General features: G+C 39.2%; 3 protein-coding genes across 6 annotated transcripts; 2 read left to right on the top strand and 1 right to left on the bottom strand.

The window, feature by feature from the left end:
- Positions 1-614: 614 nt before the first annotated feature.
- Positions 615-1,713, top strand: cox7c (cytochrome c oxidase subunit 7C). Its single transcript, XM_077522279.1, has 3 exons — positions 615-792; positions 1,385-1,514; positions 1,617-1,713. Exons 1-2 carry the CDS (start codon positions 718-720, stop codon positions 1,499-1,501), a joined length of 192 nt encoding a protein of 63 aa, XP_077378405.1. The 5' UTR covers positions 615-717; the 3' UTR covers positions 1,502-1,514; positions 1,617-1,713.
- Positions 1,714-26,970: 25,257 nt separating this feature from the next.
- Positions 26,971-47,686, top strand: LOC144018843 (ras GTPase-activating protein 1-like). 2 transcript variants are annotated; one of them, XM_077521439.1, is made up of 26 exons: positions 26,971-28,186; positions 35,884-36,036; positions 37,560-37,695; positions 37,914-37,984; positions 38,254-38,371; positions 38,756-38,787; positions 38,892-38,944; positions 39,077-39,227; positions 39,310-39,388; positions 39,580-39,703; positions 39,785-39,941; positions 40,044-40,131; positions 40,268-40,348; positions 40,605-40,762; positions 40,842-40,918; positions 41,039-41,211; positions 41,289-41,448; positions 42,361-42,503; positions 42,805-42,920; positions 43,033-43,119; positions 43,390-43,457; positions 43,577-43,665; positions 43,738-43,815; positions 44,016-44,150; positions 44,366-44,445; positions 46,051-47,686. In XM_077521439.1, exons 1-26 carry the CDS (start codon positions 27,666-27,668, stop codon positions 46,097-46,099), a joined length of 3,177 nt encoding a protein of 1,058 aa, XP_077377565.1. In that variant the 5' UTR covers positions 26,971-27,665; the 3' UTR covers positions 46,100-47,686. The 2 variants fall into 2 exon arrangements, with proteins under 2 accessions (XP_077377565.1, XP_077377566.1); XM_077521440.1 differs by lacking the exon at positions 26,971-28,186 and adding an exon at positions 32,752-33,128.
- Positions 45,392-50,244, bottom strand: ccnh (cyclin H). 3 transcript variants are annotated; one of them, XM_077521442.1, is made up of 10 exons: positions 50,123-50,244; positions 49,761-49,879; positions 49,549-49,671; positions 49,004-49,077; positions 48,509-48,722; positions 48,142-48,305; positions 47,989-48,059; positions 47,802-47,910; positions 45,598-45,658; positions 45,392-45,518 (listed from the first exon to the last, which is right to left on the bottom strand). In XM_077521442.1, exons 2-10 carry the CDS (start codon positions 49,875-49,877, stop codon positions 45,492-45,494), a joined length of 960 nt encoding a protein of 319 aa, XP_077377568.1. In that variant the 5' UTR covers positions 49,878-49,879; positions 50,123-50,244; the 3' UTR covers positions 45,392-45,491. The 3 variants fall into 3 exon arrangements, with proteins under 3 accessions (XP_077377568.1, XP_077377569.1, XP_077377567.1); XM_077521443.1 differs by having other exon boundaries at positions 45,598-45,662; positions 50,013-50,238; XM_077521441.1 differs by having other exon boundaries at positions 50,013-50,238.
- Positions 50,245-72,089: the final 21,845 nt, after the last annotated feature.

Here is a 72,089-nt window from a genome sequence, read left to right as displayed (position 1 = left end):
CATACAGCAATAACATAATTAAAAACAAAATAAGTAGCAAACGTCGGCCATCAACATCGTGAGGTCATGCATTCATTGTGCTGCTGGTGTGCACGTTGACCACCAGGGGTCAGCATAATATGTATACTGTACACACGAAGAAAACAGTAACAACTGCTCAGTACGATGCAGTAAATAATATTAGTTGTATGTGTAGTTGAGTAAATACATAGTACACAATTATCTTGTTTTATGGTTATTTTTTCAGTAATCTTCTTGGTATTATTATTTATTTATTTATTTATTTATTTTATTTATTTATTTTTAAGACTTGTTTACCATGCCAAACTGATGCTAGCTTTGGCCATTTTTAATAAAATAATTATTTCTCGCCTTTTTATTATTATTATTATTATTTATTTATTTATTTTTATTTTTATTTTTATTTTTATTTTTATTTTTATTTTTATTTTTATATATATATATATATATATATACATATATATAGCGCTTTAGTCGTGACTCGTAGCCTCGTAGGAAATATGAAATAATCTGTTTTTTTTCGTCAGTACGTCCCAAAGAAGGGCCTTTTGAAGAGAAGAGCGACTATCTTCATTTAAACTACCTTTCCCATGAGCGCTGGTTTTTCCCAGCATCCTTTACTCCACGCAAGCGCTGTCCCAACAGAAACAAGAAGGTCGTAGTTAGCAGCATAGCAAACGAAATCAACATCTCACCATGTTTCGACAAGCTATACGGCGATTCACGACGTCTGCTGTTCGTTCATCGCATTATGAAGAAGGACCAGGAAAGGTAAAAGAAATAACTGATTCAAAGTATTAGGTTAAATGTGGCCGTTTTAAATCGTGGCCTATGTTACGTCCGGACCTTGATAGTTAAAGCAACCTGGAGGTCATGCCGTAAACTTGTCAAAATTATGATTACAATGACTCTTAAAACGGAATAAACTACAAAGCAGCTCGTGGAATAAACTGTTAATAAATTAGACTAACGAAATACCCGAAGCTGTTATGAAGCCGGTGAACGATCGTTCTTGACAAGCTACATACAGTTAGCATTAGCTTCGCGGCTAAACAAGCTGCTTGGTCCACCCTGACTGTCAACTGTCACTTAACTACGACTTTCTCAATGACATGGACAAGCCTTAACAGGCATGTTTGGAAATATTATTCCATACGTTTATCTCTTAATGTTGTGTAGTCTTTTACAGTGGAGCATAGCAAACAGCATCATAGGATGGATGTGCTGTAAATGGCTTTGTGTTCGTCCCTAAATTTCATAAAGGCTCCTGATTGTAATATTGAAATTTAGTTTATTTTGCAGTTGTGTCAAACCGTGACAGTGCATGACTGACCTCCAGTTTAATACCCTTGTGTCTGTATAGAATCTTCCATTTTCTGTGGAAAACAAGTGGCGTCTGCTGGCTATGATGCTGGCGTTCTTTGGCAGCGGCTTTACGGTCCCCTTCCTTGTGGTCAGACATCAACTCCTGAAGAAATAAAATGTCTTTTGAGGTTGTTGTTATTATTATTATTATTATTATTGGTGTGTAACAAATCATTTATCATCAAAGGTAATCTCATGTTTCGTTTTGCTTTTTTTCCTTCTTTTCGCAGGCCATCAGCAGGAACATATTTTGTCATCAGACTTATAACACGTGCAGACCAATGGGACTCTCTTAAGTCTTTGTAAATAAAATGCCCTCAAATATTATGATGTGATCATGTCATTTATTTATTTTACACAAAAGTGCACTGTTGTTTAACAAGAGCCAAAATAATCCATTATTATGCATTTGGTATTAAACTAAATTTTAAGTCTTACGTTGCTAACTTCTGTGTACCGTGCCTACTGCCCAGAGCCAGCTGAGATAGGCTCCAGCACCCCACCCCCCCGCGACCCTTGTGAGGAATGAGCGGTCAAGAAGATGAATGGATGGATATGTTACTACCGTTACAGTTTGTTTGTTTTTGTCACTAAAGAATTTTTTTTTTTTGATGGACCATTAAATAAGGGAAAAGTTATTAAAATACAAGTCACCATTATGCTGAATGTAAGTATTAGTGGGAACCCTGCACTTTTTATTTTTCAACTAGGCCTCAAGTATGATTCATCATTTACGGTCATACTGCAAAACAATAACTTGTTTGTATCATACTTTTTTTCTTTCTTTTTTTTAATTTGTCCATAATATGTACAGTTAAGAAAATATAAGCAAGACTGAGAGCACTGAATTTTCTTAACCTTTAGTTTCTAATTTGATTATTGGCTACAACCTGAAGTGTGCATCAATGAGCGCTTTTTATAACCCATCTTAAAATTGTAATTTCACGACTTCCATTGTGCAATGTCATTGGTTAGGAAAAGTGGAGTAAAATTTATGAAGCATATTTATTCCCATGTTTGAAAGAAAACACAGTTTCATCTTGTCTTTGACTCGATGACGCTTTCCGCAAAGGTGCAATAAATGTTAATTTGTCGTTCCGTTGTCAGTTTAACACAGCTTACTTTTTTTAAGTTGTGGATTCTTCCGTCTCGTTAACGCTTTCAAATGGGGATTGTGCGCTTAATTTCGCACCAGATCGTGATGAGTGCTTTGAATGGCACAGGCTGATGCACATGATTTTAAAAGTAAACCTGCTCAGACAAAAAAAAACTGAATTTTGAGGAAAGAAAAATAACTACATAAATTGATTTTTACAGGGCAGAACGATCATCTTCATGGTTTGCACGTCTTGCCTCTCACTTCTGAGGTTTAAGATTTGGATCTCTGCTCTGGCCTTCCAGTGTGGCGTGTGCTTGCTTGGATTTTCTTCCTCCCACATTCTAAAAACATGCAAGATATGTTAATTGAAGACTCAACCGCATTTCCAAAGCCAGTATAAAGACATGTGAGTTGCCTGCACTGCTCTCTGTGGTTTGGCCTTTTGTCTACAGCAAGTTAAATACGCCTCAAAACCTCATGCATATACTTATGACCTAGAATCTGCATTAATCAAGTCCACTGTATAACATCACAACTTTAAACTAGTTTTAAACATTAAATATGTAAGCCGTGTGGGGAATTTTCATCTTCTTCCCTCCTGATGGCTGGCTCCTTTCAGGTGAACTCTTAGTAACTTATTTCCATTCAATTAACCTTGTGCTCGTGGCGATAATTATCCAAGGACAAAGTACTCAAAAGGTAGGCGGTAATGTGAATTTTTCGCTCACCGTGCCGAGTTGGCACGGATGCACGAGGCACACAATCCAATGCGAGCGTGAAAAACAACCTGACGGACCTTTCTTGTGTCTCACAAATGCATCCCTAATCGTGACTTGTGAGCCTGCCAGGTACTTATGCATGTGTCGGGTATTTGTAATAAATCATATTGTGTGTGCCTTTGGCCTGCTGAATGGTGGCAAAAACAAGCTGCACCACTCTTGCTTGCTTCTAATAAGTAAGGTATCAGATATGTAATGGGGTCACGAGTAGAGAGTGTTTTATATGTTTCCCTTAGAATAGGTTGTCCTTTGTGCATAGCTCAAGGGGAGAGAGGATGCGCACATTCCAAATCTCCAAAGACTTTTCACTTAAGGCCACATTTAACTCTTGCATCAACCTTTAATTTGTCCCGTCTCCACACGTGAGGAAACAACATCGGCGTCTCATGAGAAATTGTCAACACTGCATAATGCATGACAAATTCTGCTCTCTGTGATCTCGCCATATCTTTCTCCGCTTATACAGACGATAGCGCTGAGCCCGTCGTCGCCGCCACCGCCAACAACAATCTCTTTTCAGAATGTTCTCTCATATCAGCGTGTAATGAGGCATCCTTCATGTCGCTCATTCTTTTCGCAGACACCTCTTAAGAGCTCTCGAGGCATCAGAGACAAATACGTGTCTCTGAAGTGATGTTTCATCCCAGCGCCCTCCTCTGAGTATTACACAAGAGGCTGTGAATATGCGACTTCATGATGCCATTTGTCAGACAAGAAACACAGCAGCTTGTAGATTTCTCTTTAGAATCTTCCAACGATGAACTTTTGTTCTATGAACTTTGGTAGCCTATCTGAGAAAGCACAAAACTACCAGCAGCATGCTTGCCGTCACATATTTTCTGTGGCATTTGACTCAATCTCCTCAATTGGCTGTAAGTAAAAATTTATGATCCGTTAATTGAATAATTGACCTTTTTTTAAATATAAAATTTTCATGACAGACCACTGATTTCCATACTGAACACAGGCACTTTGTTCAAAACACCAGAAGGAGTCAATGGGAACTGAAGTAGAATCATAAATTGTCGAAAATGTTCAATTATATTGTTTTTAATTTTGTAGCTCATTCAGCAGTTGTGACCATCTCATTAATTTTGTACATTTTTTGTCTTTTTTTTTTTTTTTTCAAATGTCAAGGTCTCAAGACACACACCAGAAGGTGCAGCACAGTGCCCAGTGAATTGAAACAAAAAAATGTGAGCAAAACATATTTAACTCTGTAATTATTTTATGTTTTAATTTACACAATTCTAATTAAAAATAACTAAAAATTAACTTAAAAAAAAAAAGCAAATAAAAAAACACATTAATGGCATTTCCATTCATTTCAATGGGGAAAGATGATTGGGGGTTATGAATGTATTATTAAACAAAATTTAAAAGTATTATTATTATCAAGATGTAATGTAAGATTTAGGACTTAACCGAAATTCAATTTCAATTATTACACTCCACAATTACAAAATCAGCATAATCGTAAAAAAAAAGATAAAAAAAAAAATACTAATTGAGTTGTTTAAATGTATACATTTGCACCTTTTTTAAATTTTAAAATAACTAATTTAATAAATTTTGTAAATTATAATGTTTCAAAGAATTGTATTTGTCTTGATATTTTTTATTTTTATTATTTACATTTAAACATTTTCTTGTTTTGTACCAAAAAATGAATGCTCGTCCTACTGCACAGTGCACATACTGCACTCCAACTTCAAGTTTTTGCCAACATAAATAAATAAGTATATATTATAAATACTGTTTGGTCCAAAAATAACTTAAATAATTATAGAGTTTCTATTTTTTTTATTTTCTTTATTGGTCTTAATATTTTTTAAATGTGTAAATATTTTCATTTTATTGTGCCAAAAAAAATAAGCGTTTGAATAATCGTAATTTCAATTATTGCCAAAATAATTGTGATTATAATTTTTTTATTCCATAATCGAGCAGCCCTCATATGATTGTGTAGTTAGTAAAACATTGACTGTCTATTTTTATAAAAAATATAGTGAGATTTTGACCTAGTTGACCATTGTCTTGGAATAGATTGTGTTTGGCTCCCTGTATTTAAAAGTGCCTATTCAAAGTTATTTCCATATTTGGACCTCTTCCCCCTGAAAAATGACATGGGATGTGGATTTGCGCCTCGAGAAAATACAAATTTTGGATTAAATGGAGTGGAAAATCACATTATTTGGGCGTCTCTGAGAGAAAAGTGCACTCTTTGGGCATTTATGGTATAAATGTTTGATCTATTATCTAGCATTAAGCTTCTGAGTGGGGCTTTTAAGAACCCTAGGTGATGCCCCTCTCCATCAGTGTGGACAAATTAGACACAGTGGTGTTATCCGGCTATAACGGGGGCCAAGCTGCAGCGCATTTCAGGCGACTTAGCAGAAGTCTGTGCTGGAGGAGGGCATGCTGCAGCAGGGGTTCCGATGGTGCTCGCAATAGCCCATATGACACATTTCAGCTGGGCTCGTCATATCTTCCCGGCGTGGAGAAGTTGGGGGAGGGAAGCGCACAGTACCGTACAAGGCTGACACCAGCATGCCAAGTCTATTTCAGAACTTTGTCATGGTACATTCAGTATGCCAGTGTAAAGGAATATACTATTGTGTGTGTCTGCATTTTTGTTTGCACAATTATACCAGCATTTGCATCTTCATTGAAGCAAGTAAACTCATTATTATAATTGTGTCGAATGCTTTGCATTCCCGTGTGTACAGGCTCTAAGTAAAACAAAGTGTAGTCATTAAAGATCAATTCCATGCCAGTTTATACTCATTCAAAGATTGCTTAACGTCATGCATGCTAATAAAATAAGTAGGTTACCCTCATTACTGCAGCAACTCAAAAGTTATGTCTTCACTTTGTAATCTCTGTTGCAAGCAATTATTTTTGAGATTTTATCCAAGTGGCAAAATTTTGTCTTATGTGCCCTCCCTGATAAGTCATCATATTTGCAGCATCTATGACTATTCATTGTTCAATAACCTTTTTTCCACATCACACACATGGAATATAATTATAGGGCTCATTTGCACTTCAGAGCAAAATATACAGAGCTCGGCTTGGTGGAGCCAGAAAGACTCAATATTTCACGATGGATGGATTATAGTCGAACATTCAAAGTCTGTGATGTTTGTGACTGAAGGTATAAACATTAGCATTAGCCTAAATGAGTGTGGACAGATTAAATTCACTCTATGGGTGACTTGGATGAGCTCTAATAAGCACTTTGTTGTCATCCTGCACAGCAACGGTTGTGGCAGTCGATTGATTATGGCTCGTTTCAGGATGGCTGCACGCTGCTTATCACGCTGATGACGCCGAGAGGCGGAAGGGAAGAGAGCTACTGAACAGGAACAGGAGCCTTACAAGACTCTCTGTCAGTCCTTGCGAGTTTCAAGGACACACTCAAGTTTCCTGCTAATCACATCCACTCAGCCGCTACTGTCTCTCTGTTTACCGCGCTCCAGCTCAAAGATGCTGACTCACGGAACTGCCCATGCAGAAAGATGAAGCTTACCCGCACCTTACACTTTGGCGGCGAAGCCTCAGCCAAGCAGAAACACTTCACTGTCAGAGACTGTTTGTAAAAAAAAAAAAAAAAAAAGAAGTGCCCTTATTCACATTGTGTTTGTTCGAAATCAGTGGTTCTCAATTGGGGGTACGTGTACCCCTGGGGATAGTACGTGAAGGCAGTCCAAGGTGGTACGGGAGATATTAAAATATATTTCAAAAGTGTATGTAAATATTTTTGAAAAACTCGAGTTTTATTCTATATTCAGTAGGGTATTCAATTTCAGTGTCCTAAAAACCCAGTATCTCCCCCATGCCAAAATGGTTCAAGCTAACTTAATTGTCACATGCCACCTACAATCGCCTGACAATAACTTGAAAACTTTATTTAATATTCACTTAATTATTTATTTTTGAGAGCTTTACTTTACTATGAGCCCAAAGGAGGACACTTAACAATATTTTTATGTGCACAAATATTTATTTAAAATTAAATAAATTATTTATTTCTTTTTTTTTTTTTGTTATATATATTTTTTATTGCCAAATAGTTCAAGACACCACATAAATATAAAGAGAGTCCCAAAGTTTAAAAAAAATAAAATAATCAGACAATAACGCACAACTTTCAGTTTTAAATCTTTATTCACCCCCCACCCCCCTTTCCTTTTCATTCAGAAATGCTTTGCGCTCGGCGCTGGTTAGTGGGTACTTGGCTGAAAAAATATTTCACATATGGTACGTCACTGAAAAAAGGTTGAGAACCACTGGTCTAAATCAGTGGCCCTTCAAAGTTTTTACACACATACACACACATCATGACCAAACATTAAAATACTGAAAATACTGTAGCATAGTAGGGGCAGCAAAATAACTTTACTTGAAATAATTTATCTATATAAAGTTATTCACCGCCGTAGACGTTTATATTCGTCAACTGGAAGCCAACTGTTTACTGCCACTTTACTTTCTCAGACGTTTGTTTTTAGCTTTAGGTAATTACTAGTCAAAAATCATTGTTTCTTTTCGCCAAAAACTAATAGCGCTTATAAATCAATACATACCTGTACATGATTTTGTGCAGACGCCGTCAATCTATAGGAGTATAGCCTACTGTAGGTGTGTTTAAAAAAAAAAAAAAAAACGCTCCAGCGGGAATATGATATTCAGCTTCCACGTGACTTGCCCCAGCTATGAAAACCCAGCAGTGAATGATATTATTTTCTCAAGTGAACCATCCCTTCAGACACTTCCAGATATGCTCGAGCAGCATGCATGCAGTGTGGGAATGAGGTCTAACAATGTGAGGTCACGCCAGATGGAGAGTGAGAATAAAAGGCAGAAAAGCTGAACAGTTGTTATTGTTTTCACTGCCACGGATTTCTTTTTAGCGCCATTTAGAGAGAAAATATTTGAAGATTTTCTGGGAACTATCTGTCTGTCCAATGTTATCCCTCCCACAGTCTGCTTGCACTCAGCGAGAGCTCGCTGCCACACACCTCCCTATTCACATCTGTGTTTGCACATATTTAAGCCCCCAAACAGATGTACAAACATTGCTCGAGTACATCCACAGGCACGCCACTCAAACCGTGTGTGTTTTTTGTGCGGAAACAAACAGACAGGAAGCCCACTATAATCTGTCACATTTATGCCAAGGCCGCATGCTTGTGAGAACATCCATTTATGCATCATTGCATAAATTAAACGGAGTCATTCAGGTGTTGTCGGCAATTAGCACGTCCCATTGAATTGGTGCACAGGTGCCATCATTGCAGAAGTGGCAAAAAAAAAATTCCCTGAAAACTGTGATCGCTCGTCACCAAAATTTATTTTCACATCTCTGCTCATGCCCACTTCATACTCTGAAAATATGGTGGTGCAATATTTTTCTTATTTTATGCACGTTGTAGCACTTTCTGCTTCATATCCTCCTACAGAGAAAACATTAACTTCACCTAATCTATGAAAATGATGAGCAATGATCACCGAAATGTATGCGCACATCTCTACTCATGCCCACTTCACATTCTGAAAATATTAGAACAAAAGTCACAATATTTTTTATATTATGGACTCCTAAGCCGTTAATTGCGTATTTTGCTTCCTCGAAAAAAAATATTGTCACATAAAAAGTACGAAAACGGCGATCAGTTGTCACCGAAATTTATGTATATGCATGTCCACTTACATATTCCACAAATATTAAAACGATCGCCCCAATATTATGGATTTTATAGATGTTTATATAGCCATTTACTAATGTATCTATCAAGCAGAAATGTTGCTCATTCTGCTTCGTTTCAGAATCCTCATTGATGCCCGAGGTCCTATACAACTCGAAAAGGCAACTCCTATGTTTATTTGCATTTTATTATGTTCTGGAAGTGGATTATCCGCCATAATTTCATCAAAATTCCTAGGTAACAGGTCAGCGCCAGGCAGCGGAGTTGTGCCTGCAAGTGCACAAGAAATATGGACACTTCATTGGTCACACCTTTTGCCTGGTTGGTTGTTTTTGAAAACCAAGAGCATGCTAGCCATCGCTAAGTATTTTACGCTATCAAACAATGTATTCACATAGCTTTGCTAACATTGTGAACTGACTAACAAAACAAAACATATAAACACCTTATTTGTATGTTTTTTAGATTAGCATATTACGTCGAATCATTTTTGGAGCAGTCAATGTTATACAGTTCTCTTGTGTAAGGTCAAGGATGAGAAGTATTTTTTCAATCTATTGTTGTGCTTATTGCTTCCTAGTTTACGCTCCATGTCGCTCATCAATGTATGTTGAAAATTTTACCCAGACTAGTTTTACATTGTAAGGAATAGAATAAAATATCAGCATTGTACAGATACCCAAACAGCTGCTTATTTACAGTCATTGCCCTCAATTTAAGCCAATCATTGTGAAGTGTGGGAGTCAGCACTTTTATGATTGTTGCAAGTGTGTTTGCCATCTTTTCAGGATCTTTAGTAGAGCTCAACTGTGGCGTCTCCTGAGCCAGAGAGGTGACAAACCTTCTTTTCCGTCTGTCGACCAGCTCAATAGCGCCCCCATTTGGACAAACGCGCTAATACAGCACACGGAATGAATTTAGTTGGGGACAAACATGTCTGTACATGATGAGAAACGTGAAAGATTCAAAAATATGAGCTTGATTGATTGACCTATCGTCATTTTACAGAATTTACACAAGCACAGTTTTCATGGAGCTTATCACAGTGTTTGTTGAATCGATGGTGGGACATCACACACAGTAATTGTTCCCTTTGAAGAACCTCAGCCCGACCACAAATGTTATGCAAATTAAGTCACTAAGGCAAGATTGACATTTTAATGTAGCCAATTCGTCAGTGTAGGTAAAGATTTTGTCACCCTCCTAAAATAATGGCATATTTTTACAAATATTATCTCTGCTAAAACTCAGCTACATCCTTAGTTAAACATTAAAACTTCATAATCAGTATTAACGGTTATCTGGATTTCTCACTCAGTTCTAGATAAGAGATGAGGCACCAGATAGAGAGGTTTGCATTATTAATATTTTATTTGAAAGTGGACAGCCTTGTTTTACTGCCAACTTTGTGGCCCACAAGCTGAAATTGATATCAGGGATGTATAGAATTTGTTCAGAGCATGTCACAGGGTTGTGATGCTTAAAATGTCCGTGATGTGTCTTATACTGCCTGTGTGTGTGCGTGTGCACGCTATCTGCTTGAAACACTCTTTACTCTCACAGAAGAGGTTGTGATATCCAATTAATAAGCAAGGTTAAAGTTGACTTTCCACTGGCTGATCCCAATCACAGTAGGTGCCCAAGTTAATTTGGTGAACAAAGTCATGGCAGGGGTGGGCGGCCACTCAGGGAAAAGTGAAGCAAAGAGAAAGGGATGGATGAGAGGAAGCACGATAAGGACTGAAGGAAAGATTGTGGGCCTCCTCCTGACAGCTCAGCTTGCATGGCAAATGAGCAAACGGAGTGAAGAGAAACAGCTGCTGAATTTGTAATGGGAACGCTTAGATCACTCCAAGTGAGAGTGATGTTGGAAAACAAAAGACCGAGTCCAATCCTCAATGACATGATCGTGGATTTTCTTATATATATATATATATATATATATATATATATATATATATATATATATATATATATATATCCATCCATCCATCCATTTTCTTGACCGCTTATTCCTCACAAGGGTCGCGGGGGCTGCTGGCGCCTATCTCAGCTGGCTCTGGGCAGTAGGCGGGGGACACCCTGGACTGGTTGCCAACCAATCGCAGGGCACACAGAGATGAACAACCATCCACACTCACACGCACACCTAGGGACAATTCGGAGCGCCCAATTAACCTGCCATGCATGTCTTTGGAATGTGGGAGGAGACCGGAGTACCCGGAGAAGACATACATATATATATATATATATATATATATATATATATATATATATATATATATATATATATATATATATATATATATATATATATATATATATATATATATATATATATATATATATATATATATATATATATATTATTTATTTATTTATTTATTTTTTTAACTCTATCGCATGATGTCGTTACAAAACAGCCGTTCTATTGTTCGCACGATGATGTTTCTGCATTTTAATTTATTCACAGTTCGGAGTATGAAGAAAGTGTTGACCTACATTGACTAGCCACAACATTAGGTACACCTGCACAATGTGTATGTGTTGTGTGATGCACCAACTGTGTTGGATCTCATAGGTCAAACAAATGCATGGAATCCGCTTGGGACTGGTGACTGATACATGTTGTTCGACTCTGACAGACAATTCATTTTCAGCTATTAGCAGTCATGGCCGCCATCTGCGCATATCCTGACATATGTTGATTGCAATTTAGCAGATTAAGTGAGGGAGGAAGCAAAAATATTCATTTCTAAGAATTCTCTAGCCCAGTGTTACCAGAATTTCACGATTGTTTCGTCATTTTTAGTGGTGGCATTATCTCAATGCAATCTCATCATACAGTAGATTCCCTTTAATGTGAGTAATTGTTTTTCATCCATCCTTCAAAAGATCCCCTATTGCCTATATCAAAAGTGTTTCAGTACTTTGGTGTCATTTTCACTGGAATACCTAGAAGCAAGCGAGCAGACTTAATTTGATGCTGCTTTGCTCTTTTAGACTTTGAAATTGGATTTCACCTATACTTCAAAGTTGGGCTAATGCAATTAAGTAAAGTTCTTTGACTTTAAATGTGATTTTGGGCTGAAGTGTCTTTGTTCTTAATGTCTATTCTCATAAGTTAATTTATTTCTCAGCGGGTGTTGTTCAGCAGTACATAATGGGGCATTTATGGGACCGAGCGTATATTGCTGTTCAGCTGCCCGGTTGTCAAATACCTTTGCTTCAAGGTGAAATTAATTCTCACTCCTATGGGGAGAAGCTATTATTTTGTTTTTTCCACGAATTGGTCCTGTGCTAGCGCTGAAACTCATGTATAGTCTTCATTATAACATTAAAGAGTGAAATGAGATTGATCTTTAGGCTACGCCTTCTATACTGGCCATCACTCTATCGGACAAAAGATCCTCAAAGTACTTCACAGTTGACAAATATGCACAACATCTCCTGATCTAAACTAGTGATAGACCGATATGGCTTTTTCAAGGTCGATACTGATACCGATTATTAGTAGTCAAGGAGAACGATAACCGATATTTCAAGCCGATATTTATTTGCTGTAGAGGAGAAAATATTAGTGTAAAAATTAAAAAGTACTTTTTCTTTTAATTTTAAACAATATTGACAGCTTTGTATAAAAAATATATTTTAAAAAAATGCAGGGAGTTTCAACATTTTTATTTTTTTTTAACTTTTTGTAGGGAATTCCCAGTGTCAGCATCATTATTTATAAAGTGGAAATTGAAATAGATCCATGAATGAAAAGTTCCTGTATTTCACTGTGCAAAAAATGAATGCAAACGTAGCAAATTTGGGGTTTTCAACAGGATTCATAAAAAGTTTCAAAAGATTTTTGCAGAAGGTGAAAAATTATCATAATGTGTTCAAAATACCCGCTTTATTGGCCGTCAGATTGGTCAAAAGGCCGATACCGATATTTGTGAAACTGCCAAATATCGGCACCGATAATCGGCCCGGCAGATAATCGGTCTATCCCTAATAAACCCTCCAAACAGACAAGCCATGCCAGTGTCCACGGCAAACTGGACCTGTTCTTGACAAACCAAAGCAGAAGGCCTCCTGCTACCACCACGAATGAAATTGCTGAACTCTTAGAACAGGCAGTTGTGCAAACGAGGAGAATTCTTATCGGAGGATTACACTAGAACTCTGCAACAACCTGAAGTTGGTACAGGGAAAACCTTGTTATTCTGCAAAACGTCTTCTGAATCAGGCTTTTAATCATGCTGAGGTCCATAGACTTTTCATGGCTTTGCACAAACGCCTGCTCTAAGAGTTTGGCGTTATATTAGTGGTGGTAGTAGCACAACTTGGTTTGTCAAAAAAATATCCAGTTTTGAGAAAATTCACACGGATAATTGTACTACGCAGCAGTGTGGCCGCCATAAGGCTTCTCGAACCATCTCTGAACTGCAGTGAGAAATAGAAAGGCTTCTTGCCAGGGAGCAATTTTGCAACACTGCTCCAATGTCAAATGGTGAGCCATGGGCAAGGGAATTATGTGCTTGGAAAAACTGCAACGCTCAAACTGTCCAATACTGACAGCCTCATGTCTGTCCGAATACTACCTGAAATGAAATAGAAAAACTATCCAGTACATATTTGTTGTGTACTATTTCCATTATTGGCATTAGCCTTTCTTTTCTGATTGGCTTTGAAAAATGACATGGTTGTAATAGTTACAGTTGGCGTGTGACGTCTATTTCAACTTGTTCAAAGAAATGTACCAAATATGGTTAATAAAGGGCTATAAAGGGCGACAACCGGACTGAAGCAAAACGGATGCAAACAAAGCTATGGGGAATGTGTTGTGTTGGAAGTACAGTGCTTACTAGAGCCGAGGACGCCAACCCGCAGATTCCCTGGCTTTGGATTCCTTTCAGCTGCCATCTTTGAAGAAAGCAGGGAAGGTTGAGCATTTGGGAATTTTGGAACCCTGCAAATGTTGAATCCAATCTGTGGCAGCAGCTGCAAACAACAAAAAGAAATATGGTGGCTAGGGAGCAAAGCAAATAAAAGAATAGTGCAAGTGGTGGAGAAAACTTTCTCTCAATACAGTGGAAGAAAAAAAAAAAAAAAAAAGCCTCAGACAAACGTTGGCTTCTTTCCAGGGGTAATGCGACAACTACAAACACTTGGGAACAGTGCCATCAGCTTAAGAGCAGATTCAAACAAAACACATATAATTACATACAGTTTTGCTTTATGACTTGACATTATTTGGATGAGGGGAAATTGAATGACAGAAAACGAGGAAGTGGGGAAACCGACTGCTCTATCGTTCCTGCTCAGACGCCACTGGGATTCGGTGAGAGAGAGACTAATCGCCTCTCTTGACCTTTGAGAGAATAGCGACATACAATCATAATCCACTGCGAGGGGAAGCTGAGCAGGTCTTAATATTGAGGGTTTTCACTGAAGTGAACAGAATGCTGAGGAAGATAAGCCCAGGAAGGATGTAGGCCTCATCACCCCTATGGAGTTCTCCTCTTGTACACGTTGTATCTCTTAGTCTTCTCGAGCTCTGGCGATTATGTTGGAATTCATTTATTTTCACTCTTAAAAAGGAACCAGGATGCTTCGGCTCACCAAGAATGCTTGAATCAGTTTAAAGATTTGTTCCGGCTCCTTTGCTTTGGGCTGCACTTTTTCTCTCCCAGCCAGCAGTGCATTGAGGTTTTCCAATGCAGCGATTCCCACTTTACTTGCCCTCATTAAATTTACATTTTAATTCCCCTCGCCTACAACTCCACCCCACCACCCTCGCCGATTCAAAAGCTCTCATTGCACTTTTTTTTTGCCACACAGTACATGTGAGATATAGCCCGCAGTGATGTGCAAATGTTGCTGGAGAGTTTTCTAAGATGATGGACTGGTTTCTACGAGTGCCTGTCGCTGTAGTGTGAATTGAAACATGATCTACATTGTTCTGGGCTTTTTGTACTAGTTCTTACCTGAAGCGATTATAGAAAGCTAGGAGGAATCAAGGCTCACCTGTTTTCTGAGTTTGGGCATATGACGTTCACAAGCTAAGCTGTGATTGGTCGCTCCCTGAGCCCTGTGATGTCATTTTCAGTCGACTGCAAGTGACAAAATGGCAGCCCCGAGAGATGGATAAAAATGGGTGGAAAAAAAATGGGATTACTATGCTATGACATTTTAATATTGGGTATGGCGGTGGTTTATGACTTAGACTTAGACTTAGACTTAGACTTAGACTTAGACTTAGACTTGACTTTATTGATCCCTTTGGGATGGCTCCCTCTGGGAAATTTACATGTCCAGCAGCAATGAGAACAGATAATAAAATAGTAAATCAATCAATAAATAAGGTTATTACACCAGAGATTGAATTAATAATGATAATAATAATAAAAAATAATAGAAATTCAATCAATCAATAAATAAGGTTATTACACCAGAGATTGAATTAATATTAATAATAATAAAAAATAAAATAAAAAATAAAAATTCAATTAATATTACGTTTTTACGTTATTACGCCGGACATTGAATTAAATAATTTAAAGTACAGTCAAGTGCCATACTTGTGATGTAAGTATTTTTGCTGGTGGTACTTGATGTAAAAAGTTTGAGAACCACTGTTAGATTATATTAGAAGTGACAATGTCCTTGGTTGGATGAGGGATATAAATCATTTGGAATATGCTTGAAGAGTACATGCAACATCTAAAACTTGTCATGCCCACTCATAGATATGTTTCTTCTTGTTTTAAATAAAGAAAAATATATCTTATCTCTTGTGCTGAGGAACTAGGTTATTAATAAAGGGCATGCTCATGTCTTAGTGTGTTAATACCATCACTTCAAGGGATACTTGACTCATTGAGCCATTGTCAGCAGTAAAAAGTGAATATTTTGTCCAGAATGAATTTCATATCTTCTTTATTTTTCATGTGCAATTAATACCTTTAAATACTTAATTTTTTCACTTGCTGTCACCTCCGTTGGGGAAGTAGGTCACGACCAATCATGGCTTAGCTTACTGACCAAACCCAGAAAACAGGTAAGTTAAAAGTTATCATATTCATCCATCCATCCATTTTCTCGACCTCTTATTCCTCACAAGGGTCGCAGGGGGTGCTGGCGCCTATCTCAGCTGGCTCTGGGCAGTAGGCAGGGGACACCCTGGACTGTTTGCCAGCCAATCGCAGGGCACACAGAAGCAAACAACCATCCACACTCACACGCACACGCACACCTAGGGACAATTCGGAGCGCCCAATTAACCCGCCATGCATGTCTTTGGAATGTGGGAGGAGACCGGAGTACCCGGAGAAGACCCACGCGGGCACGGGGAGAACATGCAAACTCCACCCAGGAAGGCCGGAGCCTGGACTCGAACCGGAATCCTCAGAACTGGGAGGCGGACGTGCTAACCACTCGGCCACCGTGCCACCTCGTTATCATATTCATTCTGGACAAAATATTAACATTTTACTGCTGAAAATAGCTGAGTCAAATAACCCTTTAAGACAGCAAAATCAACTGCTACACACACAAATGAACAATGTGTATGTGCCGTATCACATAATCAATTATCAGACAAGTACAAATCTACGGCACCTTATTATGACAAATAACAACGGAACATCAGACAGCTGGTAATGCAACCAATTTGTCTCCGTGAGAGTCGCTAATGATGCAAAACAGCACCGCATGAACTCACCGGACGGAAACTTTAGATTGTTATAGCACTTTTCATTAAAAATTGAAGCCCAATCAGTATCGCAATGGTCCTTAAACAACACTCTAATCTATCATCTAATCATCTATTTTCACTAAATCATTAGAGCTACTGAGTGGAGAAAATGCTGAGATGCAGATCATATATAACAAGTACAGTTTTGCTGAACAATGCTATACAGTATATAAATTGCTTTCTGCATTTGCTCCGCACGTTCCGGGACTTCTCGTGCGGTCACAAGGTCATGATCACTGGACATAACAGTGTAACACACACACATATCCTCAAACCTGATAAAACTTGTGAAATAGTGTTATTGGCTATAATGTGATAGCATGTACAGTATAAAGCAGGAGGTGGGAGCTTGATGTACAAACGCGCACACGTTGCAAACCGCCCCGCGATTTATGACTCACCAAATCACACACATTGTAAAAAGAATTTATGCCATTTAATTAAGGTTTTGCGCAATTATCTTTATTTATAGCTGCATACAACAGGCAATGAGGGAGACTGTGGCAGTGTGAGCAAATAGCGAGGTTGATATTTCCATCGTATTCTTCTTGTAGAACACCATTGATGAGCATGTACAACTACCAGTTTGACTTGGTTGAGTCACAATTTTATATTTATGAGAAGGCATCCCCATTCTTAATTGTATTGTTTGTGGAAGCTCATTTCTGTTTTGGATATGCAGTACAATATATGATGCATTCATCTTTGTGGTATACAGTATATTTTTGTTATCAAGCATTCTGTTCCCCTAATTAAAGATAAAATGTGTCTGACATTCCCTGTAATGGGATGTGTTCATGTGTTTCACTCCTGTAGTCATCTTGGCATTGCAGCATGAGATAATTGCATCATCTGCGCTGCAGCAGTGCCGTCTACTGGACAGTTTAAAATGTGATCATATGAGTTTTACAGAAATGACTTTTAATGTTTGTAACTGAACATCGTTCAATGCTATTCATTTAATTGTATTTTTTTCACAAATTAATGACACTTATTATTTTATTTGTCTTATTTGTAAATAATGTATTCATCTCTTCATTATAGAATTAAGAATAACAATTATTTGTTTTTTAATGAAATAAAATTGTATTGCTTTTATTTTTTTTATTAAGTTATTACTATTAAGGTAAATGTAAAAGTGTGCACTACTTCCAGTACAGTACTGTACTGCACACTTGCATAGTGCATAGTATTTTTGCCAAGTGTGTCCAGTAGAGGACGCTATAGTTCTATTTTTCTCTGAATCTCACACTATTGTGTTCTTTTACTGTTCTTGAGGGTACTGTTAGAGAAGATTGAAATCATTTCAAGAAAGGACTTAAAAAGGAATGTATTTATTTATAAATATTTCAAACTATATCCACCATGATTTGTACCACTTTCATATTTCCCCAACTCAGACTTTCACTATAATTAAAGTATTGCTCAGCAATACACTTGTCATACTCAGTGCCTAATCTTAGAGTACATTATTAACAAAAATCACAATTTAAATTGCTCTTTCGGGACATCTCAAGAAGTCAAATGTATCCTTAGAGGAGCTGCGTTTTGCTGTTGTTATTGTTGTTGATGGTAGTGGTGCACATACACACTTATTGTGAAGAGATGGGACATGAAATGGTGCTCAGAGATCCCTGAGGCATGGTGACTTAATGCAGAGGAGATTTAGTTTTCATTATGTTCCTTATGAAGAGCTTTGTTTGTTTGTTTTGGGTGCGGCTGGCCTGTGGCCGAGGGACTCGGAGCGATGTTTTAAAGATTAAAAAGCAATTTAAGGTGAGTGGAGGAAAGAACAAAACGGATGTGTTTAGATTTGTCACACGGTGATTTTTAGTGAACAGGAGGTCATAACAAACGTGGTCTTTATAGGATGAGCAAGTCATATTTTCAATACAGATCCACAATTTAGCATAGAGAAAACTGAAAACAGAGCACAGGCATAAAGTCCTCACAATCACTCAGTACAATTGAAATCCTCTTCTCGAGATAGTCTGAGAATAATTCTGTGGGTAAAAATATAAGCGGCATTCCTCATCTGAAGGCATGTCCTAGATTTCTCCACCTGCAGTGTCCTTCTTTCTCACTCACATCCTACATTGCGCTTCCTAATGTAAGACAAAACAAAAGCCTCCAACGGAGATGCTTTACAGCTCATTCGGGCTGCTCAGTATGAACCTGCTTTGCACTCTATTGTCACTGCATATTTCCATTCCAGGAAATAGATGAAATAAAACAGTAGCCAGACACCATCAAGCAGTGGACCGATTGTTAATCTAGCTAATGTATGATGTCATTTTTGCATCTGACTTTTGATCATTCAACGTCAATTTGACATTCGCATAATATAAAATAAAATCACATTTCACATAAAGTGCATTTGAAATGATGAGTTAGCAAGCATTATGGTTGTTAGTTGGTCTCTGACCTACTTTTGGGGGTTCATATCACAGCATTTGCTGTAAATAAACAGAACACCAAAGAAGATTTTTTTTTTTTTTTTTTTAAATAAAATCAGACATAGGAGCCAATTATATGATCCTGTTCTTGACTTGTTTTGCTCATTGATACAATAAATAAATAACAATATATATATATATATATATATATATATATATATATATATATATATAATAAATAAATATTACTTTTTACTTTAAATATGTAGTACCAAAACAAAGAAAGAAATGAAAACCCTGCAATATAAATGTCACTTTCTGTAATGCCTGCCGGAGAAGGTGAAGGAAAGTTAAAATTTAAAACTGTTGGCTCAAAATGTTGCTGCCCGTCTCATAACTGGAGCATGTAAGAGGGAGCATATGACCCTGATTCTGACAACGCCTTTGCATTTTTTACAAATCATTTTAAGATGATTTTGTCCGGGGGTTTTTTGTTTGTTTTTTTGTTTTTGTTTGTTTAAATCTGTCTCTAAATTGTCTCGACCCTGCCTAACCTTTCTGAGCCACCCTATCCACACGCAGATCAGCTGCTTCTGGAGGTACCTAGGTCTGTCTATGGGGAAGCTCCAAGGGGATTGAGCTTTTTCTATTGCTAGGTCCACACTGTGGAATAATACACCTGACTGTTTTTAAAAAGCATCTTAAACCCCATTTGTTATTCTTTAGCCTTCAACTCAGCATGAGACTTCACCTGTTTTAGTGGTCCATTGTTGGTTTTAAAAATCTTTATAAATAGAATTGAATTTAGATGAGAAACCGGTTAAAATAATAAATTTATTACTTGTTGTTCAAGGTCAACTTCATTTTAAAACCTCACACCCACACATTGCTACATCCATGGTCAAATGTGCTGCGCCTTGTCAATATCAACAGGGGTCGTATCTCGCAGTGTTAAACAACATAAACAGCAGTGGGGGATTGCACAGGTGATTGTAAAACACAGGCGACCTAAGTGATGGATTTGCTAAAAGGCTCCACGATCAATAGACATTAAGCTCTGTTGAACAGGTTGTTACTCCCTGAGGAGTGTTAATCATCAAACACGAAAGACAACACATGAACACAAAATCTTGCTATTGTTCTTAAGGGATATTTATTCCCTCGAGTTGGATCCAAATCTAACAATAATTGAATTCCATGTCTTTTTGTATATTATGTTTGAAAAAAAATCAGCATCTCATCACCTCATTTTATATTTATTTACCGGTAGTTTTATGATGCTGGTATCTGTTAGTGGGGTTTATTTATTCTTATTAAATTTTGAAATCGAATTCAATCATTCCCATGCCTAACTACAAATCTAATTTGGTTTATCTCAATACTTGAGTTTCGTATATAGTTCAGGAAAAAAAAAAATCCAAAGAGTCAGACTATACAAGCTTTCTTTCCACTGCGCTAATTTCCCATTTTTGTCTCACAATCACAACAATATCAATACTTGTAACCTTCTATGAACCTGTTGGGGGATTTAGGGAGAGATTTCATTAATTCCACCCGAGCTGTGAATGTTGCAAATAAAAAGTCCAAAAGTAATGAGTGATCAATATTCCTGCAGCCACAGACATTACATTTCTTGATGTACTATTTATACTACCTTAGCAGTGCTTTGTGGGTCCCACATGAGATCATGTTTTGAGCATGACATATGTGTGAAGGTAAGTAAGGCAACTCAGAGGTACATGTCCTCTCCATGGTGCAGCTGTGACTGTCAGCACGTCTTTGGGGACGCTCCATTATTTACACTGTGTCTTCCTGTGACCCCGATGAGACATGACAGGAGCTACAGGAAGCTCATAAATTAAACAGAGGGGTCTAAAAGGACAAGAGGGGGAAGGTAGCGGGTGATGGCAAAGCCTGGCAGAGACAGAAGGACTGCAGATTGCAACGCGCATATCGCACGGCCTGAGTGGCTGAACGGAGGTGAGGCAGGAAGGAAGGGATGTAGGGACAGGAGGAAGATGAGAGGGCTGTGAAGAAAAAAAAACATTTGGAAAATAAGTAATCAGAGGATGTAAGAGAAAATGGCTGGGGGGGTGGTTAAGACATGCAGTAAAGCAACATACAGTAACACACTGAAGCTGGAATGCTATTAGGTGGCTACAATGAAGCAGACAGGGAAGAGTAATGGGCCAACCAGCAACAGCAGCCTTAATTTAGCCGGAGAGACATTAATCCCTTCCTGATGCACATAAAACACAGCGGCAAAGATGATGTCACACATTGAGCGGACAGTCAGCGGGGAGTGCCATGTCTCAGCTGTTGCTCAAATAGGCCGGCCACGAGCGGCTTCTGGTGTCATCCAGCATGCTCAGACGGGATGGATGGGATAACCTCATTTAGACACTTAGTCACTCATGCAGCAAACCAGCATGCACAAGCTGAAGCCCATAAAAAAAAAGGGGGGGGGGGGGGGTAAAGCACATCCTTCATATGAGTGAAGTAATACAATTTGACTAATGGGTATTGAGGTCACATGCAATTGGATGGATGCTGACTTTTTTCCCTGCTTTGTGCACACCAGTGCGTTTTAACACAGAGGTTTTGCAAATGCGTGTCTATTTATCAAGCTGAATGTTTCTTTTTGATGCACATTAATATCATACAATGTCTGTTTGCTTGAGAGATATATTTGTGTTACTACAATAAACTAGGTAAACGGTCATTGGAGATCTATATCTAGTTGTAGCAACAAAAACAAATGAACAAGATGGGGGAAATGAAGAAATGACTGGATGCAAAATTTAAAAAATATTTACAAAAAGTCTATACACCCCAGTTCAAGTGCCATGTTTTTTGTGATGAAATAAAAGAGACAAAGATAAATAATTAACCAACTTTTTCCACCATTAATGTGACTACAGCACAACCTCTACAAGTCTGAGAATCCATCTTCAGATGCTGAATCAGTGGAGGCTGGTGTTTGTGGCTCTCACTCTGCTTCATCTATCCTTCCTTCCTTTCTTTAGTCTTTCCTCTTGTCTCTTGTGGTATCCCTATTCTGTTGGAATTTAGATGTTTCTGGAGTCGGTGAAAGGTTTGTTTTGGGTAGTAGGTGTTGTCTGGATTGCACTTTGCTTCATCTTTCTTTCCTGTGATCCTTCCTCTGGTCTCCAGACAACTTCATGACTGGCAGGACTTTGAAGTATCCGGTTAAGGTGAAGGGTTTGGGATTTTTAGCAGGTTTCAGGTAAATTAAAAAGCACAAACTCGCATGCGTGCACGAACACACACACGCACGCACACCCCCACACACCCCCACACACACACGCAAAAAAAAAAAAAAAAAAGAGCAATGATGACATGTTGACTTGGGAAGGCTGCCGATAATAATACTGAGCTCTCAAAAAACAAGAGAGAAAGAGATAATGTTGTTGTACAATTGGACAGAAAATTTAATACAGTACATAATACTGTATACAAGGGTTAGGGTATACAGTGCACATTTAAATGTGTATACATTCCAAAATACTTTTGCATAAACTTGCATAAATAATGCTAGACAATTTTAACAGTTGTGTGAAAACAGGGCAGGACTGGCACACAAAAAAAAATCGGCCCTGGCATTTTGACTTATGCCCACCGGCCTGGCCCATCCCGACTCCTGCTAACATGCAGTTCTTGTTTCAGCTTACTATCTATATTCGAACTGGATTAATGGACAGGTCCCTCTAAATTGTGGGGCAGTCTTTGGGGGTAAAATGCAAGAACATAATCATTAAAAACCACTGCATCTGCCCAAAAAGAGGCCGGTCCACCAGGCATCTGCCCTCTATGCCAGATGGCCAGTCTCGCCCTGTGTGAAAAACTAAACATAGTGAATGTACTGCTAGTACTGATAATAATGATAATAATAGGAAACTTAAATTAATAACAATTCCAATAATATAATGTTATATAGCATAAGATAGCAACAAAGCAAGGAATGCAAGGGAGTTTAGGGATTTTTTTTCCTGTCCTACTCACACATACTGTACACACACAACACTTTTATGATTTATGATATTTGAGTGCATCTTTTTTTTACAAGAATTGCTTCTGATGTCCAGCCTATTCATTAGCTCTTTACTTCACTTCACTGATGGCAAATGAGGAACCGCCCAGACCGTTGGTGCCAGGGTGATATCATCCAATCATGCATCGAAAGCATGGGCACCGAGCCACACAGTACATTTTCATATAGAGGAAATACCTCATCCCAGACTTTCCACTCATCTATTACAGACATTTTTCCCCCTTCAAATATTGATCAATAGGCTGGGTGAATTTAGGTTGTCTTATAAAATGGGAATTTGTGAGCGTTAGAGATCTGAAAGTAAATTAGGCTTATCAAGTTGAATAGTAAAATATTACTCCAACCCTCTGAAGCTTAATAGAGCTTGTCTTATTGATGTTGTCCATTATTTGTAATTGTAGTCGCTCTTTGCAGTATCACTTGTCCAATCTACGTGTATTTGACTGTGCTTAATCCCCCCTGGATCCCATGTGGACAAGAGTCTTTCCGAGCAGTATGACATCACATAATTGTGTAAATGCAGACCCAAGCTTTATGTTCGCAAATTTAATTACATGTTAGCAGTGACGTGACAGCATATACAAGATGTTGTTCTGTTACCAGATCTTATGAAACAATTAAACTAGTATCATTTCCTTGGTGAGAATACTTACAGTGGAAGGAAGGAGAGATGACGTTTGACATGTCATATATTTTCATTGTCATTCATTATTTCAACATCAAACGCCAATGCAACTGGTATGCAGACACCACAATGACATTTAGACGCCTTTGTGAATGTTGCAAAACAAAACATGAATAATGGTGATAATGGGAAATAAACAAAAAATGACTGTAGAACCTTTCCACTAACTCTGATTCCTGGCAGCCTCTAGTGCCAAATCATTCTCCTTTGACAAAATTGGACAGAGTTGCCGCCATCCCTCTCTAAGTGTGACTGAACAGGACATGTGCTTGGCCAATACCCCACCCCCAATTTTGCCCGTATGTGGACTCAAGTAGCAGCTGCAAACTTCCTCACTCGCCCCTTGAAAAAAAGAACGCTAAGAAAATAAAGCCATCTTTTGGTGTTGTATAAAAGGTTAACCACTATGATCAACAGTCTACCAGAGAGAGAGAGAGAGAGTTTAATTGTAAATATTTAATATTGTTGTAAGCCACAACTTGAATGACCTGGAAACGTTCTTCCGAAATAAAATGAGGAACTTGTATATATAAGTTGTTATCAGCCCCCTAATCATATTTGCTGAGATAATTAATGGCCTATATAAATGTAAATCATAGAATCCTGTTTAAAATGAAATAATGGAGATATATTAACAGGAAATACTCATTTCATGGTTCAAAACATTATCTCATTCACACTAATTGCATTTTTTTTTAGAGGATTACGTAAAATGACGTGTCCCATTTGAACAATCCCATATGACATATTAAAGTTTAACCACCTGCTTGTCATTGTATAGTGCTCGGCGTGGACATAAATCATCATCATTTCATAAATCCCATGTTGCAAAAGCACACCCCTAATCCCAAGGACCTTTGCTCACGCTATTCATGCATTTGTCACTCACTGGCTTTTTTAAAACTTTTATGTCGATGCTGTGAATTATTCACTCCAAGTCCTATGTGACTGTGAGTATCCTTGGATTGCTTCTCATGCTTAGACCCACTGTACAGTATTATAATAACTTTGAGGGCTTATGTGGGACTTGTTTCATTGCTGGAATCTAGGAACTAGGAACCTAAATCTGAGAAAAATAAATAAATAAAATAAATAAAGATATGTCTCAGTTCTTTCGAAACAGACCAAATCAGAGCTGGACAGCTGTTCTCCTTAACATATTTTTCATTCATTGGCAGTAAGTCACCACAAGACCTCTTTATTTGAGTGCGCTTGCCTGGGATACAAATACAACGAAGATACACACAAATACAAACCAAATCACTGGAGGCTCATAGTAAACAAAGTAAAACATTCAGCAATGTGTGCTGAGAAGATTATTTTTTTCTTGTAACAATGCTTCTTGTCAGTATGTTATATCACGGGAAAATGATATTGACAACTGGGAGCCTCATTGTAGTAGTGATTTGTTATATTGAAAATAAAGGGAATGTCAATGCAGAACTACTGGGATGTTCACATTCTGCGACCTAATTCCATCCTCCAAGATGACCTCATTCACCCTCAGTGAGTTGTGTTTATCAGAGACTACCTCCAGGATTTGGGAATAGAAAAAAAATGCCACCCAACAAGCCTGACCTCAACCCAACAGAACACTCATGGAATAAACTTGGGATTGCTGTTTGTGCTATGGGTGAGCAACACAACCACATTGGTTGACTTCGCATGACTCCTGATTGAGGATTCAGTGGAATGCACAGCAGCATGTGATTGACCAGATTGGTGTCACCCATAAGTGCATAAACTAAGAAAGAAATCATTTCAAAACTTTATAAACGCATCTATTTTCTTCAAGGATGGAGTCTGGAAATTCGAGTCAAAAAACAACATTTCATATTTTCATTCTCATGTGAAGCTGAGTCTAGATTCTTTGTTCAGTCAGGGAAAACCAATTATCCGCATCCTGTCCAAAATCTTATTACCTTCAGTTTGAGGATCCACAGAACACTGTCACATTCAGGCAGAGGATGGTGACTAACAGGCCAAGCAGCAGTAAGGCCTTAGCTCCGTATAAATGGTAGCGCTTGTTTTGTGTGTCCGAAAATCATTCTGCCCTGTGTGTGTTACGTAATTCACAGAAAAAAAGCACCTTTTAAACTTCTTAAAAATACTTTTTATCTGTCTAATATTGTGCTTCATGTGACAAATAAAACAAAGTATCTGGGCCATATATTAACAGAAGATCTGTCTGATGACGATGACCTGAATAGGCAATGTAGGACATTATACGCACAAGCAAACACTGGCACGCAGGTTTGGTTTCTGTACGGACGAGGTGAAGATCTTTTTATTGTTTTTTTAATTGTTTTTTTTTTATTGTTTTGATTGTGTGTGTTTTTGTTATTTGCTTGTATTAGACTCAGAGTCTGGAACAAAGTTGAATTGAATTGAAAAATTAAAAGAAAGTACAATTCAAATTAGCAACTAGAAGGAACCATTAATGTATTCCAGTTGTAAAATTATATCAGCCTGCTCTCACTGCTTGGAGAATGGTGACGGCCGACAGTTGCCCTCGGGCCATTGCTGGAGTTGCTGTGTGGAGATGGACAGCGGTCCACGTGACCATGCACAGTATAAGCTTCGGATCAGCCTGGAAGGATCTCTGCAAGTGAAAAAAACAACAAAAAACACTGCTAAGACCAACATTTAAATGACATTTTGGACCTCAAATGTAGGACAGATTTGCGGGCTTCATGTGACAATCAAAGACCGATTGAAGAACAATGTGGATAATTTTGTTAGTTATTCAAATTATATTCACTTCTGGTATAGGGAAGAGTATTAGGGCAGCATTGAAAATAAACAAAATTACAATAAAAGTGTTGAGAAAAAAAATACATTACATCAATATAGTTATATATATATTTGTCCCTCCCATATTGTCATATTCATATGCTTTAAAAAATAAATGAACAGATTGCCTGCTTTAGATTGCCATTTATCTTAAAACAATTCTATCAAATTATGTACCCTCTTCCCAAAAAATGTGAGAGAAATGCAGTTTCAGCCCTGCCAGTGATTGCAGATAGCATGGATTGAAGGGGAACAATGTCGCTCTGTGCTCGCTTGGTTTTGTCTGCTCAGCGTCTGGAGGGGAGTGGGCGAGAGAGGAGAGAGGGGAGCGAGCGAGGGAGCAAGCGGGTAAGCCACCAGCCCAGAGAAACCTGGAAATCAACGTAAACTTAGCTCTGAGCACGCAAGAAATGTCTACTTTGACATAGCGGTATGCTCGGGGTTGCCGAACAACGCACCGCGCCGTGGCTTTAAGCGACAAGAGCGGGTCGTTTGTGGACAACACTCGCCACGACCGGACAGTGGACGCAAGAAAACAACAACAGTGGTAAAAAAAAAGAAAAGAAAAAAAGAGAGACGAGGATTACACATAGCAGTGACAATAAAACAACAGCGATAGTGCCGAAGGTGAGGTCCGAGCACAGAAGCGGCGTTGAGACTTGAGCTTCTGTTTGGAATGTTCAACATGTGCTTTTCAGGTGTGAACTTTAATCTCAGCAAACAATGAAGACGTAGCGAAGAAAGAAATCATCAAGTGTTTCGGACCTGCTAGCCATTCAGCTTGAGAGCGAATGCGAGGTAAAGCTAACGCGTGCTAGTGCAGCCCATAAGCGCTGTTAGCTTGTGGGCTAACGCTAGCTGGCAGGCTACAACGCGTTTTGGTCAACTTTTGCTATTTGTTTCCCGGGAGCCCAAACACTGACGGAGTGTCCTAACAAAAGAGGGGAAGGGCGGGCTCCCTTCTCGACTTGTTCCCCTCTACAATTTTCCCGGAACGATGGCAGCGGAGGTCAGTAGTGAGGAGACGGGCTCGGTCACGACGGGGACAGGCGGAGGAGGCCCGGAAACGGCCCCGTTCCCTTGCTATCCCAGGTCAACCAGAGTGAGGGCGGCGGATTTGGAACCTGCACCGGCCCTCCGCCAACACTCAAACACGTCTCCGGACTCGCTCCCGGACATGAGTATGATCTATCCGGTGTCAAGTGGGGATACAAGCGGGTCAGCCCTGTCCACGGCAGGGAGTGGCGGAGGTGGACATTCACTTTTCCAAGGAACGAGCTCAGGGAACGTGGGCGGCATGTGCGGCTCTCCCACTTCAGAGGCACCGGCCTGTCGGATTTCGCCCACATCTACAGTCCCGGACGGGGTGACCGACTTCCCCCCACTACCGCCCCCTCCGCCGCCTCTTCCTCCCCCTCCAGGTTGTGGCGGCACGATGGATGAAAGCGACCTGCAAGATGGGCCGGAATATGAGGAGGAAGAGGTGGTGTTCCCCCTCTCTGCACCACCCACAAACCAGTGAGTACAACAGTGACAATCAATCTTTTTGCAATGATGTGTGCAAATTAACAGTTTTGGTTGGCAAAAAAAAAAATACATGGGAATACATCAGGATTTCACAGAATTAAACGTTGGTTCTTCAAACGGAATGTACATTTACAATTGTCCATTACATCACCATACTTTTTTTGTGGCCTGAAAATGCCCAGTACAGTACAAAAGTGTTAATAAATAAATAAATAAATAAATAAATAAAAAAGTTGATAATGTTGAAAAAGTTTGTTCAAACGTACCTTGTTGGTGCTTCGGGTGGAGATTAATGGCATGCATCTGGTATGTTCATGAGCCAAGATGTTAGCACTTCTTCTTTCACCTCTGATATGATAAGAGGCCATAAATAATCGCTTTACAAACAAGCCAACTGTGCACTGTACCAACAATTGCATGGTTGAGACTAGAGACTTGTGCAGGGTTTGCTCCACTACAAATCACAAATAGGTTGGTATGAAATGACATGCTCCTTGTGAGTTGCATACCAATGGAGATGCTAAGATAACGTTCATGCTTTCCATCACATTTGTAGGGACTCTCTCCTGCACAAGTACTTACATATGGGTACTCTCCAATATCAAATACTGATAGACCACCACTAAGTCACAATTGTGATGACGTTTTATTTAAACCAAGTATTGTTTAAAAACTATGTTTGAAATTGTGTTAAAAATGGCATAAATTTCACTCTTTGACTCATATATAACACTTTTTAGTTTGGGTGCACCAATACCACTTTTTTCAGACGGAGTACGAGTATGGGATGTTTTTGAAAGCACTGTTCACAAGTATCTGCGCCAGCACTGGAATGATCGGCATCTTGTTTCACCTCTACTTTTTAGACACCTGCCTTTCTGTTTTTCTAACTGTCTATATATAGCCCGTAATTCTAAGCATTTTAGTTAAAATCAAAGCGATAGCGGGACATCTGAAATGATACATTATCACATCATCACGTACTTCTCTTTGCACTAAATGTTTGGGTTTTTTTTACGGGCAAGTTGTTTTTCTGTGAAAAGTGTTATTAGTTCGAGAATTGCCATAGTTACCCAAGTAATGACAAAGTGATCAAAGGAACCATTGATAATGATCCATTTGCTGTTTCACTGTACAGGCCAGCGTGTACGTGTACTTAGATTTACATGGCTTAACTTTTGAGATTGTATGGATAGGAAACACAAAATCCACCAGGTAACCTACGGGGCAGAGGAGGGCTGGGGCCGGGCCTGGCGAGTGACCGTGTCGCTGGCTCAGCCAGAAGCGAGCAGCCTGGAGCGGATGACGGAGCTCCAGAAACTTGGTGCTTGCGGATGGCCAGTTGCCGCTACTCACGGGGGTAGTTTTATGAGTACATACTTAGAGTATCGTCACGGCAACGCATACTAGTATTATCAGTGTATTCCTACAATTAAAAACTTAAGGCTGTACTGTTTAACAGTATATTATACGTTTAAGCTCCACCGTGAACTTCTGCTTTCCAGATACCATCTCTGTAAATACGTAACACAACACCCAGTGGTAGCTGTCATATTTGTGCAAGTGTAGACATGTTATTTATTTATCTATTTATTTATAAGGCAATAAAGTGTTATTTGGGTTCCTGTTTGTTGAAATGGAAAATGCACCCTATCATTATTACCGGTATTCAAATTTTCGGAAGTCTTTTACATGCAAAAAATATGCAGTCATACATTAAGAGTAGACTGAAGACGTCAGAGTGTTTTGCTGTGCCCCAGAATTGTCTTCAATAGTTTTATGCTGCAGCTGGATACTTTATGTAATCTTTGCTCGTGCCACTTAGCATTGCTCAGTCTCTAAATGATGTCATGGAAAGATGACAACATACACCAAGTCATTTTGCGGATAATTTGTTTTTATGACTGAACTACTCTCTGCACTTTGTTGTCGTCATAAGCTTACACGATCAATGTTTTTGACATTTGTGAGTCATTTCAGAATAATTCACACCTGCATTGCAATGAACCAAACCACTTCCCCATCTCTACTGAAGGTTCTAAAATGACGCTATACCAATCTCATACAGCCTTCGCGTTTGTTTTACTCTCATTTGCGAAGTGCAGCACTTGATCACTTTTGGCCCTCGTGATATGAGATATGGAAAGGCCGGAGTGTGAAGTGTGGATTCAGCTTTTATTTTAGGTACCCACCCTATTATATCTCCTTGTCGATTGGACAAGCAAGCAGCAGTCCAGCTCAAATTGTTTTGATTGTGCTGCTGAGGCTTGAATAGTGCACTCATACGAGTGTTAACCTCAAACTACATTTTAGACATTTCACAGATATTAATATTTTTACCAGTTTCTTCAATCAGTTCAATTAATTTTAGCGCAGTCAAACACTATTTTTTTAATCAGATTCACATCATAGAATTTTGATTAAGCGCGTAATTAAAAAGGCTTTTTAATCAATATTTTTTTTCCGTCAAATTGAAAGAGCACCTTTTATGTGTTAATTCTTTTGACATTTAATGTTATGAGGCCGTCTTCAACATTTTTTTGATCCACTGCACATGCTCATCCTCCGTGTTTTCTAATCAGTTGTAACTTTGACAGCACTAATTGATTTATATAAGTACGGAAGTTTCACTTCTGCACATATCAGCTATTATTGAAATTAGTGTAAGAGAAGTTGAATTGATATTGTATAAAATGCAACACAAAAAAAGGAAATGACACTCAGATAGGTTAAACCAGCTTTGATGGAAGCTTTAAAAACTGTTTATGTGGGTACATTTATTATGAATGTTGTACTCACAACAAGATTTCACCCTGATAGTAGCACCATTTCTCACCATGGACTGTATGTCTTCTGTAATTGGGACCAAGACTGGTGTACAATTCCTTGGAGTTAGCAGCTTGTGAAGTGTAAAATATTGTGGAAAATATTTGCCCTTATAGAAGTGGCCTTCGCTGCATGATGCACACTGACCGTGAAAGCTCAACTCGGCACATTGAACAGAGTGAAAGTGTGAAAAAATGCATGAGCGAGAGAGGCATTCATAAACACCTTCTGCGCCCGACGGGCCATTGATAAACTTGGTGTTTCCAATAAATTAGTGTCACACTGATGGAGAACAAAGTCAAGCTACAATTGGCCCCACAAGGGTTCATTGCTACTGCCTGGAGAAAGTGCAAGCTTAATGCCTGAGCTTAAACAAACAACTCTGGGAAATGAGTCGTAGATTTCAAGTTTCCACGAAGATTAGAGGCTGCCTCAGTCAGAAAGGGTTTCCCAGAGTTGTTGGTCAAGGAGAAAAGTGGGTGGTTTAGAGATTATTGCCAGGCATGTGAATGAGTTACCTGATGTCATAGCCGGTGATGGAAACATACTTTTTTCACTGCATAGATGCCCATTGTGTAGTGTGATATGGACAATGGGGTTCCTGAAACAAATTGGATCTCAAGGTCTATATTGCAAGTTTGCAATACCTACCCATATATGAAAGTTATGAAACTTTGTGCTGCATATTGATGAGGGAAAAGCCTACATTTCCCATATGTTTGCATTGCATTATGCAATGTCCTGTCATGACCTTCTACAGTAGATAAGTGTGTGTCTTAATTAAATGTATACCATAATTTCCGCACTATAGAGCGCACCTGATTATAAGCTGCACCCAGTACAGGAAAAAGCATTTTGTACATACTAACTTAAGCCACACGTGCCTACATTAAAACACGAGATGTTGACAAAGAAAGACGGTACACAGAAAGAGTTTTCAAAGGTTTAATAATATACCTTAGCTTTTCTTTCCAAACAGTGCCTGTGATGCGGCAGTAATACAACACTAATAGAGCTGGTTAAAAACAAAAAAAACAACAAAAAAAAACAAAACATGCCGGTTAAAGTCACTGAGAGAGAGACTAATTGTATTTTCCATGGTGAGGTTCTGTTCATGCTCATTTTATTCATGCACGAAGCTCAAAGTTGCATTAAACTCTCGTCTTCCTCGACACATATATTCCACCTGCCTCACTCTTACCTTTTCTGCTCGAGCGCCCCTGGCGGCCGTTAAATTAGCCGCATCATTGTATAAGCCGCAGGGTTGAAAGCGTGTGAAAAAAGTCGCGGTTTATATTCCGGAAATTACGGTACATATTACCTACTATAACTTTTTTTTGTTTTGTTTTTTTTTGTTTTGTTTTTGACTATTACTCCTGGAACAGAAAACCAAAAGATGACATAAGCAGACCTCATTAACAAGCCATTCATTCAGACTATAATCAAAATGATGTGGTCAGTAGTCTTGCTTCCCATGTCATTTTAACTGTGTTGTCTTTAGATGTTTGGGGCAAGGCTGGGGCCAAGCTTACATTAATTAATGTCTTAAGACCTATGCGCGTCACAGGATGATGACGACGCCTATCTGCCCATGTGCAGCAACATGTGTATTCATACAGATGCCCAAGTGCAAAATTGCCACTCCCTACCATTTCTGTCCCACTGAGTCAGAAACCAATCGGCTGCATGCTCTTGGTTTTTATGAGGGAGAACAAGGGAAGAGGAGTAGGCAGAAAGTCAGAGGGAGGATAAGTAAGAGCAACAACTGCAGGGCTACACTTTACCTCACTCTCCTTCATAAGAACGATCAAACTCCATTATGCTGCTAATGGATAACAGACGTCGTTAGTAAAAATAAATGCACGAGTGGCGTTCGTCTGAGTCTTTGCGCCCTCGTCCTATTTCTGTGGATGTTGACGGGGATGAATGCATCAAGTCGACAGCGGCATCGCATCATCATGGCTTGTTTGGATTTCAAGCTGCCTGGGCTCAGCTTCCCACGTCAAAGCTCACAGTTGGCCAGGCGGTAGCCGCATCAGTGGAGCGGGTACAGCTTGTGAGACCACGGGACACAGTGGAGGGAGATGCAGCAGAGGGCGAACTCGTCGTAAGTGGGGCGTCCATTAAATCAACAAGCCATACCTCAATTCCTAACCAGCTGCTTGACAGCGCCTGCTGGTTTGCTCTACTCCAGATTCAAATTCGGCTTCAACTATTGTGTTTAAAGTGGTACATGAATCGATGTGCGCTGCATTCGGTGCATTGTTGAATTCATCAGTTCATGGTACAATTTGTGTTAAAATTCTTTCTGAACATGTTCTGCTCTATCCCCCGATGAATTTTGGCAGCTCCGGTGAGGTATCACTAATGTCAAATAATGCAATCTTTCTTTTTGAAGTTGATGAGGTCTGTGTCTGTACTGCTTGTGTGGAATTTGGCTATTAAGCAAACGGGCATTGAGTTTTTTGATGACCAAACATTATTACAACTGCATACGTTTATCACAGCATTGGCTTCTTTTCTTGTTTAATTAATTATGTAAGTAAACTATTCCGTTTTCAGTTAATCCATTTATTGCCAATTGCCTAATCACTTTTAAGGCCGAGCGTACAACTTGTCGGTAATCCTCAAAATACCCATTAATGAGTGGTGTACAGATTTAATACTCACACACAGTGCAAATTGCCTATTGTATTTTGATACATTTGTTAAATTGCTTATAGGACAATGAAGTGGCAAGTTAAAGAAAGTGGGTCAAGTTTGTTTTCTATTTCTAAAATAGAATAATAATACTTCAAGAAGTATTAAAAGTGTGAGACTGTTGAAAATTTTTCTAGGTCAAGTCAACTTGCAAACAGTATTTTTCCACAGAATTATTATTATTAATTCATAGTCTAGCTCCTTTAGACTACCCAATGAGGAATCACATCTCGGTCACCATTGAGGTAGTCAAACTTGAGGTAGTCAAACTTGCTGTATCTGGGCCGAGGCTGCATTCTTATTTTTTCGACATGGTCAACTTCATCAGTCTTGAGTGATACATTACTTGACAGCTGACAGTCAGTCCAATATGCTCACAGGAAACGCTAAAATTATCTGCCTTTTCATCTTGCCTCATGATAACATGACACTGTAGGCCACTCTACATATTTTTGTGTGATCGTACAGTGGTGAATTTATGTTAGGGGGAAATGGTGTCTTCTCCAGGCTTAGACCTATTTCTGATGTTGTTAAAAAGGTCCTCATTAGTCTTTTGGTCGTGGAGTGAGGTGAACATGCAGAATGAGTCTTTCCGTTGAGTGGGGTGTCAGTCATGTAGAGAAAGAGGATGTCACTGTGCTGCTCGCTGCTCATGTTCAGACATGACAGGGCATTCCTCATGTTGATAGCGCCTATTTCTATAATCATTCACTACCATGGCTGATGCTTCAGTCTGTGTCTATGTGCCTGCTTGATCTACCCTGTCATATGAGATTGAGTTTTGAAGTTTAGATGATATACACGTTACATATTTTGCCCATATCTTACCAACAGTAACAGATGAATCTATGGATGGGCGTTTACCAGTAACTCAATGATCCCAGTCCCACAAATAATGCACACATACGCACACTCACTTCGCTAGCCTGCGTGCTCACATGGCTAGCCTGTGTAAATTCATTCTATTCACTGTATTAGGGTTGTGATTGATCTGGAGGCATGTGAAAATTTCTCTTGATTGTTTTGAACTCCTGTTTCTATGCCAATATCACATTGAGCCGAATCATGATGTGCTGAGTTTTGCCATCGCAGAAGTCTGTGTGGATGTGGCCCTTAGGTCATGTGAAACCTCTTCATGTCACTAAACAAAGCAGTCTATATGTGTACTTTATATTTATGCAATATGCACAGTTAAGTAAACAATTTTTAATATTATAACTTGTAATATTTAAGATACTAACCAGTGAATTTACATGCTAAAAAAACATTCAGCTGAAAATGAGCAACATTTTGAACTGTTTTTGTTTTTGTATGTAGTCATTTTTGTTAAATGGCAGAACTTTTTTTTTTTTTTTTACATCGCAATACAATTCTAGTTCTACAATTAAATGAGCCTCACATGTACAGTATATAATTTGTGGCAGTGTTATATGTATAATTAATAGTGGGGTAGTGTGTGCACAATTTTGGATGGCAAGTGCTTAAACCTCGTAATGTGGTCATAATTGGAGCCAAACTACTTTGGCTTATAAAACGATGTGCTGATCTATGCTTTCTGACACTTTCATTTTGGCTTTCCCTCTTCACTCATATATCTTTCTTCAGCATTATTTCCCACCGTTGTCTTGGATCCTTGATGCGGTTTGGCCCAACTCTCTAGCTGCACTAAATCGCCCTCCTCAATACTCTTATCACACAAATCTGTCCAAAGCCCCCTTCACAGACACTTTACTTTCCTGTTCCTTGGTTTCCCCTCTGTAAGCTCTCCTTGGTAGCAGGCTTGGCTTCACGCTTTTTCCAAAAAGAGACATGTAAGTTCATAACTACACAGGAGCCCTTTTAGCTCTCCTGTTAACAAGAAGTACTGCTGCTACCCAACCCTTCTGAGTGGCCTAAATTTGGATAAGGCATGTTCATTTTTTACCCCAGTTGGCCACGGACTACAAGATTCAACTTCACCTGATGAAAATTTCAAAAAGCGGTCTAAAAGCAAGAGAGCAAGTGGTCTTGAAATCCTTGACTTTCTTCAAGCATTTTCATATACTTATTTAATGTGTTGGTTGTTTTTTTTCTCTTCATTTTGTCTAGATTGTACATAAACACTGCTGCACACCACATTCACATTGATTGTTTGAGTCATGTTTTGTTGCGTGTTTGTCCAGGTGGTACCATGGCAAGCTAGACCGAACCATTGCTGAGGAGCGGCTGCGCCAGGCCCGGACCCATGGCAGCTACCTCATCAGGGAGAGTGACCGCCGGCCCGGTTCCTTTGTCCTGTCTTTCCTCAGCATGACCAATGTGGTCAACCACTTCAGGCAAGTTTCCATACATGCAGAATGGATACTTTGTGGCACTTTGCTTTGTCTTGGTTATTTTTCCTATAGGGGTATTCCGGTGCAGTTAAAATCAAAAAAATAAAAAATCATCCTATTTATGTGAATGTTTGTTTGAAATTACCAACACAGATCCAGGATTAGTCTAGGTCTACAGTAGTATGTCACAATGATAAACCAAACTACCAAATAACTAAAAATCCGCCGCATAAGAATACATTTCTGTGAAGCAAATTTCTACTTGGAATCACATTTTAGCTGTTTAATCATGCAAGTTTTTGAGCTTCCCATCTGTTGTTTGGCTATATACATGCAGTAGCATGCACAAGTCTGACAATGTAAATAAGTGTGAACAACAAAGGTCATACTATATTTATCTGTTGACAATATTTTCCACCAGTCATTTTGGAAACCACAAGTGAAAAATTAATCCAATTCAGAAACCCTGACATGTAACTAGCATTTTGTTGTATTTAGAATAGATTCATATAGGTTTCTTGAGGAAAACCACATAAACTTGAAGTTTATGGTGAAATATTGCATAGTTGTGTGTCAAGATGACAAACTATATATTTGGAATATTTTACATTATTGTACCTAATTGTATAGGTATTCATCCATTAGCTTTTCATTTATTAAGCATAAAAGTGACATGACCACCTTTTTTAATAACTGAACATTCATTAAACCTCATTCCTTTGATGTATGGGAAGTTTGTGAACAAAAAATAAAAGAGGAAGGTGAGTGAACTTCTGTTAGCTTTTCCCCGAGAGCTTTTTATTTACAGTAAAACTTTTCGATGGATAGGGACAGAGCCCTGTTGTAAATAATGAAAATTTGCCAATATTTGACAGCTACTCAAAATATAGTTGCTGGCAAAGCACTTTTTACCCATTAGACAAGGATATGACACAAAAAAAAAAGAGAACATAGGTAGGTGAGTTGTTCATTCAATAATGGAGGATAGGTTCTCACCAAATGAATCTGCAAATGCCAAACCTCAAATATGTGGGGGTTTACTGTATGGTTTCCCACCCGAGAGAGGTTATCGTTTGTGCTTTGGAGAACGTATGCTGTTCTAATTAAATATCAGTGACTGTGTATTTTACTCATAGAATTCATGTGAGGCCGTGTTGTAATTATTACCGGTGAGTAAGCAAAAATTACCCCTCGAAAGAAATTCTGAACATGAGGTTAATTGCACGACACTTCAAATTGTTGATATGCTCGGTTGGCCCATGAATCAGACCAGTAAAAAAAAACAACAAAAAAAAAAACTCAAATAATTAGCTGCGATGTATTAGAATGCATTTTTGCAGCTTTTTTTTATATGCATATTGCAAACATCCACTAGTACATACATCTATCTATATTGTAGATCGTAATATTTGTTTCCACCACATGTCCTATGTAAATAAGCAAACTGGTCAACATTACTTCTATACTCTGTGATGATGAAATACTGTATAATTGACTGTTGTCATTGTTTTGTGTTCCCGCTTCAGGATAATTGCCATGTGTGGGGACTATTACATTGGCGGGAGGCGGTTCTCTTCCTTATCAGACCTAATTGGTTACTACAGCTACGTGTCTTGCCTGCTCAAAGGAGAAAAGCTGCAGTGGCCTGTGGCCCCTCCAGAGGTTAGACTATGAGCCTATCACTGGAATATTGTTGACATTATACAAGAATATCGGAGAAGATCATTTGAGATAAACTGCATTCAGACACTTGACATTCAGTAGAACTATTTAAGTAATTTGCATAATGATTATAGAGAAAATGTGACATGAAGAGATAAATGTCACATTCAGAAGGTGAGAATTATAATTATGTCTATTTTTTTTGTCTCTTTGCTTAGCCTGTAGAGGACAGGAGGAGAGTAAGGGCCATACTGCCATACACCAAAGTGCCAGATACTGATGAGATCAGGTAAGCACAATTTATAATTGAATTACGGTACACATGTAGCAAATACATATGAAATACAGTTCAGATGGATGAATGACTGAGCTGTACAAAGCCTCGAATGTTGTCAAAGCCCGACCTCTGCTGGTTAGTTCATAGTACAAATACTAGGAAATGGGTTGTGGTTAGTGGGGATGAGTCAGTTAAAAAAACAAAAACAAAAAACCCGCACAATTTTATGTCACATAGTCCCTCTCACAACATGAAACTATATTGACCAAATGTGTCTCTAGCTTCCTGAAGGGAGACATGTTCATCGTTCACAATGAACTGGACGACGGCTGGATGTGGGTGACGAACGTTCGTACGGAGGAGCAGGGCCTCATCGTGGAGGATCTGGTGGAGGAGGTGGTAAGTACGTCCTATATTGACTTTTAGTACACTATATTTCATTTAATTGAAGCAGTAACAATATCAACATTCCATTTGAGTGGTTCTCAAAATTTTACACCAAGTACCACCTTAAAAAATAGGTCTCAAAAAATGCAGTGGCTAGTGGTATTTTTACCACAGTTTGAGAATTACTGATCAGTTGCGTTCAAATAATAGTTTTATTATGCATCATTAAGTAGGATAGTAACCACCATCAAATGGCTAAAACTCTGTAATAGGAAAGTAACTAAGTGGTGTTGGCCGATCACAACATAAAAACATATAATGTGACAGTTGGAAATTAAGTACAGTTTTGAAAAAAAAAAAATGCATCTTGACAACTTTCCATTAATGTATTTCTAGTGTCGGGAAGAGGATCCACATGAAGGAAAAATGTAGGTGTTTTTTTTTTCTTTTAATTATTATTATTTTTATGGTGTTCATTTATGGCTGGATGTGAACAAATTGTCTAATGCTGCTCACGTTGCATCCTCTACAGTTGGTATCATGGAAAGATTACTAAACAAGAGGCCTACAACCTGCTGATGACGGGTAACACTCTTCTTTCACTCTCACATGCCATTTTTTTAAGTGTCCATGTCCGTGCAGTATAATCAACTTTGAGATCAATATATAATGACGGATTTGACCAGTAAGCATCCCTTCTCTCCCACTTATGAATAGTTGGCCAAGTGTGCAGTTTCCTCGTGCGGCCATCAGATAACACACCTGGGGACTACTCCCTCTTTTTTCGCACCAATGAAAACATCCAAAGGTTTAAGATCTCTCCCACCCCCAACAACCAGTATATGATGGGAGGGAGGTACTATAACAGGTCTGTACTATTGACACATGCGTTCACAATCACCATATAATTGTGTATGAATGTGTGTCTCATTCGTGCTCTTGTTCGGTAGTGTTGACGACATCATCGACCATTACAAGAAAGAGCAGATTGTCGAGGGTTACAACTTGAAAGATCCTGTTTCAGTACAGGTAGATAGATGGATATAGAATGTTTAAAAATAATAATGTAACTCAGTTTCTCTATATACCTTGCTTAATTATTCAAAATAATAATATTTGCATGACTTTGTACACAGATTAATATCTTAACAACATTTAGCTAAGATGTAATCAACAGATTGATTGTTATAACAGCGCACCTTGTGTTTGTGCTTAATTAGCACCAAGAACAAGTCATCACCGACACGGTGGATGGGAGAGAAATTTACAACACAATCAGACGAAAACCAAAAGATGCGTTCTACAAAAACATTGTCAAGAAAGGCTACCTCCTCTTCAACAAAGGTTTGTCGCACAAATATTATTTTACTGACACAGACATGATCTCTCACTACTATTGTGGTTAATTTTCTCTCATGCTTCCAGGCAAAGGCAAACGATGGAAGAACTTGTACTTTATCTTGGAGGGTAATGATGCACAGCTAATCTACTTTGAGAGTGAGAAAAGAGCCACCAAACCCAAAGGGCTGATCGACCTAAGTGTGTGTTCGGTGTATGGTGTTCACGACAGCCTTTTTGGCAGGTAAGGTGTTATCATATTATTCTGTGGCATGATTTACTGAGGCTGTTTGGAGAAGGTATCAGGTAATACAATGTTCTTTTCTTTTTTATTGCTCATTTTCAGGCCAAACTGTTTCCAGATTGTTGTCCAGCACTTTAGTGAGGAACAATACATTTTCTACTTTGCTGGGGAGGTTCCGGAGCAGGCGCAGGTAATAAAAGACTGTGACATAAACCTCAAGTCGTCCGTGTCTTCAAAGACTTGCAGTGCTAAAATGTTCTATTATTTTCTTGGGACAAAGTTTTCTGAGTTATTTTCATGTTCTTTATTTTACTTCTTCTTTCCAGGATTGGATGAAATGCCTTCAAACGTTCTGTAGTAATTTAAGGAAGACAACTCAGCCCACCTCCAACAAAAGGTTAAGACAGGTACGCACAAATGCATACGTGTCACGTTTCTTCAGCAATAAAGAAGATGGTTGTGGGTCTTTGCTCATCTTCAGTGCATAATGAATGGGGAGGTGTGATCCAAAAGTTATGAACATATTTCCAAATGCATTGAGGCCGAGCCAAGTGCACTCATGTGGTCATTTGACTTTATTTTCTTAGGTGGGAAAGAAAATAGGCATGTCATTGCAACTGATTTACATCTGTTTCAAACTCGAACTGCTCTCTTCTGTCTTAGGTGAGCAGCCTGGTGCTGTATGTGGAGGAGGCCCATAAGCTGCCGGTGAAGTATTTCAACAACCCTTATTGTAACATCTACCTGAACAACGTCCAGGTGGCCAAAACGCACCCAAGAGAGGGGCCAAACCCGGTCTTCACAGAGGAGTTCATTTTTGAGTGAGCCTCCTTTTTTGCTTCACATTGGAGATTCTTCTTCTTGCTTACTAAATTCAAAATCCTGTTTGTCTTTTTATAGTGACCTCTCGAGTGAAATCAACAGATTTGAGATCAGCCTGAGCAACAAAACAAAAAAGAGCAAAGAAAGTGACATCTGTATGTGCATCTGTGTGTTTTAAGACCACATGTAGTCTTGCCTATTTTGTTTTCTAATCTTTCTGACATTTCCTGTTTTGGTTCTTCTTTCCCTCGATATAACCCCCCACCCACAACTAGTATTCATGCGTTGCCAGCTTAGCCGTCTGCAGAAGGGCCAGATGATTGACGAGTGGTTCCCTCTCAGCTCCCACGTGCCTCTGAAGGGCATCGAGCCAGGCTCCTTACGTGTACGTGCGCGATACTCAATGGAGAAGATCATGCCCGAAGAGGAGTACAGCGAGTTTAAAGAGGTCAGCTCCACTGCCGTTCACACTGGCTGATCCATACACTGTCCACAATGATCACATGTTTGCATGTCCTCATGTAGATGATACTGCAGAAAGAGTTCCATGTCATCTATGCTCTGGCCCACGTGTGTGGTCAGGATCGCACCTTACTGGCAAGCCTCCTCCTGAGGATCTTCAGACACGAAAAGGCTGAAGCTCCTCTTCTCAGGACTCTCAATGACCGAGAGATTAGCGTGGAGGGTAAGAGAATTAAATTGAAGTGAAAATGCTGTGTAGTGTACAGTTGTTACTTGTTACCAAAATGCCAGTCTGTCACTCACCTTTGTGACTGTAGTGCAGTTCTAATTACAGTCGTATCTTGATTTTACAAGACCAAGCCCATAAACTCAATTTACTCAGTTGTGCCTTGAGTGACCCGATTTATGGCCAATTGAACAAAAAAAAAAAAAAAAAAAAAAAAAAAAGTCCCCCAGTTGAAGGTTCAAGAGGAAGTCAACTTTAAAACATTTCTTGACAATAACGTTATATGTAACCTCTCAAGTCCAAGCATGACATTCTGATTAATATTACATTTGTGGAATATGAGTTGACGTAAAATCCAGCCGTTTTTACCCATCTAAGGGGGCGGCCATTTTGCCACTTGCTGTTGACTAAAGATGACCTCACAGTTGCTCAGGCCACGACCAATCACAGCTCACCTGTTTTCTGAAGCTGGTAAGTCATTGGTCATCGGTCAAGGAAGCTGAGCGGTGATTGGTTGTTACCTGAGACCTGAGCAACATTGATTTGATGTCAGTCGGCAGCAAGTGGCAAAACTACCAGAAATCCTGCCTAAGGTGCCAAGTTGCTTAGGAACGCCACTGATGGTAGCTTATGCTACTTTCCGGCATGATGTATTCTCATGCCACTGTGAAAGTCATCTCATTGAGCACTGTTCGTAACCTCAAAACGTGTATGTCAAGACTCAGGACCAGCATACACTAAAGTACCAGGAGGTTATTTTAAGGTTCAACATTTTTGCTTTCTGAGCTTACATTCACATCATCAACTCCCTACTGTAAATCTAAATATTGCATGAAAGCAAATGACCACAGAAATGACTGTTTGGAGAACATAATTTATTCTGAGCTAGCTTTTTCTGCTTGTGGACAGACGAAGCCACAACGTTGTTCCGGGCGACCACTCTAGCCAGCACACTGATGGAGCAGTACATGAAGGCCACGGCTACGCCCTTCGTCCATCATGCTCTGAAGGACACCATTCTGAAGATTATGGAGAGTAAACAGTCCTGTGAGGTACATCACACTTCCTTAAGTTACGTATTTATTTACTTATACTCTCCTTTTTATATTGCTTTGTTTTCCTGACTAAACTACAACTATAGTAATAAACACATTAAATACCCCTCTGGTTAGTGGCTTTTTTTTTTTTCGTCCTTGGTGCTTGCCGTTATTAGCTTGTGCCAGGTATACCTAATGAAGACTTTTAACATTATAACTAAACGCCTCCATCCACATATATCAATTTTACAAGCTAGATTGGTTGCATTTTCTGTCGCATGAGATGACCATTTCATGGTTTCCGTCTATTTTCAAGTTGAACCCCTCCAAACTGGAAAAAAATGAGGATGTCAACCTGAACCTGGCTCACCTCCTCAATATCCTGTCAGAACTGGTAGAAAAGATCTTCATGGCTGCTGAGATCCTACCACCGTAAGCGCGCAAATGACTTTATAAAGTGCAACCATTTTCATGGTTGAGCTGCAACAGCACAAAGGCAATGTCCCTTGGGAGTCCAATAAAGCTGTTATTGTTATTGTTCCAGGACGCTAAGATTCATTTATGGCTGTTTGCAAAAATCTGTGCAGCAGAAATGGCCAACTAATACCACCATGAGGACCAGAGTTGTAAGGTAAACACAAAAACATACTAAATGCTTTCTTGTTTTATATTATTGCTGATGAAAATTTGAAAATAAGCTTCTTGCCGTTTTCTTGCCTCACTGAACTGAAAACATGGCTGAACGCAGAAGAAAAAATATTGTACATTTTCACCAATCTGATAGGGGCACTTGATTGGTGGCAACTAAACAATTGACAGATATTTTACATTTCAGATCTAGCATAACCTTTTGTCCTGCTTTTAATGTATCTCTCAATCCTATATTTTTTTTGTCTTCCAGTGGGTTCGTCTTTCTAAGACTCATCGGTCCTGCAATCCTCAATCCGAGAATGTTCAACATCATTGCTGGTGAGTTGCCATCCAAAAAACTCACACAAAGTGACTCAATGAATTTGAATGTCATTTTATTGTAACCCCAGCAAAGTCCTTTAAAAATGCTGATGAATATAAAATATTTGCTCTTGCAGACCCTCCATCTTCAACAGCCGGCAGGACACTCACACTGGTGGCAAAGTCAGTTCAGAATCTGGCCAACCTGGTGGAATTCGGTGCTAAGGTATAAGACGTCTTCCTGGAATGTGATTGTTATGCGATCATCTTGACGTTGGGTCATTGTGTCTGCACACAGGAGCCTTATATGGAGGGCGTGAATCCTTTTATCAAAAACAATAAGCATAGGATGATCATGTTTCTGGATGAGTTGGGGGTGAGTACCATTTGTGCGATCAGTGCTAAGGCACAGAAGGAGTTTCTGATAAATATCCATAGGAAGTTTAGATGGGAGGTATTTTGAAAATACAGTCAACACCTCTCATCGGGAGGGGAGGGGGGTTATAGCCCTGCCGCCGATAGCATATACATAAACGAATAGACTGTTCACAAGTTACATTTGGACTTTGTTTACAGAATGTTCGTGATCTTCCTGAAACCACAGAGCACTTTAGGACAGATCTGTCCCGTGACCTGGCTGCATTGCACGAGCTCTGCGCCGCACACTCAGACGAGCTTCGGACGCTCAGTAATGAGAGGGGAGCTCAGCAGGTGAGAGATGGGTGAAGATGATGTTTGTCTGTTTTTCTACAACACCCTCTAAAATGATCACTTTTCAGGAGACCCACAAAATGGGTTTGTTCTACCTTTCACATTGTCAAAGAAACTGATTTTCTATGTATATACTGAAATGATTGTATATGCTATTGGAAATGTAATCAGGAAGACACCGACTTACTGGTGTCATTTTCTTTCTTTCCTGTCAGCATGTGTTAAAAAAGCTGCTGGCCATCACGGAGCTCCTCCAACAGAAGCAGGCTCAGTATGCCATGTCCAACAGCAACAGGTAGTACCACATCCCCCCCACCCCACATCCTACTTCACTTCCATCTCCCTTCCCCTACGACAAGTCTCCTTCACTGGGGGTGCCGCACTGGGGAGACCTCGCATGTTGTACCCTCATCTCCATGGCAACCCCATCCACCACCACCCACACGTCATAGTGTCGTCGTCTGATAGTCCCGCCCATACCCTTCCATGTTGTCCCATTCACCATGAGAGCTATGCAACAACAGCTGAGTACAACCAATGCAGTACTAAACTGGCACCAGTCACTGACAGCTGCCTGCACAGGAAAAACGTTTTTGAACTGTGTGAATGATTCCAACTTTGGGTACATTTAGTTTCCTTGCACATAAGGGACAATATTTGGATCGTGAAAGGTTTTTCTCCGTACCCGCAAAGCTTCTCTAGCACAAATTGCCAAAGTGTACCCCCTCCCGCTTCATATGAGGAAACTGACATGAAGAAGCTAGTTTTTTTTTTTTTTTTTTTTAAACTGGATTACGAGCGAGGATGCTTTTATACTGTATGTAAGTAGTGACTGACTTCTATTCAAGTTTGTGACAATATAGGCAAAGTGCTGAAACGAGCATGGTTCTTTTACGTTTGTTTTATTCAGTGTTTTAGATTGAAACTAAGTCTTTTGAGTAAAGTTATTTTATATAAGAATAAATTCTCTTGCTGGAATCATGAGTATATAAGAGAGATGAGCTGAATTTTTCGCCCTCAGATTGTATCAACTGTTTTGATTGTTTGGTTAAGCTCCCCACCCTCCTCAAATTTTGCAATCCCGGCAAAATGCATAATCCGAGAATCCAAATATGATGCAAAATGTTTACAGCAGATTTTTTGGAAAATAGTACAGACTGTATCAGACATGCATGCACTTATTAAACAGTTTTTGTAAAGTAGTTGATGGACTTCTTCTTTGGCATATTAAAGACACGGTGTATAAAAATAGATTTTATTTGTCACGCACAATGAAAACAAATCATTTATACTGAATGCATTTTGTCACGATTTCAGATTGGTCACTTTGAGGAAGAATGGTCATACGAGGTCTTCATCAGTCCACTCCTGTGATTCAAAACAACGCATTTAAAGTCAAAAAGCTGATTTTGAACCATGTGAATCTGAAGTGTAAACATGATCTCACCTCTTGTATTCGCAGCTCTTTTGCTACGTGGCCTTCCTCCTCGTATCCCCGCTTGCGTTTGCTGTCTCACACACACACACACACACACACACACACACACACACACACACAAAAAACAAAAAAAATTAAGCATGTTGGACTTGTTGAGCTCTCTGATCAATGTTGTGACCAACCACCTTCCATTTTCATTGATGCAACTTTAGATAGTTTTCATTAGGAGTAGTTGTTCCTCCCACCCCATATCACTCCATCTCAAGTAAGTACGTTTACTAGGTGCAGTGTTTTCCAACCTTTATTGAGCCACGGCACAGATTTTACATTAGACTATTTGTAGTGAATAATTTTTTAACTAATTAAGTGCAACAGGATAATTTTCCATGATACTGGTTGGGAATCACTGCACTAGTTATTGACAGTGTGTCCCTTTCCCAACATGTCTACTTTATCTTCCAGGACAGAGTGCACCATCATGTCACTGGCAGCTGCCATCCAAGTCATGTGAATTCCGTGGAATCGCACATGAGAGTCAAAGTGCCGGCCGGAAAGAGCGAGGCCTTGTTTGAGGCCTCAAGTTATTTCTCAGCATGTGGCCTACTATCTCCATAGTTCAAATGCAATATGGCTCCCCCCTATTGAGAGCAGGGGTAGGCGGAAACACATTTGCTGCATATGTGAACATTGTCCTTCCAAAGCCTTTCCCAAATATGCTTTAGACACACTCTTGGAACGATCGATGATGGACCTGAGCTACAGTCAGCTGCAGAACTGAATGAACTCCCTTACATGGATGTGGACATATGGGGAGGCGAGCGGGGTTGACCAAAGCACTGAAGTAGCATCATCTGCAGTCATCAGGGAATTTGAACACGAGACTACACAAGCCTTAAGTCCCCTTTCTACACACCATCCACCCCACGACACTTGCTACATTTTTTTTTTTATATGCTGCTTTGTAGATAGAGAATCAAAATGTGTTTTGTTTATATGACGTAGCTGAACAGCAGAAAGTTAGTCTTGATTAGGAGATGCGTGTGTGTAACCTGTCTTGTGCATGTGTTAATCCTGCTACATAAACGCTGCTCTTACCAACTCTAGGCCGGGATTTAATCAAAAGCTTTCACTTAAAGCAGGGTACACGCACACTGAAACCTGGCTGTGGGTATCCAGATTGTCAAAATGCACTCGCTATCATGACCAACATTGAAATACATTACTGTAATTAGGCCCAAGTGTTCCATCAAAAATAGGGCAGATGTCTAATATTGTATGCCGTTGTAGCATTATGCACAGTTTAAACATTACCACTGCACTTATTAAACATAAAAAAAATATCTGTACTAAATAAATCAAATGTATTGAACATAAGTTACAAATTGTATACTAAAGAAAAAAAACGTTAAACATAACCATGGTACTTAAGAGTTGAATACGCTGTGCTTGAATTTACTGTATTAATATAATAACCCACTAACATTATGCAGTTTTCACATAATTTATGTACCACTAGAGGGAGCACTCATGCTACAATTTGAAAATCACTGCCCTAATGTCCATCCAGCCATACATATTTAAAAATAGTTTTGGATCATTACAAATGTCAGTGTGCATGTACCCAACTTCATCTGCAATCTCTCCCTTTCTCTCGGGGCGCACCCCCACATCTTGACTGTTCTCCTCCACACAAGTAATCACGCCATGCTAGGGTAATTCCACGTTACTTTCGAGGGAATTTTGAAAATACTCCCATGGAAAGTTTCCAACATTTCCCAACCCCACACCCCGGACACTGTGCTGGTGGTAGTCTGTCTTGGCCTCCTTGTCCTAATCCGTGCCTGCCATGTAGCTACAAGTGCGCACGTAACGATACCACAGACCTCACCGAGCATCAACAAGTGAGCGAAAAACCAACACGGTGAGCTGTGCACGCAAGACCCGGCAGCAGCGTGGTGCATTGTACTGTACTTTCTTGTTGTTTCATAAGCTTGATGATGTGTTCCTTTTTATTTTTCTACCTGATACTGAACCTTGAACCTTTTTGCATCTTAGATACGACGACCTGGTAAAAATAAAATCAACTGTTGTGACATGACGCAAACATGGAGTTGTTCACTCGGCCGCGGAAGGTGGAAACTTTTATACACGCGACAGTAAAATTACAACCGGATGCAAATGTAGAAAATGAATCAAATCATGATGACTCTTACTTGTTTGATGTTGTACCAAATTCCACATGGATCCTAGCCAGCTTCTGCTTGCAAGCATTCACCTCATCTGGTTTTGGAAGTTCGTATCGTTTCAGGAGGCTTTTTATCCCTACAGCGGGCAGAAGGAGTGTGCTGTCCACAATCTTGCAGAGAATGCAACATCGCCATCTTGTGGTGGGTTACTCACGTCTCATGGAGTCGTACACCTTGGACAGAGTTTCTTTTTCACCCTTCAGTCCCAAGCATTCAGTCAGGTAACTAGGGTACAAAAAAATGATTGCCTATAGATCTTTCCTGATGTAAAGAGGCAAAAGCTGTTCCACGCCTCAAAATGGCCTACCTCTCTATGTTGAGGCCAGCTCTTGAGGCGCTACTCAAGATAGCAGTTAGTGCAATCTGTGAAGGGGAAAAGAGGAGACCCGCGTCTGTCATGGCTGCATATGCCAGAAAGTCATCCACATTCTTCCTCAGGGACTCTGGGTTCTCCAGGGTAGGATATCTGGTCTGGAAAGGGCGAAATATAAAGAGTAGATAGAATAAAGTACAATTTTAAATTTGATTAACGTAAGGAAATTGTTGCGAAAAATCCAAAAGAAGACCAAATTCAGTGGAAGTGAAAAACAGAACATAACAATTGAGGAAAAACTGTTCAGTTTTCACATTCTAATGTATTTTTAAGCAGTTTTGTATCTTGAGTGTGGGCCCACCTTGAGGTCAATCAGCAGCCCTTCCAGAGGTCTGTAGGGGTTGTGGACCACCAAGTGGAAGTTGAGTTGCTGGACAAGCAGCAGCTCGTACTCTAGAATCTGCTCCGATTCCCGTCCCTGTTCCGCCGGACTCTGTTCCATGAGGTTGCCCACAAACTGGCTAATGGACACATTGAACTCTTCCACCTTGCAGGCGAGATATGCGCATGTCAGCCTGAAACACAGAGGAAAAGGAAGTAAGAAATGACTAAACAGTCTTACTGAGAAGCATTCAAAAAATGTCATTGTAATTCATTTTCTGCTGGTGATGGTCACAGCAGTGACATTATCAGGTTCCGAATTAGATTGCCTAGTGGTGTAAGAATATGACTATCATATGTACTGGTAACTAAGCGTAACTTCTTGTGCCATGTAATGGCGTATTCTGTCACTGTAACATAAACCATTTCTCTGTGCCATTTGGTATTCCCAGTTTCTGTGAACACTTGTACTCACATGATAATCCTTGGGTGGTACTCCATTAGAGAGTTGTTCATGTAGAATCTTCTCAAGTACATGATGGCCGTACCCTGTATACAAAATACACAACTTTCTCATAATCACAGGAACTAGTTTAGAGTGTTTTTAGGTAATGTTTTTTGTTTTGTTTTTACAGTATCAGGCAAGTCTGAATATGCCGCAATAGAACCGAGGAGCTTTATTTAGACAAAAGCAGCCAGTGCTTTGCTGCCATCTTGGTGTCAAGCAGCTATGCCCAAGTGAGCTGAGGAATTCTATTTTGACCTGTTTTAGTGCTATCTTGGCATTAGGAACTATAATGTCACTAGTTGAGTTTCATTTTGTCATATATAATGTTCTTGTGTCACTGCAGTAAACTTCAAATGGAAGTGACAAATGAACAGCTTAAAGCAAACTTTGAGAACTGTAGGAACGAGTCTGCTTTTCAGTTCCTCAAAGTGATGTTATACTATAATCCCCCGTTGTTGATAGCAGGTAAGTAAGAACAGTTACATTGTTTTGATAAAACTTTAAATACATACGATGACAGACTTGGGCATTGCTGGCTTGAAAACATTGCAGAAGTCTAACAGTGTCCTCTCGTAGTTTCTGAAGAGAACATCTTCTTCCTGCCGATCCAGGAACATGGACTCATTTACCACGTGCTGTGGAATAACACATAAAGAGGTGGTGTCAAGTTAAGGTGCGCAAAGTTAAGTTGGGTAAAATTTGTAGTATTTTTACTGATATTGACCTTCCCATTTTCTCTTATCTTCTTCCTGAACTTCTGGTTGGCTTCATATCGCAACAGTTCCAACTCTTCTTCGCTGTTAAACGTCCAGTATTTTATTTGTGAGCTGTCATGGAACATGGCTGCAAGAGAAGACGTCACAGAAGGTGAGTTATCTTTTGTAGGCTGCTCACAGTGACAAATTCATTTTATTTTCTGGCTGGTATTTATTTACCAGTGATCAAAAATAATGGCTTAGCCGTTGCGTTTACTTACTGTACGTTCGTGTGTAAGCTGCGTTCAACTACGGTTGTCGTGCATGCTACGTCGGCTCCCAGTAAGTCTACCTAATATTACTTATTTAGAGGAAAAGAACATATATTTACCGGTAATGACAACAATTTGTTGGCTAGCAGCTTGTTTGCTTCGGTGAACCCAAAAAAAAAAGACCGGTCGCACGTGGTGACGTCACACCAGGTCGTCGCTTGCTGATGATGCTGCCGTAATCTTTGCTGGACTGCGCACGACATATATATATATATATATATATATATATATATATATATATATATATATATATATATATATATATATATATATATATATATATATATATATATATATATATATATATATATATAACTGAACTAGCGTTTTATTTTGTGTTTGTATTAATAAACATTGTCGAAGGATAAAAGTAAGCAATACATGAAATAGACTGTACTTCAATCATGTGGAATTCACAAAAGACTGGGGGAAAAACAAAAATAAATGTACAACACTAAACGTGCATTTATTGAAACGCATGGCAGCTCTTGATCACTGACACAGGCTATGTTTGAAACGTCGCCACTCAACACCTCGCCCGTGTTTCCATACACCGCAATTTGCATAAACAGGAGTCATTTATGAATAATGAATACACGTGCATTCAGCTATGGGGTTCCTCATGGAACCCCATATTTAGCGGGAGCCTCTCATTTGCATATCAGCACAGCTATGGTTTGATTTTCTAGCTCAGTGTTGTTTTCCTTAACAGTCCCGAGAACCTGCATAACCCTCATGCAAGGAATTATAGCGCTTGAACAGGTACGTGATTCATGAAAATAAAATAACTCGAGCATGGTGCATGTATTCTGCCATTACAAGTTAAATCTGTCTATGATTTGCTTGTCAGTGTGAGCACTGTGCGCGTTTTCCTCATCTCAGCCCTTTGCTCCGTCCTGTCGTTGCATAAACATAAGGATAAATGCAATATTGATGAGATCACGACGGTGTTGTGTGCGCGCGTGTGCGCTCGTTCGTTCGTTTTTTTTTTTTCTGGTGGGGGCTAAAGGCCTTATATTTACCCACTCATTGGGATCTCCACATTAGTGCAGTGTGATTTTTACTTTTTTTTTTTTTTTTTTTTAATGTTATATTAACTCAAAATTGTGCATTTTAGAATATCTCTTTTCTGTTAAGTCCTTAATTACTGCATTAATGCTTGTCACTTTTTTTTTTGTAAAGGATAGAGTAAATATTATGCTTGTGAGTATTACTATATTGTCTGTTTACACATGTTGCATCAATTGTGGTTAAAGCAACACTGACTGACACATACCATATATGCTATTAGTTAGCCCCCTCTGGTGTTTCGGTTTATGATGTGTTAGCATAAAGCCAGCAAATTTAAAGACAAAGCATGTGGTTGTTTGAAGTACACAACATGTCATTTTTTGGGGGAGTGACATAAAACAATATGAAGACTTTTAGGGAAGATTTGTTCTTAATGCTAAACCTTTGCTTGTTGTGAAATGAGTTGAGTTGAGGAGTAAGAAATTGGGGTAATCCATTGCATGAGAAGGGAAGGGGGGCTGCGCTTAAAATGATCACAGTAGATTAAGCTTTTTTTTTTTTTTTTAGCATGTAAATTAAGACTAAAACAATAATTATTGCTTTAAATAAGCAAACACTTATTCATCCGTTTTTTATGAGACATTTGGGGACCCTGGATAATCTCGGGGCCCAAGCAACTGCCTGTTTTTTTTTTTTAATTGCAAGTCTGCTCTTGTGTGAGTGTGTGCGTGGGGGAGTGCATATGTGTGTGTGTTGAGTGTGTGTATGTTTTATACTCTTGCCAATGTTTTATGGGAAACAGGAAGATTGCAGGTCATCACTTTGCAAGACCGGCATATTTAAACCTTATCTCATCACTCCTAAAATACCACAGGTGATAAATGTAATTGTGATGTTCTGCATTTGATTATTATCGTTATATAATATTATCCTCAAACCCTGGCTTAGAGCCTATCAGGGGCCATTTTTGTTGTTATAAAGTCCTCTTAGGGTCGTATTAAATGAATGGACCAAAAAGAACATAGTTATTATTATATAGCACATTATAAATGTTTGGTTGTTAAATGTTTTGGGGCATTTTAGAACAGTTCCTCTGTGGTTTTATTTGTTTTCAGAATTTCATGGTCCTCCACTGCCTTAGTTGCTTGATCCTGTAACTCGATTGAATCCATTTTAAGGGTTTACTTTATGACACATAATCAGTGTTTGCCACATTACCACCTGGGGGCAGTATTATACATCAGGCATACATATACAATGTATATGTCACAGCTTCTCAGTAAGATTCAGGAAAATGTGTCATTCTTTGCAGAGGATAAAGAATATATAGCTGTGAGTAAAATTAGATTATCTATTGATCTGTGGCAACGGTGCTTATAATACGGATTCAAACTAAATTTCCCAGTATTGTACATATTATTAAGCACAATTATTTTGTGAATGTTTTAATTGCAAGGCAAAATTGCGTTTTGTTTGAGAATCACTTAAGTTGCCATCATGGATTTGCCCCTGCTGTCATCGACTTGAGTTTCGCACCTCTCCAATGAAGTTAGCCTCCACCTTGAATCGTGTCTTTGCTCGCAAATGACAAACCTTTTCATGCACACAATGTGAAAAGATTGCAATTTATGGACACAATGTCACCTGAAATCCAAGCACTGACTGATGGATTGGTACATTGTCACCTTGGCTGTCCACATCTGAGAGGAGGGAGGCTGATACAATACTTACCACCACGTGTGCGAAGCCCCTCTCTCTTGTATAGAAGGAAATCATTTGGAAATAACCTTGGCAGCCATGCAAATGATTTCTCTGACCAATGAGCTCACTAAATCTCATTTGATGGTCTTCATTTTTGTTAAGCAGCTCAGCTTCACGCGCCAACAAATACAATTAAAGCCTGATTCTAAATCCCCCCCATGTGCATATTAATTATGCTTGCTCCATTACAACATGCACCCCCCCACTTGCCCTTTTTTTGTGTGCAGCCGTTACCGTGGTAACCGGCGCTTGATGTCAGAGCCACCTCCAAGGACACTCGAACAGGCGATGGGTCATGTGCACCGAAGCTGGGCATCAACAATAAGATAGCCACCAATCACCCCCCCCGCCCTCGCATATATTTTGCCGCATGGGGGAGTGTATGTTTGAGGTTGAAACAAAACAGGAAGTGCATGTTGATTTGATACGTGCGGCGTGGACGAAGCCCCTCAGAGAGCCACAGGTCTATGAAAAGCAATTCCAAATTTGTTTGAATGTGTCCCTACATTTGGTTTCCTCTGGTTGGCATTGGTTTTTCCTCCCTTCCCCCTCCTCTGCAGACACTTAACGTACCCCCTCCCACCCCCAGCTCTCTAATTGAGCTTTGTGTCTACCTCCATCTCTATTCAAACACAACCTCATTTGCATACGGCTGCCGCACCACGGACAGCTCCCCAGCTGTACAGTAGAGAACTAAATGAGGAACACAGACCCACTTTACGTGACGCGAATATTAAGCAGCCGACGCATCCTGTCAATGTTTCCGCAAAATACAACAAGCACCTGAGAGATGAGCAGGAGAACCAAATCAATGCATTCACTGCTGAGACACCTGAAAAGACACGCACTGTTTACTGTGTCGAAACGTTTCGTGTTATAAATTCATGTGAAGGAAGTCAGAGAATTTTTGTTGTTCAAACAACAATTCTAGGATTGACACTTTAGGGCTTCTCAGTCCACAATCACAATTCCAATTTATCACTTTGGTACAATGTAAAAATTACAAAAATCTATGTCATTAGCCTAAAAGCATATTTATTTATTTATTCATGACCGTGTCGATTCTCAGTCATCCAGGTCATGGCAATCCACATACAAAAAAAAATAAAAAATAAAAAATGTTGAATTATGACTTACATGCTGGCAACTATGCTATTAGGCTAACAATTTCTGAAAGAAAACGCATAGCGTGATAATCCTCATGTAAACATTTCCGCATTTCTCCAATCAATTCAGCCTCAATTTAGTTATATTCCAATGCCACTTGAAACAATTTTAATGCATCTATAATGAACAAATCGGATCTTTAGGTTAAGAAAACCAGACGCGAAGAGTCAAAATGTAGTTAACGTTACTTGTTTTTATTAACTACACACATGCAAAAAAAAAAAAATAGCAGGTTAGAATACTTACATTCACCCAATTTGATCATTAACATTGTGCTAAAATGTACAAAAATATAAGAAACACATCCTAAATAATTATTCAATTGGAAGGTATTGCACGTAAAAAAAAAACAAGTAAATTTTCAAAAACAAACAGTTCAAATGTGTTTAAATTCAAAGTTAAATACAACTGAACTGTACTTGGGCAGTGATTCTTTTGCCTGCCACTAGAGGGAACCTGTGTACCATTAGTTGCACCCATAACACACTTTGAAAATAAATCTGTGTATATGACACTGGCATGGACATCGGAATTCAGAATATTCCGACAGATTATTCGGTTCCTTTCAAAATAATCTATAAACAAACATAAAATACAAGATGTCTCCCATCGTATGCGCTGAGGCCCAAACTCGATCGACAGCAGCGAGCTCAGCCTAGAGAGAGGACATGTTTATTATTATGGAATTTTAGTGACACTTTGCTTGAGTGCAGAGACACAATTAGCATGCCTTTTTTTTTTTTTTTTTTTAATAAATGCCCTCCAAACCCACTTAACAGCTTAAATACACACAGAAAAACAGCAACACAAGGACAAATTTAACTTCAGGCACATTGGTGGACATTTATGACATTTCCTCTCATTATAAGATTAAGATTTTAAAAGGTTGTGGCTGTTGCTCTTTATATGGGAAAGAAATGCGACTTAAACTTTACATTGCAAAGATCTGAAATGCTCTTCTGTAAATGGTTGCGAGTATTTAGATTCATCTCTGTGGGTCAAATTGGTGTGCACAGCTCACGTTTCCTCACTGTGAACGTTCATTTTGTTTACCATCTGGAAGGCCCTCCATAATGTATGCGTAATTATGTACTGTAAGCAGTGGTATTATTTTTGGCTTTAAATAATACGGTGTTACTGCACCTTAAATAATATATGTTTTGAGTAATAGTTATTTTACAGTTAAAAAAAAAATGTTGTAGACTATAGATACATAAATACATCATAATGTTTTGGTTAATAACATTTTGTTGTGACACTTATAGGAAAATGAACCCTGAATATAGTAATGATAATAAACTACTACTAATACAAAAATGGTTAAGGATTTTCTTTTTACTTAATAATATTGCGGGATTCAAAGGTTGACCAATAACCATAGTGTAAATTTTGTATGCATTCAATTCTAATTAGGAGCAGCATGCTTGAATATAGAAGACAAATTATGTGTATAAAAATGGAGGGGATGAAGCCTGCTTGATCAGGGATGGTTGCTTAGCAACCCAAATCATTTTTTCTAGACCAAAAAAAAAAAAAAAAAAAAAAAACTCCAGGATTTAATAATCAGGTTGTGGGCATTAAAATGCAAAGCAGGCTCTCTGGCTGCACCTGAAGGACAGCAGGAATTAGACGGGGGTAATTTTGCTACTTACAGGTGAATGGCTGACCTTCCCCAGCAAGTGGCTGTCAAAATCACACTCCAGCACCACAAATTACACAAGATAGGTTTTAAATATGTACTCTTTTCAGTGGATGAAATGAAACACGTTTTCCTTTCCATGTTTTTTTTTGGGGGGGGTCAAATATTATTCCAAAACATATAAATCAAAGTATGGCAACACACATATAACATGAAAGTAAAAAAAAAAAAAAAAATGTAATTTCTGTTCTGGTGCTTCTTATTGTGTTGCTGCTCTAATTCCCGTGTAATCTCTGGCACCCTCCTTCCTTTTGTTTTCCTAATTGCCGCAGTCCCCCTTTTGTCCGGCCGCATTCTTGTGAGGCGTGTGAGCTCGGACTTCGTGCTTGTGGACGCGCCACAAAAAGCCCCGTCAGGTGTTCGCTCGCGGCCATTAGCCGCACTACACTTCATTGTGTTTGACAAATGTGATGTTTAAAGCACACTTGTCACTCCAAAGCACACAAATGACATGAAATTGAAAATCCTGAAATGTCAAACATGACCATTCAACTGAGAATGAAGCAAAAGATGATGTTTGATGGTATGTTGTGGGAAAAATTAGGTGCTATTCTGAATATTTTAATGAATCATGCCATAAAATTAACTTCAGGAATGAGAGTGATCCTGCACAGCAGAATTTGGAGTGTTAAATTTTCAGGATTATGTTGTTGTAAATTAATTTTAACATCTTGAGAGTTAAATCTGGAGTGGGTGTTATTTTACAAAAGTGTAATTTTTCACAAGTGTTGTTTAATTAACTATATTTAGTCTGGGCCAATATATACTTTTGAAGTGTTCAATTTAACTCGATCGTTGTTGAATTAACGCTGCCAATTTTGCTATGTAAGCTCAGGATGATCATCCTAAAATGTCGCCAAACATTTTTCTACAGTTTTTCAAATCATTATATTGTATGTACTTTTAGTCCGCACCAAACTTCAATTCTGTTCTCAAGTAATGGCACCTAATCAAATAAGCAGTATTCACATTGAACAGTATTTGTTAATTTCACCTGATGAATATTTTTAATTATATTTACATTTATTTTGAGTGGGTAATTTAACACACACGCATGCACACACACGCACGCACACACACACATGAATTACTCTGGCTCTTCACTAGATGGGGTAAGAAGATCATTCTGTCTGCTTTGGAACTGAGCTTTTTTTTTTTTTTTTTTCCCTCCTCCAGAGTAGACCATCTTAATTTATGCATTACTGTCATTCTTGAAAAGCATGCACAGTAACTGACACTATGGTGAAGATAAGTTAATTGAAATTGTTATTAATTTGAGAAAATGTAGTACATATTTCCTGTAAATGTAAGGCAGCATACCAAGGAAATATATTTATATTCATTTTATGAAGCAATCAAACATTATTAGTGTTTTTATATTATTATTATTATTATTATTATTGTTGTTGTTGTGTGTAACAATAGCATAGCTGCAATAGCTATCATGTTGTTGTCCATTACAAAATAAATAAAAAAAAATACTCAAAATAATTGAAAATAATTCATAATAATCAATTATCATGGATTGTTTTTTTTGTTTTTTTTGAAAAACATCCAATTTAACACTTAAATATTTTCGCCTATCTAGGAAATAGCAAACTGACGTTATGTTTTAATTGTGACGTGCTCAAGAGTGCCTCTGCTGGCTGCAGCCAAGTAATGCACTGAAATGACTATAATAAAGCACTCCTATGGTTTTAACTATAGGGATGGGCGAGCACTGGCATCAGTGCTGTTAGGGGGAATTTTATGTACTTGTGGTATTGATATGTACTAGTATTGGTATTGGTGACTACTTGGGTTGAGTGGTGGTGGTGAAAAATGGTATTGCACATTCCCACTTTTAACCTACACATTAATCTGAATGTTCATTCATTCATTCCTGAAATATCTGAAATAGTCATTCTTTGTTTCTTTGTTTTAATTTATTTATTTATTTATTTTTTTATTTTTTATTTATTTTTATTTTTTTTAATAGTTGTTCATGTGACGTAATGTTCGTGATGGCTCCATTTCGTTCCGGTCCAAATATCATTTCATTAGCTCATGGTCGTGTTGTGGCTCGCCGTTGTCGGCCACCGCCGCGAGGAGCGCGGCGTCTCAATTGTGCCTGGGAAAGAAACCGGCCCAGGCTTAACGGGCCAAACTGTGGCGATGACAAGGAGCTCCTTGATGAGCCCCAAAGGCTGACTGGGCCCGGCCACGCTTTGCCCGTGTTCTTTATTCATTCCCCTCTTGTCATTTTCCCCCAGAAAGAGAGCCAATAGGGCCCAGCAGGTGAATGTAAAGAAACGCGAGAGGACTCCCCCCGGACCGGCCTTTCAGGGCCAGACAATAGGCCGGCCCACCTCTTGTACAGCTGCATTAGGAGGCTGATTAAAGCTCTTCCTGTGAGCCATTGATTGAGGATGCAAAGCTAAAACCAACAAAACCTCGCGCGGCTGCCGTCTGATAATGATGGAGTCCCACCTACAAAGCACAGGCTTCAAATGATTAGTGGGGCTTTGTTTTCTTAGTAGCCCTGTGAGTGTGCGCGTGCGCTCGCGTGTGCGTTTCAAGACGAAAGGAGTGGTTGTCTAACCATAGCGGGAGGTCTTCAAGCAGATAGCTCCAATTAATCGCAGCCTCGCTCGAAATTTGTAATATCCTCGCTTTACTTTCAAGCTTTCCGTTCCAATTAGCAGCGACAGCACGCGTGTTCGTTTCGTGTGGTATGTAATGTCAAATTCTGGCTAATTCTCGCTTTATGAAAATAGTGATGCTAATATTCTCGTTCCCCCTCCCCCCTTTCCCCCAAAATTCATCACCAAGACATACCTAATAGAGTGCTTGTTTCTCTTGCCTCAAAAGCTCCAAGCTTGAGCAAGATTAGGGTTTGCCAACCTGTTATGTTCCAACTCAAAAGAGCACCTTAATTGTTATGGACTATAACTATAACATGAAATGTTATCAGTTTGTGTTTTGGTTAGGAATTGGTACTGATACCAAATACCAGTAACAGGCCAATCCCAGGCCTTATTTCAGGGTACCGGTACTCATGACAGGGTCGTTCACCATCTGGTGGCCATTTTAAAATCAAGAACTACAAATTAGAAATGAGAAGAATAGAGAGTTGATATTAGTTTCATGTAATTTGAAGGAAAAATGCTATATTGGGATCTTTAAAAATGATCTGTCATTGTTTTTTGGGGGAAATTTTATGTATTTGTAGTAGTACAGGTAGTGGTGGTATCAGTTGTATATCAAATTAGAGACGCAAAAAAGGCTTAACGTGGAAAGTCACAAAGACCGTTTTAATTCATGTGAAAAAAAATTATGATTTTTTTTTTAAATTGTACACGTCAACGGAAATAAGAGGGATGATATTAGAAAAAGCTAGCTACATGAATGTGTGTTGTTGTTTTTTTTTTTAATTTAAATTATATTTACTGTGAAAAGCATGAGAAAATGAGGGGGCCATTTTTTTTTTTTTTATTTCTCAACATCACAGTTGGGCGGACGCCTGTGATGTACAGTCACTTTCACACGGTGATTATTAAATTCACCTTTTCAAATATGGTTTTTTTAAACACTCCTATCATTGTTATGTTAAGGGGCCTTTCTGCATGCTAATCCCTTTATGAAGGAACGCTATAGGGAGACGCATGAAGATGTGGGAAAAGATTTGTGGACGAGACGCTGAGAATACTTAAACAATCCGTGTGTGTGCGTGGGGGTGTGCGCGTGCGTGTGTGTGTTTCAGCAAGACAGAGTTCTCGGATGATTCATAAATATTGCATTTCTTTTTGGGATGAATGTGTGACACGTTTTCATGTTTCCGCAACAAATTTCACTGTCGTAGCTCTGCTTTTGTCAGTCATCTTCCAAACGGCTCTTCCTGACAATTATCCCACTGAAACTCGTGTACATAAAAAAAAATAAAAATACACACTAAATTGTGTTTTTCATCATACTCAACCAGTTCTTCCTGTTGTACATGCTTTATTTGATTCCAGCTCTAAATCGCATCAGTTTCCGTGCAAAAACGACTCTTGTATAACACATTTGTGTCAGCAATGTTTTGCAGATTTGCAAATGTTTATTTGTTGAGGCTTTGCAGTTTTACACATGATAACAAAAGCAGTTCACGTCATGATTTAGGCTTTGCGTTTTTTGCCTGAGTAACAATGTCTGGACTGATATTTTCTATCAAATAACTGGAAACACTGTCTGCACGGATATTTTCAATGAAATAACTGGAGGACTACGGTGTATTTTTTATCTAGTTATTTAGTTAACCATCTGAACTATTTTGACATTATTCTTTCACGTCGAAATTTTCGGACTTCGCCAAAAGTCATTTTAAATAAACAAAATTAATCTTAAGATTAACTAGTTTCAATACCAATTAATTATTTTAAAAAATGTATTTTTGTGAAGTGATCCAGTAATTATTTATTATTATTATTATTATTATTATTATTATTATTATTATTGTTATTATTATTATTATTATTTTTAAAAAGTAGCAAATTTGATAAGTGTAAAATACTCATTATTTAAGTAAATATGATAAGTTTGCAAAATTTTTATCTTTATTTTATTTGTCTTTATTTTATTTTTTAATAAGAACAAGCTTCCCAAAAAACACACTTCCAATTAAGTGGCAAAAACGAGTGTTTTTATGCTCAGCAGAGTGGTCGTCCATCCATCCATCCATTTTCTGAACTGCTTGTTCCTCACAAGGGTCGCGGGGGGTGCCGGAGCCTATCACAGTTGGCTTTTGAGCAGTAGGCGGGGTACATCCTGAACTGTTTGCCAGCCAATCGCAGGGCACACAGAGACAAACAATCATCCACGCTCACAAGCACACCTAGGGACAATTTGGAGCGCCCAATTAACCCAGCGGGATGGTCGTTATCTGCTAAATGTAACTATTAAATGAATTGTAATGTAATTTAGTTACTTTTTTAAATAAGTAATCATCACATAACTAAATTACTTTTTAAACCATGTAATCGCGCAAGCGACTACGTTGCTTTCTACAGCAGGTAATCAGTACAGTAACTAAGTTACTTTTCCAAGGTAACTGCAGCAACACTGATTAAGGCATGACCTCACAAGTTTAGAAATACGGATGGGCAAAGTGGATAGCGACAGGAAGTTGCTTTCCAATGACCTTCAGCACTGCACTACAGTGAACAATCACACGCTACAAATGTATCCGAACCGAATTGACATCCAGTGCTACATGCTTATTTAGACACACAGACATCCGCCTACAGCCACCCTTCAGCCTTTTTAACTCGCTGCACCTCATCCTCCCACTCTACTGTTATTAGCCTCAGACACTCAGACTGGCTGACTCCACCTCCCAGCATGCATATGAGTCATGGCGACCTTCGTTCTCACTTCTTGTTCAAGAGTGTAATTGTTTCATGTGGACGCCGTGCAGCAGCTCGAAATTCAGGAAAATTGAGCAGGGAAAGGCATCAATATGTTTTTGGCGAAGGGAAGTTATTAGAGAGTCTTTGGAGACGGCGTTTATTGAATATGTAACAAAACACAGTGCATGAGTTGGCCTCCATCTTTATACAGCAGAACATTTAAGGTTGAATGCAATCTGTTTCGGGTTGACAGTCACTTTTTTCCCATAGGAAATAATAGCAATAGAAATTGTATGTCAAACTGTCTCCACCATAAAATCTGTTCAATTTGGATGGTGGACGCTGGGTCTCCTTTTGGAATAACTGCTGAAACAGTGGCTTATTTTTCTGAAAAATTCAAACGTGATATTCAGCATTTAGTTTTTGGAGAATCCGGGACATTAATTATTTTTGTATGATTATAAATATGGTTTTAAGATCTATCGAAGTCAAACGAATAAAAAATAAATAAACAAAATACATTCTGCTCTAAAAGTTAATGAAAACTAACTATATTTGAGTATCAAAAGAAAAGATGGGGGGGGGGGGGGGGACCCTAACTATAAAGAAAAAACTCAAAATCTAATATGAACCTGGTCTGGTTGTAAAATGAAAATGATGGAGTGAATGCGGTGTGGTTGCTTGCCTCACAGTAACTGGCACTTCCGACACAACCTTTGTCCTGAGCACCAGCCTATTCGCAAGCACCCTTGTCCTTGCCATCACCTCCCCACACTCGACAAACCTGCTGTACAAACAGCAGCACTTTGTCACATCCTCGACCTTTCTGACAGCCCCGGGTCACAGAGGCGACAATGGACTGTGTGTGCCATTAAACACACATGCCAGCGCGAAGGACTGCCACGTTCTCCTCGACTGTTAAAATATCTCTTTAGTCGCACGTGCATACACGCACCTGACCCTGCTGGATGTGGCTGAGCACCGAGACCCTGACAATCGTAAGGATGCCAACGCCACCGACGCGGATGAGGCGACGCTTGGAATTAAAAGTGCATGCGCCGCCTAAGGAGGAGCTAACCAGATTTGATGAGCTAACGTGAGTTGAGTGGGCTGGGATACAGCGCTTTGGTGTGTAACGGCTCTCTGCCAGGCAGGTCTGCTTATTCAGTTGATAATGAGAGAAAATGCAGGCAAATGAACCCAGAGGTTGAACACACAGCTAATCTGGACTCTTAACAGTTGGCCAGGCCTTGGTGCTGTCTGGAGCTGGATTCTATCCCCGCTGGTGGGGCACACCTGGACTGGTCTGACCTGTTACATGGGCATGCAAGGTTTCTGCCCAACTGCAATGATAAGTTGGCATTCAATGGAGCGAAAACATTTTAAGGATTATGAGAAAGAAAGGAATTTATGCATCTTGGGGAGAGTAAAAAGAGACAACTTGCCTTCGTCTCCTTGTCTTATTAACTCCGTTTACATGCAGTCAATATTCGGGTTAAGGTCAGAATTCCGATTTCTGAAACAATCGAGGTAACACATTTGCATGTGTGGCTGACAGAGTCACTCCAGTTTACATGCTAATTTGTGCAAGATCGGAATGTTCCTTTCGACCATATTCCTATTATTGCGCGTGTTTACATGGCTTTTCAAAACCGGAATTTACCAATATTCGGGTTTTAAAAGGGTTATTGCCTGCATGTAGATGTAGTCATTATATACCGTATCTCCACAATTGGTGACCTCGACGTGATTCCACCAGTCCAAAAAGGCCACATCAGGTCCCTTGTCACTATCGCGTTGTTTTGGAAAATGTCTTGTAAGTAGCACCATATCACATGCTCATGTTGCATTGAAACAAACAAAGTCTAAACCCGTTCTTGATCACGGTTTGCCACTCTGACCACCAAAGTCAGCTGTACCACTTTGTGGACATTTGTTTTTTGTAGAGCTTAAACTCGTGGTTTGACGACCGAGTCAGGCCATCGTCTGCTCTCCTCAGACGTGGCCTCACGATGACCAGAATGAGACCACGCTTCTGAGGACCAACCCCTACTGGGCCCACTAATCCTGTCAAAAAGAACCGGGAAGATGGCTTCACTGCTCCATCCCTGAACTTTGGCCCTACGACACCTCCCAGTATGTGAGGGGATTAGCAAAGCAGGCATCAGGCCTCCCTGCTGACTCGGCATGGAGCTGACCCTGCCAGCCTATGATCAGGTGGACCTTTGTGATGGGGGGGAAAGCCAGGCCTGAATTAGCGTCTTTCTAAATAAGGGCGCCAGGTAAGATAGGTCGCATGGGGTGGACAAACCCCTGCGGTGGGACACAAAAGGAAGCACAGGATCACCTGCCCATTGCCAGATCAAATGAGGGCTTAAAGAGGGGCTCTTCTCTTGTCAAACCTCTCACCATGAATAGTCAGGAAGTCCACAAACTACTGTACGCCATCCCGCAGTCTCGCCCTCCAGTGGACCCCTGAGCCTGCCCACTTCTAACATCAATATATTCTAGCCTAGGTCCCCTCACAGTGGTCATCAAGATCTTAATTCATACTCTCAGCCCTTCACGAAGTACCATGTGCATAATGGACCCATAATCAACCTCTGGCCATTGGAGTCTTTTCTCTCAGCATGTCTGCACTCACGTTGATCCTGCATGTCGAGTTGCAATGATATGCTAATTAGTCCTCATATCTGCCGGCCTAATCTGTGTGTTCACGTTCAGGTGCTTTTAATCCACTCCATAGCTGAGCGTCGTGCTAATTTGCGGCTATTATGCCTGTTGACAAGGCGGCCCAGGAGAAAAGGGTGACATGATTTCGTGAAACATTATGAAGAAGTTTGAAGGGAGCCGCTCTTGCGTAACTCAAGGACTGTTGACGTTTTCTACGCGCGTTTACAGTCGGCCGTGTAGCGTCACAGCTAACGGTCAGATCCTGTTCTGGCTAGCAAATAACCTCATCACACTATGCGGCATGACAGGCTAAGTGAGGGGTGTGGCAGTCTAGGTGCCCAGCACAATGCCCCTTGTCAGTCAGCCTCATTCCTGGGGGGTGTTGAGGGGCGAGGGAGGGTGCAATGGAGGTAGCCACAGGCCCTTGGGTCCCTGCAATTGGCCTTAATCCGCCAGATAATAAGTTCAGAAAGGGGCCATATGCTGCAGTGCAATGTGTGGGGAGGGGAGTGTTGCCTCATGTTACTTACACCAGGCCGCCGCTTTCTCAGGTACCGCCCTCCCACGGTCTGCTCCTTTGTACTTGGGGATCAGCCCTCTCCACGCTGTGAATGCTCCGAATTGATTAAACCCCACCGTATAATTGTCAGCAAATCCCAGCGAATCATTTCCCATCCATTTGAAAAGTACAATGTGCATTTCTTCTTTTCTCCTTGCCTTCTTTCTTCCACGCCCAACCCTTCAATCGTGCTTCCCCTCCTGTTTTCTTCTCCTTCAGCTTTTTTTTTTCGGGAACCAGGTTTGTCCCTGCATGCCACCCTGGGGCCCCCGGTGTGAGGAAGGATAAGAGGAGGCGGAGGGGTATGCTTGGCCGGACTGCTGGCTGAAGATGAAAGTGGACACGCGATTTAATAATCTGTGGCTGGGTGGTTGATCTGCGCTGGTACCTGCCTGACAACAGACAGTACCATGTCTTGGCACAGCATCGGGTCAAAAGCAGGCAGGAAATTGTACACTCAGGAACTAGAAATCATATTTAAAAAATCACAAGACTAGAAAATTGCCATTAAATTCATGCAATTTTAAATATTTTCTTTTATCTGTCATTGTTTTTTGAGGGAAATTTTATGTATCTTAAGTACTAATAGTATCTGTGCTTCGTATTGGTATGGGTGAGTACTCATACTAGTATTGGTCCGAAAAAAGAAAGTGGTATTGAACAGCTCTAATTAAGTGTGAAACTATGATTTAAAATAATCTCAAATTTTCAAAAAAAAAAAAAAGTGTAAATACTCGGGATGTTTGATACCACATTTTTCCAGACCTATACCAGTAGGGTACTCAACTCTTGGGTAATCACTGATACCAAGTACCGATACCACTAATACTTTTGTTACATGAAATTTCTTTAAAAAAAAAACAAAAAAAACAATGACAGATCTATATATTAATATAATATTGTTTCCTTAAAATTGCATGAAACTAATGACACTTTTCATAAAATGGTCACCAGTATCGCCCACCGTTGCGAGTACAGAATACCAATACAATACCTTGAAATTAGTTCAGGTATCGGCCCGATAGCGATACATGGTATCGATACTCTCCCATCTATAGTAAAAACTAATTTTAAAGTTAACTTTAGGTTGACATTTAGTTTTACCATTTACTCAAACATTTGAATTTCTAATCATGTATTTTCTTGCAAAAATATACATAATTAAATACAAAAAGAAAAACATACCTTTATGTTTTTTTCATAGTAATAAATAAACTCAGAAAATAATATTGAATTGGTAGAAATATTACAAAAAAAACCTAGCATTTTATGGTTTTGTGTAAAAGTAGAAAGTATTTATTCTTCAGCACTGATTAATGTCCAGTCAACCAACATTACGTGTTTTCCCTCTGATCAGTCACTCATTATAGACTATCATGTTGAACATCTTTTTATTGATCTGAGGCATCTCTGGATTCGAGGTTCAAGACTGTCTGACCCCATTTAACCCCTGACCTCGACCACTGGCTGATGGCAAGCCACAGTCTGGGGATTTGCTTTATTTCATTTGACCCTTGGCCTTCAGGGTATTTATGTTTTATGGACATAAATGTTTCTTTGTAAATCAGAGAGTTTTTCAAAGCTGCCTTTTTTTGGACAGAAATAGTTTGTTGTGGTGTCAATTTCGATCAAGATAGAGAAGAAAGTGTTATTTAAATGAATTTCTGTGATGTCATACTCACTGGCCATAAGATTAGGTACACCGACACAAAACACTTTGTGACTGTACTTTAGTAGATATTCCATGTATTTGTATTTTTTGTCATGTTGTCCCTACATTTGAACACATACAGTAGAATTAAAATGGAGTCCAGTTCCGACACGGTGACCATGAAGGCTATGACATATGCTTCAGCTTATTTTCAAACTCCTCATATCGCCTCTTTTCTATCACGCGCCATCTACATTTGTTATGATTTTATGCTCCCCTCCTTAGGTCCCCCCTTGAATATATCTCCCATCTGTGCGCGCAAGCAGGCCCTGTCGCCAATCGCCAAACCTGACATTGATCTCCACCTTTGCCGCTCGCCTTTCATTACCGCCTTGAAGGGCGTTGTTTGTGAGAGTGATCTTCATGTAAAGTGCTCATAAACGCTCACAGGCCACGCGGGCAGATTTATGGGCTGCGGGTTACAAGGAGATGTGGGACAATGCGGCATCTCATCTAAACTCACATAAACGGGACACTCGGCGAGGTTCGGGGGTTTGTCTGCGCTCGTGATGATAGCCATGATGAGGAGGAAGTGGAGGTGAGAAGGGCCGTCCGTGATATAAGGAGCCGCGGTTATGATGATGTTGCCGTAATGACTGACTGATTTGGTGCAATTTCCTATGGAAAGTACCCTCTGGATGCTCATGTGGAACAGCTAACATATATTAGAGTAACTAATGGTCAGGAAAGGCCGCACCTTTGGCCTCTTATTCCCGAGTAGGATAATTAACCTCGAGATCAATGATGGAAAACACTATATTCAAAAAACCCTCTAACGAATCAGCTAAAACGATTTCCTTCTATAAAAAAAAGAGGTAGATGATGATGTTCTGCATTAATGCCTCCCTATATGTACTGAATATTTGCCCTTCTCCTCCCCCTGTTTCAGCAACTATAATTTAGATTTAGTTGCACCTCAAGGTCAACACAAGTTTGGTGCAAATGCTAATTGTTGGGCAGAGAGCCAAAATACTTTTAAGTGTCATGCTTGTTGACTGGTTATTCGGCATCATTACTGGAGCCGCTTGTGCGACATTTTAGGCATTCTTCAGCTTTTAAATGGAGATGCCCATCACATCCGTGAACATTCATCTTTCTCTTCTTTATTGATCATTTTCCTTGGCCCGACCCAAAAATACCCACATAATTAATTAAATCCAAATATTAACAATAGCCTGTTTGACATGAATACATACATTATTCATCCTGTGGTACTTTAACTTTAAACAATGTTTCAGACAAATGGAAAAAGTCAATTTTTACTTTCTACATTTACTCGTTTTGGAGGTGCAGATCTTGCACCTTTGTCAAGACACCCTCTGACCATTGTGTGACTTCTGTTTGTTATGTTAAATATTTATGGCTGTTTTGAGATTGACCCATCACCAGTGGTGTAGTTCAGGGTATATGCGGGTACAGCATATACACACTTATTTTTCAGTCAGCATTGCATATACCCACTTCTTCCCTCCCCATTCCTACCATTTTCTTTGATTTAACAAACATTGGGTAAATCTAAAATTAATTTTAGTAGATATTGGTCAGCCCGAGTGCAGCTACAGCTCAGACTTGCACCCAAAATCCACCTTTGCTATTCGTTTACTTAACATACTCAAATTGGTTACTCATTGTACTTTTGTTGAAAAACATGCCATAGTTAATAAAAAAAAAAAAAAAAAATCAAATTTGATCATAATGGTAAATGGCAAAAGGAGTGCACCTATATAGCGGTTAATCTACACCAATGTACAGCGTGCTTTACCAAGCCTCATATTTACATTTTTGAAAACATACTAGTGTGTTGAATGACCCACAAATGCTGCCAAATCAACCTACGGAAGTTTTTTTTTTATTAATTTAGAATAACTGAGTTTAACCTCTGGTTAAAGACCAATTTTAAATCCATCAGCTTGCGTCATACTAGCTGCTAGCTAGCGCAAAGCTAATCTGGCTATTTTCGTGGTTCATTGCTAGGAGAGTAAACGAGGCCAACTGTGAGTAAACAAAAGCGTTGATAAACTGCCTAGCTGGGCTTTATCGATTGACTGCTTGACGGTTTAATTTGAATGTAGTGCACTTTGGCACATGATGTGCATTCATGCTATAAGAGGGAGGATGTTGGCGGGCAAATGAGAGGGAAGGGAGGAATGACACGGTAAGATACGCACCGGCCAGCATCGTTGTATTAGTGTAACCCGAAAAGCGAAAATTCTGATTAGCATTTGTTTTTAACGGCCAATTCACTTCTCTATTTGAGTACACAAACATTTTTATTTCAATAATTAATTTTTTAGGTGGGGGCATTTTCTGAAAAGAATAATATTTTAGGGTGACAAGCATCTGGGCTTCTTTTGTTGCTGTCAAAAGTCAAACTGGGGCAAATCTGATCCGCGCAGTATGTAAGGATTAATGATGTGTACTAACTCAGGAGTCCATTTGTAGCATCCCTCTGGGAATGAGGGCGTAGTGCCGGGTTCGTGAACCTTGACCCGTAGTGACCACAGCGGTCTGACCCACACACGTTGCCCGTGTAGCAATGGAACCTTGTCAAGGGCCTGGAGAAAACCGATTAAGTCCATTGTTTGCTAAATAGGATAACCAGCTGCCTCACTGCCCATCACCGTCATTATGTTGGTGCGTGAAGTGGACACAAGCCCCCGGCAGCTTTGACAGCAATCATATTTACATCAATAAATGAATGCTTTTTTTATTTAGGAACATTTTCATTGTCAAAATGAATGATTGTGTTTTAGGGCTACATTGGGAAAAGTAAAATTTAGATGAAAATTACGTTGTTGAAATAATATCAGGGGGGAAAAGTCAGCACGTTAAAACAATAAAGTTGTAATTTGGAGGAGGAAATTGAAATGTTACAATAATATAGTTGCAATTTTTTTTTTCCCAAAAAAATAAGGTTTGATGAGTGCTTTTGTGAACTATGAGGGGGGAAAACTGTTTAAAAAAAAAAAAAAAAAAGTCATATTATAATAAAAATCACAGTGATGTGATATTTATTTATGTATGTATGTATGTACAGTCTTCCCTCGCTATAACGTGGTTCACTTTTCGCGGTCTCGCTGTATCGCAGATTTTTTTTTAAGTGCAATTTTGCATATATTTTTTACAGTAATATACCCATTTTATAAAATTTATGAAGGTTTGAACATTGTCAATGTTTGAACAAGAGCGAAATGTGAGAACATGTAAATGCCTCAATGAGAAAAGTGTATAAATTGTGCGGTCGGGGATTTTAGAGCCTTAAAACATTTATAAGAGTTGTAAAACATAAAGCTAACTAGTTCGCGGATTTCATTTATTGCGGGTATTTTTTGGAACCTAACCCCAGCGGAAAACAAGGGAACACTGTATGTATGTAAATATGTATTTATTTATTATGGGAATTTTCTATTCTTCTGATTTCTAAATTTTGATCATAAAAAAGCCAAAACAGAGCAGAATATCTTGAAAAAAAGGCCGAGTATCTGCCCGATACTGATACCTGGTATTGGTACTTGCCAATCCCTTGTCAAAATTATGACTAATCACCTACAATTACACATTTTTTTCCCCCTTTTAAAATTACGTCAGTTCATTTTTCTAATTCTCTAACTTTATTTCAATACTACTTTTTTTCACTGATATTCCCTATCTTTCACTTTAGCATGATATTGCTAAATAAACAAGTACTAGTATTAAAAAAAACAAAAAAAATCTAATTCTAGCTAAACCGTGGCCAGCCAATGGTTCGAGCGCAAAGGTGGGGAGTTGACTGGTTGTTGCTTGGTGCTAATCATTACCCCATTAAGCACTTCCTTCATAACAAATTGCCCTCTGACCATCGGTCTGTGTCCATTGGGTGTCAGCGGCCCTTGACCTCTTACATGTGTTCGAGAATATCCTCATTTGACCCCTAGCAGCCTTATGGAGCATAGGTTTGATCCAACTGACGTGGATGGTGGACAAGACTTAGGTCAAAGGTTAAATGACCAGGACTGTTTACAAGGTGGTTCAAACAGTTTTTCTCCTTGGCCTGTTTATGTCTTTATCTGGTCTTGTTTTGTCCCCGTCCATTTTTACAGTTTTCATTTCATCCGTTTCTGTGCGATAATTCCGATCTGAGTCTGGCCCGCCTTCATAACATCTCCTCACGCGGGTTATGAATCTGATTAACGCACCGTTTGCCTTTGTTTAGTGTTTACATAAAGAGGCCCAGTGGGACCGGGCCCGGAGGTCAGCGGGTCGAAACGAGCTTGTCAGAGAGCCTTGTGACATTTCTTTCCCACGTTCCTCGTCTCCTATTGTCTGCCGCCGGGAGCCCCCTTTAACGTTTGGCCCTAGGAGGTAGTGTGGCGTGAGAGGGAGGCCTCGGGGCATTGGACCCTCAGCGGGTCCCTGGGAAACGGGCGTAACCAGGCGGGGCGGAGGCGAGCGCAGACAGCATGGGGTCATTTTCCGGCTTGCTGCCCCTCTTAAGGGCTTTGGAGCCCTGGATTGGCCCCTGGAGGAGAGATGGTGTGGAAGATGGTACAAAGGGCTTTTGTCTATGTGTGTGCGTGCGTGTGTTCTCTGAATTTATGAATAACTAATCGTCATCATAGCTGAGGATGCAGAATAACGTTAGAGGACAATGATATCAGAGTTGAATTTATTCATGATACAAATCTGAAGCATTACAGCAGTTTAGTAAATAGTGAACAATTCTTCAGAAAATTGGCTTCAAAGTTGTTTATTGCCACTCCCAGTTTTGAAATTGACTTTCAAAGGTTTTTCTTTTGGAAAGACAAACACATATTTGCCTTTAAGTCTGCTTAGCTTAATGCTAACAGTTAGCATCCATGAGGCAATCTTATAACACTTTGCGCAAAAGGCATTTGAACACAAACGATGCGGTATTCAGGTGTACAGTCTTTATCCTGCAAGAACACCTGATATGTATATTAATGTCTGATTTTTTTTTACATTTAAGTTGAATGACATTACTCTGTTTTTGTTTATGTTTTTTTCTTAAGTACAGTACTGCACAGTAGGGTTGGGAACCTGTGGATACCTCACGATACGGTATGACATGCAATACAAGGCTCACGATAACAATTATCTCACGATATGACGATACCGTGATTATCGATCTATTGCTCAGGTCATAAATCCACGGTAATCTACGATAAAATTAATCATTAATAAAAATCCATAATAATAATTATATAAATAATATATAATAAAAATAAAATACAATAAATAAATATCAATAAATAATAATAAAAAATAATAATAAAAATTAAAAGAATAAAAAAATAAATCACAATATTATAATAAAAATAATATAAATATAATATAAATACATAATATAATATATACATATATATAATATAGAAAATGATATAAAAAATACTAATAAATAAAAATAAATAATATATATCATAATTAAAAAACTAAGCTCATGAGTCTACTTCGCCTGAAGACTTCCGCCCATTTCCCCGCCACTCTTATGAGGCGCTCCCCCTAGTGGCCCGCCAAGTAATTGCTCACTAAGTCATGAACAATGGAGCCGTTAGACTGGCTGTATATTAACTACAAATATCGTGATACTTGCGTAGACGTATCGATAATCTATCGTGAGACAAAGTATCACGATTTATCGCGATATGGATAATGTCACACTCCCACTGCACAGTGCCATTAATTTTGTGCAATTTTATGAAAATGCTATAAATGCTTGTGTGTGGAATAAATTTTAAGTGTTTAATGTTATGAGTATGTCCATGGAAACTAATTGAACTTTACCTCAAGGCACCATTTTATTTGTCATCATTTTCCTTCAGATCTCATGCAACACAATGCATTGTTCTGATAACAAATTAATTTGGTTCGCTGCTATACTAGCATGTAATTTACACAAAAAGCAAATAATGCGTCACTTATGCATGGTGTTCAATTTTTCTCTAATGTGAATTTATGAGACAGCATTGTCTTGCAACATTAACAAGTATTTCATTTTTCTTCCAGTAAGTCGACGTGCATTTACATTTGGCCCAGTGTCGTCCGAGGGTGTCATTGCTCGCGGAAACACTACGCTATTGAA

The sequence above is a fragment of the Festucalex cinctus genome, chromosome 5 (assembly GCF_051991245.1).
Source record: "Festucalex cinctus isolate MCC-2025b chromosome 5, RoL_Fcin_1.0, whole genome shotgun sequence".
Taxonomy (NCBI): domain Eukaryota; kingdom Metazoa; phylum Chordata; class Actinopteri; order Syngnathiformes; family Syngnathidae; genus Festucalex; species Festucalex cinctus.
The sequence above is the reverse complement of the archived record's forward strand: the minus strand, read 5'-3'. Positions and strand labels throughout refer to the sequence as shown.

What these genes read in the sequence shown, in the direction of transcription:
- cox7c (XM_077522279.1), top strand. Translation starts at nt 718, where the DNA reads ATGTTTCGACAAGCTATACGGCGATTCACGACGTCTGCTGTTCGTTCA. An exon ending in ATGAAGAAGGACCAGGAAAG is followed by an intron (nt 793 to 1,384) that starts GTAAAAGAAATA and finishes GTGTCTGTATAG; the next exon opens with AATCTTCCATTTTCTGTGGA.
- LOC144018843 (XM_077521439.1), top strand. Translation starts at nt 27,666, where the DNA reads ATGGCAGCGGAGGTCAGTAGTGAGGAGACGGGCTCGGTCACGACGGGG. An exon ending in AATGTGGTCAACCACTTCAG is followed by an intron (nt 36,037 to 37,559) that starts GCAAGTTTCCAT and finishes TTCCCGCTTCAG; the next exon opens with GATAATTGCCATGTGTGGGG. An exon ending in TGTTTCTGGATGAGTTGGGG is followed by an intron (nt 43,816 to 44,015) that starts GTGAGTACCATT and finishes CTTTGTTTACAG; the next exon opens with AATGTTCGTGATCTTCCTGA.
- ccnh (XM_077521442.1), bottom strand. Translation starts at nt 49,877, where the DNA reads ATGTTCCATGACAGCTCACAAATAAAATACTGGACGTTTAACAGCGAA. An exon ending in GGTGTACGACTCCATGAGAC is followed by an intron (nt 47,911 to 47,988) that starts GTGAGTAACCCA and finishes TGCCCGCTGTAG; the next exon opens with GGATAAAAAGCCTCCTGAAA. An exon ending in TTTGGTACAACATCAAACAA is followed by an intron (nt 45,659 to 47,801) that starts GTAAGAGTCATC and finishes TGTGTGAGACAG; the next exon opens with CAAACGCAAGCGGGGATACG.